Below are 72,089 nucleotides of genomic sequence, written 5' to 3' on the forward strand. Positions count from 1 at the left end.
CCATATATATTACACAAAATGGTCAGATAAACCACGTACTGGACACAGTGTGGATACTGACAACACTGTCTTGAAGTGAGCCACAACAACAATAAACATGACCAGTTCATCACCAATTTACAAAGGTTCACAGCACAATCCCTCGAATTAATGAGGCGGGGGGGGAGGGGGATCATCTACTTATTTCCAGAGTAAAGGCAAATGTATCTCATTAGTATAATGAGAAACTTACCCCTTCCGCCAGAGGACGTGCGGGTAAGAAGATAGTTACACTGAGATTTAAAAAAAAAAAAAAAATCTTCTTGGGTTGGCGACGTTGCAGCGTCCATTACTACCTTAACAGCATCACCGTCATTTAATTTATCATTTCTTGTTAACATCAAATGAGTGTATTCAGTTTAGGAGAGAACCTTCAGGCTGGAGGGCTAAAATAAATAAGTCAATATATCAACATTAATTAGTAAATGTGTATTCACCCACCTGGACACCACCAGAGACGGTCAGCAGCTTCCCGCCACTTTGTGGTGTGAGAGGCTTAACAGGCCACACTGAGCATCACCACAAGAACCATGTGTCTGAAAATATCTGAACGTGTAAACAGCGACAGCAACAGGGGTAAGGACAGGGAGAAGAAGACAGGGGCAGGGCAAAACACAAATGGAGACAGGGAGAAACACAGACGGGGGACAGGGAACAAGAACACACAGAGACAGGAAGAAACAGACGCATAGAAAGGAACGCGGACAGCGACAGCAGTAAACACGTAACATGCAAAGACAGGGACAGGGACAGACAAAGGAAGGGCCAGGTGCATGAACAGGGAACAAGAACACAGAGAAAAACACGTGCACTGACAGGGACAGGGACAGAGACAGGGACAGGGACAGAGACAGGGACGAGACAGGGACAGGGACGAGACAGGGACAGGGACGAGACAGGGACAGGGACAAGGGTAGGAACAGGGAAAGGGAAAATACAGGACTGGAAAGAACAAGACCCATGAAGCTGGGAGAAAAAGATGCACAGACAGGGATACGGACAGGGACAGAAGCAAACATATGGACAACCAAAGTCAGGGATAGAAAAAGGCAGAGAGAAACAGGCAGTGACAGACAGACAGACAGTCAGGGGCAGGCACAGACAGAACGACGGACAGGGAAAGGGACAACGGCCGAAATAACAGAAAAAAAATACAAACAAAACAGACAGCCAGACAGAGAAAAACAAATGGAGATACGGCCAGGGACAGAAAGACAAATACACGTGATAGTGAGGGACAGAAACAGACAGACAAGGACAAAGACAGACCCTGGCCCAGGCCCCGTCTCCTCTGACCTGGACTCTCTTCAGTGGCAAATGAAAGGAGGCATAAAGTGCAAATCGGGACCGTCTTATAAAATGGAGCTTTAATGGAACTCCAAGTGATGGAGTGGGAATTATTGGCAGGTGTGTGTGTGTGTGTGTGTGTGTGTGTGTGTGTGTGTGTGTGTGTGTGTGTGTGTGTGTGTGTGTGTGTGTGTGTGTGTGTGTGTGTGTGTGTGTGTGTGTGTGTGTGTGTGTGTGTGTGTGTGTGTGTGTGTGTGTGTGTGTGTGTGTGTGTGTGTGTGTGTGTGTGTGTGTGTGTGTGTGAGAGAGAGAGAGAGAGAGAGAGAGAGAGAGAGAGAGAGAGAGAGAGAGAGAGAGAGAAGAAAAGGAGGAGAAGGAAGGGAGGAAAATACTGGAGATAAATATGGAGGGAGTGAAGTGGTGAAGGAAGGGTAGAAATGGTAAAGGAAAAGCAAAAGATGGTAAAAACAAGTGGGATGAAAAGGGACGGAGGAGGGGAGAATGAAAGGGGGAAGAAAGAAACGAGGGCAGAAGGAAGGAAGAAGAAATGATATAAGGATACAGTAAGGAGATGCAATGTTAGTTTAACAAGAGGAAAAGGTGAGGAGGAAGAGGAGGAGGATACACGGAAGAACGAAGGGGAGAAGGAGGGAGGAAGGGATCAGGGATTTATCGTATAGATAGAGATGGAGAGGAAAGACGGAAGTGAAAGAGAATTTATTTTTAATCGAAGAAACGAAAGGAGGATAACTGGAAGGGAAGGGGACAAAGAAATACATAGCACAGAGATGAGAAATGAGGTGGCAGAGAGAGAGAGAGAGAGAGAGAGAGAGAGAGAGAGAGAGAGAGAGAGAGAGAGAGATTTAAATACTCGAAAATTAAGAATATCGCACATGAAATATTTTTTCCCTCTGAGTAATAATTATGACACAGCATGTAAGAAAGACTCCGTAAAGGGGGAATGAAGAGGTTTGAGGAGAGAGAAAAGACTGGTACGACGGAAACATGTGAAAGGTGAGAAGAATGACTGGAAGGGAGGGAAACCTAGATGAAAGGAGAGAAGACACGTGAGAGGGAGAGAAAAGGCAGGGTGCAGTGGGAGGAGAGAGAAAATTGGGAGAAGGGTATGAAGAAGAAACAGGTGAACAGTGTGAGAGAGAAAGATGATGATTTGGCAGAGATGGAAGTAAAGGTGGGGAGGGGTTGAAGGAAGAAAAGAGGGACCACAAGGAAAAGGTATATAATGATATGATAATTTAGAAAGGAGAGGAAAATAATGATGATGATGATGTGAGAGAGAGAGAGAGAGAGAGAGAGAGAGAGAGAGAGAGAGAGAGAATCAAAGGTGCTCACAGAGCATAAAGACTTGACCCGTGACCTTGACCTTACACCGCTCTGCTCCACAATCGAATCACATCTTACCGTACCAGCACACGATGTATGTGCAAATTTTGACCCAAATCTCATCAGCCGCCGTTAAGTAATTTTATTAACCTACATAAATACTAATAGTTATACACAAATGTAGAAATCAACTATCACAAAAGCTGCAACTTTATCGTTACTGTAAAGAAATACAAGACGGAACACAGAAGGGAACAGTCTACACGATAAGCAACACACACAGACCTTCAAAGCAAAGCAATTTACACTGCCACCACCAGCCAGGTCGAGACAGTGCCACCAAAAGGACACTGTAGACAACAACACCTTCCTTCCCGTGACCGGATCTATCCAACTCTATTTTACGATCCAGTTACCAGTGTCTCCCTCCAACGGGGCACTGAGCAAGGCAATCACAAGCCTTAGGAATTATTTACACTGACAAGCGCTTACAGACACGTAAAAGGAAGACTGCTGTAGTTGGCGAGTGGGATATTTTTACCTGAGTCGCAAAACGCCCACATATACCACTATACACTTTGCGGGGGGGGGGGGAGAATGTGGGAGAAAGGAAGAACAGGAAAGGAGAGGGATGAGAGGGAAGGAAGGTTGGGAGGGAAGGAGAAATGGAGGAAGTGAAGGATGAAAATGGATGGGAAGACGGGACGTAATCGACCCTACTACACGCAAGGACCATCCACCTACCCACCTACACCACTACACACTATGAGAGGGAGGGACGGATGCATGGAAACAGAGGAGTGGATGGAGGAATATGGAAGAGAAAATAGATCAGAGGATAAAAGGAGAGAGGGCGAAGAAAGAAAAGAATCGTCTATTCTATGTCACAGTCACTCAACTCCACACTTCCTTTATTCTCACTCACTTTTTGGGCCTGTCCCTATTGTTAGCAGTCTCTCTTCCATGTTCCTTTCTGCACCCCTCTCTCTCTCTCTCTCTCTCTCTCTCTCTCTCTCTCTCTCTCCTTCCCCTCCCACTCGCTCATTTATTATAATTACCTTCAATTCAAGCCATCTCCCATCCCCTCCGTCTCTATATGTTAATCCCCTCCCGCTCCCTCCCCCCGTCATTTCTCCCCACATCGATGACGCCTTGTATGGTTATCTATCACCAAAAGATTTTATTTATCTTTGTAAGAAATCTATTAGCTGAAAAAAATCTGAAATAAAATCGCCTGCAAACATCAAGAATATAAAAAAAGGTAAAAAGTTACTCATATAAGACTTCGGGTAAATAGAAAAGTATAACAACAGGGCAACAACGTCCTTCTTTTCATAGTGTAGGGCAAACTTTTATCTACTGGAAGTTTGGTGGCTGTCACAAGGCACACCTGGATACTGACAAGAAAAAGTGGAGATGTTTTCCTTAATATCCTTGGAAAGTTGCTGGTGAGAAAAGACCGTCGAGCTACAAGGTAGGGAAGTGGTAAGTGTGGGCGGCCAATACCATCTCACTTGATGTACTCCCTACTTTCAGGTGATTCTACACTAAAAGACAAGGGAAATGCTTTGTTGTAGCCCAAGAAACCATTTACTTCACTGGGTGATAATCACATCATCAAATGGACGCCGTGTGGTGTAGTGGATTAAGGCGCTCCCAGGGGATGTGGCTCATATGGGTTTACATCTGAGGGATGGCTGGGGTTTATTACTCACACAATGCCACTCAGAGATGAACGAATGGTCACTCTCACTATAAATGCCGACACTATGTAGCCTATCCCAGGGTTCCTACGTTCCTGATGGTGCAATATAGGACTGGACGATCTATACTTAGTGTTTTCTTCATACTAATTTTTACACACTGCTGCTACCACCGGAAGATTATACTTAGTCTAGAACAGCACAATGTTCGTTGCTGTCAATATCCTGACCCAGTTACATGCACACACACACACACACACACACACACACACACACACACACACACACACACACACACACACACGGCCATTATGGTAGAGATCAGCGCTCATGAATCGAGGATACAGTTTTAAGGATTACTGTGTGATGAGTCTCTCCCTCTGTGTGTGTGTGTGTGTGTGTGTGTGTGTGTGTGTGTGTGTGTGTGTGTGTGTGTGTGTGTGTGTGTGTGTGTGTGTGGATCTATATAGTATCAATATATTCATATTATGGTCTTGTCTGCCAGTTTGGCTTGTATAGTTTCTCAGTGTCTCTACTTATCTATTATATATTCCATTCTCTCTCTCTCTCTCTCTCTCTCTCTCTGGCCACTCCACCGCCAGCTGCTGTATACTCGTACAAAACTTTTACGTTCTTCCCATACTTTTGTCTACCAGACAACTTTATCTACCTCTATCCCTGTTTATCCATCTATATCTATCGATCTATCTAACCATCCACAGCTATTTATCTAAAATGCGTAACTGTTTCTCAACCAATCTAGTTTTCTGTCCATCCACGTCGTTTGATCTCAGATATGTAAGCATGTCTGCATGTATGTGTCTGGTTGTCGGTATGCATACCTGTGTGTATATATATATATGTATGATTACATAAGTAGGCAGCTAATGTATGGATACATATACTGTCAAAAGTCTAATCCTCGTTAGGATCCTCGTTAAACTCGACTTTTTTACGCTATGTTTTGCTAGTAAATCCAAAATATATTACTGAAATTTTGGGAAGAAGTCGCCCTGGAAAGAATGTTGTCAGCAGCCCCAAGGTACTGTAGCAAACGCATGAACAAACCTGTGATGTTTTGAACACATCACTGACATAAGAGGGTGACGGTAACTGGGTTCAAAATGACAATAATAAACAAGGATTCTAATATACACCACAAATCACCTCAAGACATTAGTGGTGTTGCGTTGGCTAAAAACACACAAACACACATAACACTGCAACACAAACACGTATGTAACACCGTAACGGCGCTCAAGACAGTAATGCTAGAGAAAGATTGATTTTTTCCAGTTCATTAACTTAACTATGTCAGGCCAATTAGGTGAGATAATTATGGGATTCACGTGGGTGCAATGCAAAGCAAATGAAGGTGTGTGTGTGTGTGTGTGTGTGTGTGTGTGCTTTGGAAGTGACTCGTACACTTCATACATTCTATGATGATGTTGATGGTGTGTGTGTGTGTGTGTGTGTGTGTGTGTGTGTGTGTGTGTGTGTGTGTGTGTGTGTGTGTGTGTGTGTGTGTGTGTGTGTGTGTGTGTGTGTGTGTGTGTGTGTGTGCTATGGAAGTGACTCGTACTATTTATACATTCTAATACTGAAAATGATGGTAGTGGTGGTAGTACTCTTGTAGTATTTTGTAATGCTAAACACGAACAAAGTTGCCTTCGAAACATCCCGAGTAAATCCTTAGTGTTCGAAGTGAGTTTCAAAGAAAATTCCTCTCTTTACGTGTTTTGAATAGTTTCAACCTTTCTAATATCCAGCATCACATGTGACCGTTTTTCCTTCACTCTTACCCCTCTCACAATAGCTATCATCCCCTTGTCTTCCCCAACACACACACACACACACACACACACACACACACACACACACAAAGACGTCATCAAGCTAAAGGAGCTTAAAATGTTTAACGAATCTGTAGGTATGGCGAAAACTCCTTACAGAAATAGGCTAAGAGATTTACATTACTTAAGATCTGTATCTCTGATGTGACAGGAAAATTACTGACTGATGAAAACTAAACTGACGTACAATAACCTAAAGTAACTACCTGACTAAACTACCTAAGATAGCTACCTAACCTATTCCAATCTGATCTAACGTAAACAACTCAAATGACACTTAGAACTAACCACCTTATCTAATCCAAACTAACATCCACAACCTAACCAACCCAAACTAACACCCCAAAACCTGAACTGAACTGAACTGACCTAACCTAACCTAACTTAACCTAACCTAACCTGACCTGACCTGACCTGACCTGACCCAAAGTAATCCAACTTATACTGCATCAGTGATGCAGGCAGGAACAAACCCTTATCCCCAATTAAGGCAACTTGGCCACTGAATCCCTAACTTGTCAGGAAGCCAGGCTGGGGACGGAGGTGAGGGAAGGGGAGAGATGCTGGGGGAGGGGGGAGGGAGGAAGGGGGAAGGGGAGACTCTGGGGAGGGGGGAGGGAGGAAGGGGGAAGGGGAGACTCTGGGGAGAGGAGGGGGAAGCAGGAGGCCAGGATGGGTGAGAAACAAAAGAAGAAAGGTAGAGCAAGAAGGGAAACGGAAAGCAATAAGAGGGAGGGGCAGAAGAACGATGCTGCAATGTTGGAGGAATGCAGGAAGGGGAGAATGGGAAGAGGGAGGGACCAGAGGAGGGGAAAGAGGAACAAGCAGGGAGAGAAAAAGAAGAGAGGTATGGAAAGTCAACAGAGAGAACCGAGAGAAAGTAGAGGGGGGGGGGAGGCTGGAGGTTAGTGGGAGGGGAAGGGGATACAGGAAGGGAGACGATGGGAGGACAAAGGATAGGGAAGGGGACAGAAACGATAGGGAAGGGGAGAGAACAGGGGTGGGGAAGGGGAGACAACAGGGGTTGGGAAGGGTAGACAACAGGGGTGGGGAAGGGGAGAGTGGGGAAGGGGAGACAACAGGGGTGGGGAAGGGGAGACAACAGGGGTGGGGAAGGGGAGTCAACAGGGGTGGGGAAGGGGAGTCAACAGGGGTGGGGAAGGGGAGTCAACAGGGGTGGGGAAGGGGAGACAACAGGGGTGGGGAAGGGGAGTCAACAGGGGTGGGGAAGGGGATAGGAGAGAAAGGATGGGAGAATAAGCACGAGGGGAAGGATTGGAATGGGCAGACAACAAGGGGAAGAGCTGAGAAGAGGGCCGGGGGGAGGGGGAAGAGAGAAGACAGAGGGGGTAACAGGGCATAAAGGAGGGATGGGGGGAGGGGGAATGGGGAGAGAATAACGACAAATGGGGAAGAACTGAGGAGAGGGTGAAAGCAGAAGGATGGGCGGGAGGTAAAATAACAAGGGTAGAGGAAAATATTAATGGAGAGAGAGAGAGAGAGAGAGAGAGAGAGAGAGAGAGAGAGAGAGAGAGAGAGAGAGAGAGAGATTCTTCTGTAGTTACGTGATTCGAAATGATTCTTCAATAGTTACGTGTTTCGAAATGGGTCCTATACCACTCATAATAAAAATAAGTTCTCATCAATTCACATGAAGCTACTGTACCGTATTGTTACTCCTGTACACACACACACACACACACACACACACACACACACACACTTTCTCATAAACCCTCAGCAACACATATAACCCACTTTGGCAACCAGCACAAAACCAGAGTACCGGTATAGTCAACAACTGTGCAGGGGTAAAGTAGGCACGGAGTCTGCTTAGCACACCTAACCACCTGGAAGCAGATTTTACAGGACAGGTAATATAACCATCCCAAAATAAACCCCGAGAGAATGAAACCCCAATTATGTTTAAAGATAACACAGGACTGAGCTGGATAGTGTTAAAAATTAGAGGTGGGTAATTGTGGTGTGTGATGATCCAGGTGTGTGATGATGATAAAGTGTGGTGGGTAATTGTGGTGTGTTATGAAGCAGGTGTGTGATGATGATATAATGTGGTGGGTACCTGTGGTGTGTCATGAATCAGGTGGTGTGTACATCCTTTATACACTAAAGATTTAACCCATTCAACCCGCTGAAAAATCTGTCATTGTAATCAGGCCACCATGACATCATTTTAAGCCACCTGGCAAAGATGTCTAGTAATGTAGGGGTTAATCAAGGCTGTATCCAACCCATCCAGTAACTTAGGATACATGTCTAGTAATGTAGGGGTTAATCAAGGCTTTATCCAACCCATCCAGTAACTTAGGATACATGTCTAGTAATGTAGGGGTTAATCAAGGCTGTATCCAACCCATCCAGTAACTTAGGATACATGTCTAGTAATGTAGGGGTTAATCAAGGCTGTATCCAACCCATCCAGTAACTTAGGATACATGTCTAGTAATGTAGGGGTTAATCAAGGCTGTATCCAACCCATCCAGTAACTTAGGATACATGTCTAGTAATGTAGGGGTTAATCAAGGCTGTATCCAACCCATCCAGTAACTTAGGATACATGTCTAGTAATGTAGGGGTTAATCAAGGCTGTATCCAACCCATCCAGTAACTTAGGATACATGTCTAGTAATGTAGGGGTTAATCAAGGCTGTATCCAACCCATCCAGTAACTTAGGATACATGTCTAGTAATGTAGGGGTTAATCAAGGCTGTATCCAACCCATCCAGTAACTTAGGATACATGTCTAGTAATGTAGGGGTTAATCAAGGCTGTATCCAACCCATCCACTTCCAAAGTTTCTCCTCAGGTAAATATAATCCCTGGAGGCAGCAAATATTAAATATAATCAACGTCACCGCACTGAAGGGGTTAAAATCGTTTATGAGACGGCTTAATTCAATAAGTCTTTAACATTATTCCTAAGCTTAATAAAAACGGTATGGAGATAGTAATAATAAAATAGGAAAGACGTCGAGGGACTGAAAAGGTTAATTAGCTTACCTGTCAGTACGCGGTTCATCTTCCAGTGTTCTGTGCTTGGCGTGTTGTTTTTCGGTGTACCAGCAGGACTTATTGTGTAGTAAACCCTTGTACTGATTCACAGCCGAGGTGTGGTGATGGGTCTGTGGGAAGAGGGGTGTTACTGAGTAGGGACAACACAAAGCGAAGTGGTGAGAAAAATCTTGTGATATTTTGAGGGAGGGAAGGTGGGGAAGAAAACATCTTGAGGAAGTGACCTTTGGTTATAAAATCAAGTGTGGTGGGTTAACAGGCCTGGCATGGGTTTTATATGAGGCTGGTGGTGGTGCGTGTGGCCAGACTAGAATCTGGTGCAGCAGACTTTAAACCATTTGACCTACTGCATCTTAATACCCTCTTGTATATATATTATTTACAAGGCTTTAATATCGACAGTATTTGCATAAACAAATTCAAGAGGATATTGAGCTGCAATATGCAATAATTATCGTCACCAAGGAAGATGTGTTAGAGACCTTCAGAGCCACTCAGGATACGAGCCTGTGGGTGGGAGGTGGTTTGGTGGTACGGCCCTGCTTTGTGCAAGGTTGTGGGTAGTTCTGTAGGCTAGCCCGAGCCAGCCCCTCACAGGATGCGGCATGAGACAAGACATAACTATATAAGACTATGTCCTTTTAATGTACGCTATACCCCTTCACGGGGTGCTGTATTAGACAGCAAACATAAATAAACCAACCCTCTTCCTGGCCATCATACTCGTACGTCCGTCACCGCTACGCCGCTCACCTCCTCCCCCGCCTCACATGAATGGACTCACCCACTCCGCCGTTGCCATTTAAATTTGTTGACAACAATGTCAGCGTCAGTTAAATGTCCCAGGAAACCTACACTATTCACACGTAATATCCTCTTATATGTGACTAATGCACACTGTATCAATATTAAAACGATAGCCAGAGTATACAAGAAAATATTAAGGTGTAAAATGCAAAACATATCGCTAAGGAAGATGTGAAGCCAAACCTCCTATGCCACTTAGAATACGGCTGCAAATCTTGCAAGCCGACGCTAATACGTACAAATGTTGGCTTAAATTTATTCTATATCTATACTAAAACGATATACTGAGAATATAATACAATATCAAGGTGCAATATGCAAAACAGATCGCTAAGGAAGAGCTACTAAGAAAATCTTCCTATGCCAACGAGAATACTTTGAAACTTTAATACTGACTAATGTTGACTTACCTTCATTATTAGACTATTTCCTTCGATTCAGCTATTCGTATATCGTGTCACCATCACTGTTAGGGAATATTCCAGCCTCCAGCGCTTTTATAAACAATATTTAACGCGATCCGACGCTTCAACACTCACCCACTGAGACAAGTTACTCGTGACTGACACGACATCTTTGGTGCCCACAATATTTCAATGCCAACATTTCGTACACCACCACACCTTTAATGGATTTCGTCTACAGTACTGTACTGTAGATATGTTTTTTTTTTCTTCTTCTTCTGTGATATAAGTTATTAAGAATACTTTTTTCGGTATGCTGTGATTAGCTACGGCATTTTCATACAGATACTGTTAAACTTAGCAACATCCTTTTTGTTGAAAGCAGATAATAAAAGCTCTTGTATATTACTTAATCCCCCACGACATTTATTTTATTTATAGAGTCTTACGGTTGCAATACTGAGGAATGTTGCGATGCAAATAAACTAATATTTTTCTCGAAATAAGGACCGAAAAGTATAACAAAAGTTTACTCTCTAAGAATCTATTATCTGGTATTACACTACTATATTTCAGTTTATTATTATTATTATTATTATTATCCTATGGCGTCTGTCATAACATATCCGAGGCTGTGACTTTGACATGGATGGCAAGGCAAGGAAAACGCAGAATCTTGCCAGGTTCCTTGTTCCTTCAGCCAACTCAAATCTAACTTTACGATCACCTGCCTGACGTAACTAAGATTTGTTTTAGCGGGAAGTCTAAAGGAGTGTAATATTTATCAATACAAGGCTTTGGTGGCAGCTGCCACTATTAGGCCTAACAGGCAATATCGCAAAATGTGTAATCTAACCTATTACTCCTAACTTTACTGGAATTAAATTGCACAAACGTATGGAAGAACAATACAAAAACACTGATTCTCACACATTAACAGCTTGTTTCCTTTGAGGTTCCAAACTATAACGTTATATGCCAAACTGTATCATCCACGCTTGTATTGCAATGTCAACATTCCAGGCTGATATAATGAATGGGTCAGTGCAACAAAACTAACCCACCAAACCTATGATTCAAAATAATCTTGGCCTACCATAAGAACTGAATTGTGTCTATGCAATGGTTTGGTGTTTGCTGTCCTAATACACTTTACTAGGCATTCCTACACATTAGCTCATCTCACCTGCCCTATTATACCTTACCTGCATTATATTGGACAATTTACCTACAAAGAGTATTGTCTTTGTACACACTATACCCGAAATTAACCCATCATGCTGGAAAACCAATGTTATTGTTTTGTCATAAAAGTTTTAATCCTAAAAGATCTGCTAACAGAACTATCTAACCTATGAATCAAAATTATCCTTGGCTTGCAAATAAAACTAAATGTTAGGTATGCAATAGTTTCCTGCAAGATGTCACAATGTACAATACTTGTGGTAAATACAGCAAGTATGATTATTTATATGAAAATAAACAAAAGTCAGCTGGTGGTAACATGCACTGTTTCATTAGTCAACATTACCAATTTCTTAGGTTACTTCCATTACATACTCTCTCTCTCTCTCTCTCTCTCTCTCTCTCTCTCTCTCTCTCTGGCACACAATTGGTCTAAGGCAGCACAAAGCAAACCACCAATAAATGTCTGGTGGCAGATCACACTGAATACACCATCGTAACTCTTCCCTGATGGTGATTTAGGCCACACCTTTTTCCGCCTCTCCCCTCCTCTTCCACCATTACCACTACCATTCACAACGCTACTGCCGCCGAGGGTTGTAACGGCATCATGGGCTGAAAAAATGAGAGGAAAATAAACGACGGAACGCAGAAAAAAATAGAGATGAGGAGTGAAGGATAAGGGGAAAGGGAGGATAATAATAAAAGAGAAAGTAAAGGGATAAAAGAAAGTACATACGAGGAAAAAAAAAAAAAAGCGGTAAGGCAGGACGAGTGAATAAAAGTGAGAAAAGTGAAGAAAACAGAAATAAATAAATAGATGGGAGTGACGAGAATGAAGGAGGAAAGGGAAGAGAAGGAGGAAAGGGGAGAAGAACGGAATAAGGGCGTGGGATAAGGGGAAAGAGAAAAAAGATGGAAGGGCTTGGGATGGAGAAGGGAAGAATAGAAGAGCAGAGAGAAGCGAAAACAAAGAAGAAAAGAGGGAATGAAAGAGAAGGGACAGAAATGAAGGAGAGGAAAGGGACACAAGAAGGAAGTAGAAAAAGTGGATGGATAAAAAAGTACAGCCTAGACAAAAGTCTCTCTCTCTCTCTCTCTCTCTCTCTCTCTCTCTCTCTCTCTCTCTCTCTCTCATGCATTTACAGCTGTTCTACATCTTTCAGTCGTCAGCAGATTTAAGGTCCAAACAGCTCGTGTAATCCAGAAAAGGAATTTATCACCATTAAGAATGACATCCATCAGTATCATCATCATCGCTATCATCTTCATTATCATCATCACCACTACTATCATCATCATCATCAGCAGCAGCAGCAGCGCCAAAAACCTCCCCCTCCCCCTCCTCCTCCTCCTCATCATCATCATCATCGTCATCATCATGTTAATCCTAAATCTCACCTAAGAGAAAATATCTACAGTTACTAAATAAAAACACTGTCATGGCCGCAGAATGGTCTCCCAGGACAAAAATGATCTGAACTACAGCATCCTGGCCTCGGGCCCTCCCGTGTTTACATGCTGGCAAAAAACACTTTTAAAATACCGGTATACGGTTTTCCTATTATTTGTTTTTTATGCAAGGAAGAAGGAACCAAAGGCTAGGGGCCTGCAAATTGCTCCCTTCAAGAAAAAACAAGATAACATGTAAAAAAGCTGACCGTCAGCTTACCTTCTTAATTTATGTAGCTTTAATTGCTCACTTTATTGCTCATGAGCCTCAGAGCCCTCTTAATTGACTCTGTGTGTGTGTGTGTGTGTGTGTGTGTGTGTGTGTTTCCAGCAATATCTGGAAACTGACCGGTATCCTTACCTTGACAGTCCTTAATTGACAAGATAGGAGAAATGGTGGTGGTGGTTGCAGGGGTAGTGGCAGATGTGGTATGTGTGTTAGTTTTGGTGGTGATGGTTGTATGTGTGTTAGTTCTGGTGGTGGTGGTGGTGGTGGTTGCAGGGGTAGTGGCAGATGTGGTATGTGTGTTAGTTTTGGTGGTGGTGGTGGTGATGGTGGTGGTTGCAGGGGCTGTAGCAGATGTAGTATGTGTGTTAGTTTTGGTGGTGGTCGTGCTGGTGGTTGTGGTGGTCGTGGTGGTGGTTGTGGTGGTCGTGGTTAGCAGGAAAGTGGCAGGTGTGGTATGTGTTAGTTTTGGTGGTGGTGGTGGTGGTGGTGGTGGTGGTGGTGGTGGTGGTGGCTGTTAGCAGGGACAGTGGTAGGTGTGGTATGCGTGTGTTAGTTTTGGTGGTTGTGGTAGTAGTGGTTAGCAGCAGGGACAGTGGTAGGTGTGGTATGCGTGTGTGAGTTTTGGTGGTGGTGGTGGTGGCTGCCAGGGACGGTGCTAGATGTAGTTGTGGGTGTGAGTTATGGTGGTGGTTGTTGGCAGGGACAGTGGTAGGTGTAGTTGTAGGTGTGAGTTATGGTGGTGGTTGTTGGCAGGGACGGTGATAGGTGTAGTTGTGGGTGTCAGTTTTGGTGGTGGTTGTTGGCAGGGACAGTGGTAGGTGTTGCTGTGGTGGTAAGAGTGTTGCTGGTGGTGGTGATGGTGGTCAAGGTAATGGTAATGTGTTAATGGTGATGGTGATGGTAGAGGTAGTAGTGGTAGGGATAGTAGTGTTGGTGGGTAGTGCTGTAGTAGTGATAGGGATAGTAGTGTTGGTAGGTAGTGCTGTAGGAATGGTTGTGGTGGTAAAACAAATGTGATGTTGGTGTACTCTTTTCACACTAAAATGGCCTTAAATATCCACCTCTTATCTTGATTTAGAATACGGTAATAATCACTAAGAAATGCCACGGACAGGACGTAGACCCGTAGCATTGTGTGTTCCAGCCACTGAGCTACGTGACACACCATATGCTGGAGAGGGATGAAAACTTGGACTAAATTATGTAGAATGTGCTGTGGTGTCAATGGTTGAAGTGGTGGTATATACACAGGAAGGTGGGTGTAGAGTTATAGAGATGGTGGGAATGGTGGTAGTCATGACTGTGATGGTGTCTATAACAGTGTGGTAAGTGAGATGGTACTGAGTGTGGAGGTAGTTGCAAGTGATAGTTATGGTGGTATTGAGTTTAAAGGTAGCTGTCGTGGCCGTAGCGGTGATGATGTGGTACTGGTGATGGTGTGGTAGTGGCTGTGAGATTGACAGTGATGGCGACAGCAGTGTGGTGTGTAAGAAATGGGATGTGCGGGGAGAAAGGGAGCTAATGCCCCTAATCGATGCTCTGGCAGATGTCTATAGTGGGGTGGAGTGAGACTGTGGTTAGATGGGGTGAAGTGAGGTTGGATTAGGTAAAAAGGGTACTGAAGAGAGATGGAAAAGAGAGAAGCGGAGGATGAGAGAAGTGGAAGAATGAAAACGTGGGTCAGATGGAGTTGGACTGAACATAAATGGGGCAGAACAAAAAAGAACAAAGTAGTGTGGAGTGGCGATGGTGTGGTGTGGGATAAAAAGGAGTCTGGAGAGGGGTGGAACGGGGTGAAAGTGGCTGGAGTGAAGTTGGAAGGGGTTTGTGAATGAATGGCATGAAAGTGGGTTTGGCGAATTGAAAAAAAAAAAAAAAAAAAAAAAAGGCACAAAAGAATGAGGTGGAGTAGAACTAGGTTTGGAAAGAAGTCGGTCAGACAGAGATGGGTTGGGGTGGGGCAGAGTCTGGGTAGTGAAAGAGGAGTCTGGAGGATGGTTTAGTAGTGAACAACAAGTGCTCGTGGGCCCTTCGGGCCCTCTCGCACTTGCTCCTGTGGAGGGCTCTTGCGCTGCGCGCTCGCTTTCTCGTGGCTCGAGTAGATTCGATTGCTAAAAGTCCCGGTACCGAATGAACTGTTTTCCGAACCAAACTTTGATCGCTCTTAACTCTAATAAAAAATCATCAATCGAGATGAGACCAAGTTTTTCGACATCAGCGAATTTTCTGCGATTTTCATGCCGTTTTTGGTGCACCGGGACGCATCCGTACCGAAGAAAGGCGCCCTCACCTCGCTTCGGCAATGGAACCCAAGTTGTCCGCACGCAAGTTCGAGATATTAACCACTCGGCCACAGCAACCGACCGGGCGCCAGCAGCAGCGTTTTTTGGTCAAAATTTGATCGCTCATTAAATACAGTAAAAGTTTTTCAATCGTGATGGGACCAAGTTTTTTCACATTAGCGAATTTTTTTAGATTTTTTTGCCAATTTGGTGCGATTTGAATGTGTAGTTTCGGCTGCCCAAAATACACACACACACAGGCACACGGCTACCGCTATAGTATATTAGATGTTGAGTCATCACAAGGTAGTACTACACCGTGTGAGCGGACGGTGTGCCCCCTCCCTCAACATACAACAGTGATAAAAACGCAAAATTAAACATAAAGGAACAGACATAAATAAATAGAGGATATATGAAAAAAGGAAATCTGAACAAGAAAAATTATAGGACGTGGGGAATGATAAAAAGAAGTAAAGAGAGAAGCCGAGAAATGGAGAGAATATTAGAGAGAATGACAATGTAACAAAAAAAAATATATATATATATTTATAGGGAACTGAAAGAGAGATGAAATAAAATGGTTGGAGAGAGAGAGAGAGAGAGAGAGAGAGAGAGAGAGAGAGAGAGAGAGGCATATAAATAATGAAAAGAACATAACAACGAATGGCAGTTATTACATCTCGGTCTAATAAATTGTCAATCAAACATTCAAATCATCTTGATACATCCCTATCTAACCCGTCATTATGAGCTATTTAATTACCTACTCACCTTCATTCCACATACTTCTGATCCTTCTCTACCTCTTTGTATTTAACTACCTACATACACTTCATTTCCTTCTTAACTCTCTCCTCTTCCACTTTTCTCTCAACCTTCCTATCCACCTTCACACACACATCTATTCCTTCTCTGCCTCTCTCTTCATTCACTTCCCTCTCAACCTGTCTCAGTCTCCTTCTTAACATCCTTCACCCCATCATTTCCTCCCCGTTATGGAGTGCAAGCCTCATCTCACAGCACAACACTACACACTCAAGGATTTCCCTTTCTCCCCGTCTCCCTTCTCTAACTTCCTCCTTCACTCCCTCCCTTTCCTCCCCGCTTCCCTCCTCCAACACCTCCATCCCTACCTAAATCAATTTCGAGGTTTATCTCTCCTCTGCTTATCTCCCTCCACCCTCTCCTCTGCTTCATTCCCTCTCCTCTGCACGTTTTCCTCTCTTCTGCATGCTTTCCCATCCTCTACTTTCTTTAACCTAACATTCCTTTGGTATTTTCTCTCTCTCTCTCTCTCTCTCTCTCTCTCTCTCTCTCAAAACATCCTCAAACACTCCCCTTCTCATAGCTTCAATGATGTCTTGGCAAACACAAGAAGTTTCATGCTTAAACTGTGGGAGTCTTTGCGCTCTCTCTCTCTCTCTCTCTCTCTCTCTCTCTCTCAAGCACAAACACCACTGGGACCTTTGATCATACTTGAGTTCTTACCAGCGTTTCCTGATCTACAGTATATTGCTCTTCTCCCAGCCTATCTAGCTCTTCACCTATCTATCTATTCCTTTATCTATGTCTGCCTGTTTACCTACACTATCTCTACCTATCGGCCTATCTATCGCGCGGAATGTGTCATCTTGTAGCATACGTGAAACCTCATGTACTGGAATACAGTACGTTAATCTACTCCTATGAGCAAGCAGAAAAATACAGACCCTAAATGAATGATAGAATTAAATAAATACTGCATCAGGACTGCCTAATATGACACTACGCGCTAATTAACTGTTGCCATATTTACCACTGAAATTTCTCCAAGGCATTTGACTTCTTGTTCGTGATTCTCAGTACTTTCCTATTTGATCAAGACAATTACGTAAATATTACTTTAAGAGGTAACTATGCACTTAGTAACTGTTTTTACATTTTCCAGTGAAATTTCTTGGAGGTATTGTACTTCCTGATGCAGGCGATTCTCACTGTTTTCCTGTACAGCACAAAACTCATTAAGTATTGGTTTGGGTCTCAGTTATTTAGTTAGTTCAACGATAAGATCATTTGGCAAGGGTTGTCCAGTCTCTCTCTCTCTCTCTCTCTCTCTCTCCATATATATATCCGTCCCTCCCTTCCTCCTCTCTCCCAACTATCGGTCCACATCTCACTTTCCTTAATTACTCAAGTTGCCAGTGTTTTACGCCTAAATACCGGCACGTTAAGCCTTAAAAAATTACTTTAGTGAGAGAGAGAGAGAGAGAGAGAGAATTTTCATTAAACGGTGTGGTGTCATCGTCTCTGTAAGAACGATGGGTACATACGAAATAGTGTGTGTGTGTGTGTGTGTGTGTGTGTGTGTGTGTGTGTGTGTTGCTAAGTCCCTGTTGTCAGAAGTGGTTATGTATATATATCGATATATACTGTATGCTTTCGTATATAGCTAAATGTGTTCCATTAGGGAATTGTGAAAGTTTAAATGGGGTAGAAATTTGGTATTAGGAATTAAATTATTAATTGCAAATACAAAGGTTGTTTGTGTATCCTTCTTTGAAAATTTTGGTATGTCATTTGTACAGTTATTTTAAAAGATCTGGAGACAACCAATTTGGGGTGACAGCAGCCCCACCCTGGGGTTGGTAGGCTATGGTAACAGACACATACAGAAATAGGATAATTGTAATATAGATTGTCGCCAAAGTCTCTGTCTCTCTGTCTCTCCCAAAAAGGCTGTCTGTCTGTCTCTGTCTGTCTGTGTGTGTGTGTGTCTGTCTGTCTGTCTGTCTGTCTGTCTCTGTCTGTGTGTGTGTGTGTGTGTGTGTGTGTGTGTGTGTGTGTGTGTGTGTGTGTGTGTGTGTGTGTCTGTCTGTCTGTCTGTCTGTCTGTCTGTCTGTCTCTCCCATATCCAGTGTTCCGGTATTTGCTTCCTCTCTAAAAATGGACACCAGACTTAGACAGATGGTTTAACCTGCTTATTTAGTCTTTCAAACTCTTGCTTCCTCCAGACGATTTTATTCAGCTTATGGTGACTTTTAGAACTGAAGGGGTTAGATGCAGCCTTCGTTAACTCCTTAATTAGGCACACTCCTTGGTAAACAGAATAAAATTGTGTGTGTGTGTGTGTGTGTGTGTGTGTGTGTGTTGTGGTAGGGGTTTTGGTGGCTATGCAGCAGTGAATGATGGTGTAAGTGAAGGGGTCCAGTGTGTGTGTGTGTGTGTGTGTGTGTGTGTGTGTGTGTACAGGGTATGGGTGTTGTGGTAGAGGTTTTCGTGGTTATAAGGGTAATAATGGTATGGGTGAAGGGGTCCCGTGGGGTTATGCAGTGGTGGTTGTTTGGGTTGCGTGGCAGTAAGTAATAGGGGTCGGTGAGGTAGTGTTGGGGTCATGCCATAAAAAGGAGGTCGTGGCTGCCTCAATAACTTGCTGCCTCACTTGCCTAAATTCGATGGGGTTGGGGGTATGTTGTGTTAGGAGGGCGGGTGATATTGTGATGTTTGCCAGTGCCAGTAGGAATTGGAATATTGTATTGCTTAATATCATCATCATCATCATTACCATCAAGGGGCTGGGATCACGAGTAAATTAGAGCAAAATGAGGGTTCTGGCAAAATTAATGCATAAAACACAATTATAATACCACATGTTTTAAGCGAGGAGGTAATGGCATGGAATGTGTTCCCGACGTTCTCATTCCATCCTGACCCCAGTGATTAGTTTTTTATTTTTTATTTTTTTAACAATATATACCAGTGGTATCAGTGGCCTAGTTATGTTAACGTGCTTTAACTGGGGTAGGGGCAGTGGGGATATGACTATCTCTCTCTCTCTCTCTCTCTCTCTCTCTCTCTCACACACACACACACACACACACACACACACACACACACACACACACACATACAGTATATATATTGGATTTTCATTCGGTAGTTTCACTTACTAATACTGGTTGCTAATTATTCATATCCGTATTTGCTTTGACTCCGCCGAAAATTTCAACAGGCTAAACAGCTTTTTTTACATATCTGATCGTATAATGGATTTCATTATCATTTATTCACAGGTTTATGACACTGTAAATTAAGAAAATTACCAATGACAGCCTAAAACAAGTCATGTTATATTTTATACGAAACTTGGCTCGTAAAGTCTACATAACTTAAAGGCTATTTATATCAGGAAGCTTCTTTGTACTCATACTTGTAAACAAATCAATATATATCACATACTTATATAACTGATGATACTGTTTTATGATGTATATTGTCTATGTTTATTTACCGTTAGGTATTACCAGTTATTACCTCCACATAATACTGAAGACTATGGCAACGCTGTGTCCGAGGCTCGTATTCTACTTGCCACAGAAGGCTTCGTTGCTCCTCTTCATCGGCAGTTTATTGCACCTTACATCGCTCTAATATCGACACATTTTCCATCACACACACACACACACACACACGAGGATAACAAGGTGTACTGTGCAAACTAAGAAGGGCAGGCGTTACCAAATGTACGAAACCACTTACAATACGGTCTAAAGACTGGCATTTTGTGATGAAAGCTTAACACACTGGTATTATAACATTTACACAAGTTCTACCTTCTTTCATTTACTTCACCATTTCATGTATCATTCGTGTTCACAAAGTCTCTGGTTCCTGCTAACATGATTAAAAACCAAGTCTTTCCCTGCATAACGTCAATCACATTTGATTATACGATTCCCCCTCCCCCACCCCCCAAAAAAAGCGCATGTCCCTGAAGGAAAAATGTTTGTCAGCTACATTTCCCACCAACTGGCCACACCCACAAAAATCTTGCTGCGCTGCCCCCAGGGAGCCGAGCCCCCCAGATTAACCCCTTCAATCCGAAGACGTATCACTATTTTTGCTAACTTCAACGATCATAATTAGTTTGGTGGAAACATTTAAGAGTTACAGGTGTTAGATACAGCCTTCATTTACATTTTCCCTACACCAAGTCTGGCCAAAGCTTAAAAATAAAATCGTTTGGAGAGATCAACACTAATCACAATACCCAAGTTATTGGATGGAAAGGGTTAAGAATCACTGATGTCCACCATCTTGGAAGGAAGCACTGCATGGACACCCAAAACCAATAGCATTATTTTTATTACTTTATACTTTATTTATGCCGTAAGTTATGTATTTACTTCTCAATTAGTTCATTACTCTCTACCCTACAATCGTCTTTGGCCCATCAGGAAGGTAAGGGGCCAGGTGTGGGCTATTCAGTGCCGTGATATAAGGTGAGGGTAACCAGGCTGGCTTTGCAGAGTGGCATTAGGACAGCAATAAGTCACAGTCATATCTGCAATGTAAACCCTTCCAAGTCACATCCAGCTGTAGCGCCCTAACCCACTACACCACCTGTATTTATTTAACGCCAATATCTACTTATTAAATGTCAGTAGTATTTTTGGTGGCTTCAGTGATAATCTCCCCTCTCCATTCCTGTCCCCTTTCCTGCACCTAACACACAGTATGCAGACGGGTGTGCGTGTATGTATTACCGTACTTGAGATGCAATGAAGTTATAAGTTATCACAGAGGCAAACAACACTTTCGGACTCAGTAATACTGTATATCCTCTTTGGCTGAGAGAGAGAGAGAGAGAGAGAGAGAGAGAGAGAGAGAGAGAGAGAGAGAGAGAGGCCAAAAGTAATGAGGTCTTGACTGTTTAATACTGTACAGAACATGCGGTACATATCGTTTTACTATCCACAATCTCAAAAATATTCTCCTCCCTTACAAATAGATAGATAAGATAGATAATGTGTGTGTGTGTGTGTGTGTGTGTGTGTGTGTGTGTGTGTGTGTGTGTGTGTTATCACTATGCTTTTACTCTTTTTTTTTTTTTCCTGTCTCTGCCTCTCCCTCTTCTCCTTGTTCCTCGTCTTCCCATTCCTCTTCTATCACAACCACTTCCTCTTCTTTCTTTTTCCTCCTCCTCGTTGCTCTTCCTCCTTAAATTCCCTCCTCTTAAAACTTCCTCCAAACTTGTATTTTTTTTTTTTTTTTTTTTCAACTTGTGAGTCTTAACCGACCATCAGGACACTTTGGTCATTTACCCTCCATCAAACTCCTACCACCTCACAGTTATAACCCCTTCCTTTCCCTTCCCACATTCCGCCCCCCAACACACACACACCCTCTTCTACCACCATAAAGCCACACAGCCACCTCCCAGTACGACACCTGCCATCATCATACTATCCCCACACCTATAACCACACCTACCACCACAAATCCACCACCACATCTACTACCATTAAACCTAACAAAACCATACAACCACACCTGTTACCATCACAACTATCATCACACAACCATACAGCATCCACCACCACCACCACACAACCATCACAGTCGTCCATATCACTACCATACAACTACCACTATCATATACCTACCACCACTACAACCACCACCATAGCATCAACCAGTACCGCGCTGAGCAAAAAAAAAAAAAAAAAAAAAAAATACCTGTCTATGCCGGCCGATACTGGATTTTTTTTGTCTGGTGAAAAGGGCTTAATACATCAATGTAAGATCCCTGGTACTAATAAAAGTAATCAACAAAGCCAGAAAGTTTGTTGAATTGAGTCAGGTTGGTGTCACTCTACCTCTAAAATCTTTGAGGTTACTGAGCTGTGCACTTGTGAGCTTGTGAACCGATTTTGGATTTTTTTTTTCTGGCTAATTGGGCTTAATGCATCGATATAAGATCCCTGGGACTAATAAAAGTTATCACCAAAGCCAGAAAGTAGGTTGAATCGAGTCAGGTTGGTGCCACTCGACCTCTGAAATCTTTAAGGTTACAGAAATCTTCAACGTTACAGACAGAGATGAGCGGCTGTGAGCCTGTGAAGACTCACTCGCCTCCAGCGCTCCTAAATCTGTGTTGTATGCGTAGCGGAGAAATGTCTGAAGTTAGCAAGATATGATATTACCTTCCATTTTACTTGGGTTGCTGGTAATGACTTCTCAATGGTGTAGGACGTAGATGTACGTCACCGGCATTTTTGAAGGGGACGTAGTTCTTGTGAGGAGTAGACTGTAGCACCAGTCGAGCAGGGCAGTACTCCTGAGGTGGATGGAAAGCTGATGACAGGGAGTGCTGGAGCTCCCGTTTCATCAGCCCTCAGGACTAGTTCCTGACCATTCCCCTTTACTGAACTTTTTCAGTGTCTCAGTTACACAGAGAGTAGGCCAGCATGCTCTCCAGTACAAATTTCTCTGTCTTCACCAAACTACATGCACAGTACACACTACACTTCCTATTCAAAATTCACCAAAAATGGCGTCGATTAATCAAGCCTCGGAGTCCCCAGGGGGGGGGACCATAAATGCCCCCGCCATCTGCCCCTCTCCCGGTGACGACTCGAGGTGCCTGGAACCACTGTCTGACTCTCTTCTTCTTCACTTCTGCAACATTCGCGGCCTTTCATCTAACTTTCGCTCTGTTGAGCACCACCTCTCCTCCTCTAAACCTCACCTTCTTTTTCTAACGGAGACTCAGCTGTCTGAGGCAACTGACAGCAAACCCTTTTCTGTATCCTCCTACTTTCTCTATACTCATTTCAAAGCCAAAGGTGGCTGTTGTGTATACATATGCAACGACTTATCTTGCTCTCGTGTTCCTGAACTTGATTCTTCTGAATTCTCCACACTCTGGCTTCGGCTTTCCTGTCATTCTCTGACTAAATATATCTGTGCTGTTTACTTATCCCCTAATTCTACTGATTCCGGTGCTGTTCCTCCATCACTTCCCCCCTCTGACTTCCTCATGGCTGACATTAAAATTTCTTCAGCTGATGTATTTTCTGCCATCACTGGCCTCAGTACTAATAAGGCATATGGGCCTGATGGGGTCCCTCCTGTTGTTCTCAAGAACTGTGCTTCTGTGCTTACACCCTGCCTAGGCAAACTCTTTCGCCTTTGTCTGTCAACTTGTACCTTTCCTTCTTGGTGGAAGTTTGCCCTCATTCAGCCAGTCCCAAAGAAGGGTGACCACTCCCAACCCTCCAATTGCTTTAACGTCCTGTATTTCAAAAGTTTTCGAGTCAATTCTTAATAGAAAAATTTTACGGCATCTTTCCTATCACAACCTTCTTTCCGATCGTCAGTATGGGTTCCGTCAGGGACGCTCCACTGGCGATCTTCTCACCTACCTTTCAGACTCCTGGTCATCCTCCTTTCGGGACTTTGGCGAAAGCTTTGCCATTGCACTTGACATCTCAAAGGCTTTCGATCGAGTCTGGCATAAATCTTTAATTTCCAAACTGCCCTCCTACGGTTTCTATCCTTCTATCTGTGCCTTCATCGCTAGCTTCCTTTCTGGTCATTCTATAGCCGCTGTTGTAGACGGCCATCGTTCTTCTCCTAGATCTATCAATAATGGTGTTCCTCAGGGCTCTGTCCTATCACCAACTCTCTTCCTTTTATTCATCAATGATCTTCTAAGCTGTACATTTAACCCTATCCACTCATACGCTGATGACTCCACCCTTCACCTTTCCATTCGGTTCCCGCAACGCCCGTCTCAACAGTTACTTCAAGACACAAGGGATGAGGCTATGGCACACCTAATGTTGGCTCATATCTCTGACCGGGGTAAAAATAATATGGTTGTCTTTAATGCATCTAAGACTCAGTTCTTACACCTATCAACCCGACAAAATCTTCCACAGGTATACCCACTAATGTTTAATAATATTCAGCTTAATTCTGCATCATCCTTGAACATGCTTGGGGTTTCATTTACTCGGGACTTATCTTGGAAAGATCATATTACATCTCTTGTAAAATCTGCTTCCAAGACATTGGGTGTGCTAAGCCGACTCCGCTCTTTCTTTACCCCTGCACAATTGTTGACTCTATACAGGGGTTTTATCCGCCCCTGTGTGGAGTACAACTCTCATGTGTGGGGAGGCTCCCCACATACAGCTCTTCTCAATAGGGTTGAGTCAAAGGCTTTTCGTCTCATTAACTCTCCTCCTCTTACTGACTCCCTTCAACCTCTGTCTCTTCACCGCACTGTCACATCTTTATCTCTTTTCTATCGCTACTTTAATGGTCAATGCTCCTCTGAACTGTCTGCTTGCATTCCTCCACCTCTACGACGGGCGCGTAGCACTCGTCTGGCAGTAAACTCTCATCCCTTTTCTGTCCAACTCTCTAATGCAAGAGTTAACCGTTACTCCCAGTCTTTCATTTATGCAACAGGTCAGCTCTGGAACTGTCTCCCTCTATCTGTATTTCCTGCTGCCTATGATCTCCAGTCTTTCAAACGCAGTGTGTCCAGGCATCTCAAAATGATCGGATCTTGAATTTGGCTCTCTATTGTATTTTGTTTTTCTCTTGGAGGGAACTGTTACTGCGGGCTCATGGCCTTTGGTTCCTTCTTCCTCGCATAAAAAAAAAAAAAATGTTGCTAGTGTGGTATGGGTTAATTAATTACACATCCACCACCACACCAAACTTCCAGGATACTCTACAACCACACACCTAGCAACCACCACCACACCAAACTTTCAGGATACTCTACAACCACACATCTAGCAATAAAACTACTACCAACACAAAACTTACCATAACCACACAACTACCATGGCATCCACCACCACCACACCACAATACCCTACACAGCCGCCACCACCATTATGCATCACAGCCACAACCACCACTATGCACCACACAGCCACCACAATATTCACCACCATCACTACTACATAACTACTGCAACCACAACCACTACTACTCAACCACCACCACAACCACGTCTACCACAACATTCACCACCGTCACTGCTACACAACCAACGTAACCACAAACACCCTCACCACCACCACCAAGCCATAATAAACCACACAACCACCACCACCACACCACGATAAACCACACAGCCACCACCAACACATCCACTACAATATACATCATCGCTACTACTACACAACTACCACAATCACAAACACCCCAACCACCACCACTACACCACAATATTCACCATCAACATCTACCACAATATTCAACACTACCGTCACTACACATCCATCACCACCCCCACCATTACCATCACCACTATGCAACGACCGTAACCACAACCAACACAATCACCACGCCTATCACCACCACCACTACACAACTGCCACCATACATCAGCCACATCTCACCACCACACCTACTAACATTCATCTACCACAATACGTACTACCACCACACCGACAACACAACCACCATCACTCAGCCAGCACCACCACAACTACCACAAAGCCATCACCACACCACAAACATCACAACCACCACAGCCCCATCCAGCCCAGGTCGTAACCCCCAGGTCAAGAGTGGATGATGTCAATAAATCTGGGCTTTATGAGGGGCGTTAAAAGGGGTCAGAGTCCCGTCAAATGAACTGGATAACGACCTCAGGGATTACTGATCTTCCTCAAACCCATCTTGCTACTTTCTCAGCTGTGACAGAAAATACAATAAATACCTTACAAATAACAGGTTAAATCTATTTCAGTTAGTGTACGAGTATGTGTATGTGATAGCATTATACATCAAAGAAGCAGACACAGAAGAGATGGACAGAAACGCAACTGATTAGCAAAGACAAAGTCTGAATGGAGTCAGTAAGAGCATGGGAGTTTATGGGACGAAAAGCCTTAGATTCCATCCTGTTTAGAAGTACTGTTCTGTATGCGGTGAGGTCCCCTTCCTCCCCCCCCCCCACACCCCACCACCACCACAATCCCCACACATGATGTCGTAAAGGTAGAATTTGCAAGGGAAGTTAGGTGATACTTTGAAGACAGTTTACGAGAAGCAGAGATTTCAAGGCTAATAAGAGATGATGAAGGGATCTTCAGACAAGCTACAAGAAGAATGTCATAAACAACTGGAGAGCAGTTTGGAAATAATGAAATGTGTACCGAAGTCTTGCTGAATGGGACTGAAATACAACGAAACTCCATCCCTCTCTATTGCTACTTGGTAGATAACAATACCTCGTTAAATTCCGACACTGTGTCGAGAATAAATCATGTAAACATACGAAAATTGTCGAGCCTCAGGGAAAGGAATGTCTTGTTCATGGCCAGAGCCAAACACAAAAGAGCCTCATTCATTAGGTTTGCAAACTGTTAAATGCCACTGTATTCCTTAGTAGCCATCTCAATACATATACCACACAGAACCTTGGAAAACCACTTAGGCGAGTCGTTATCACTGGCTGCTGTGTTTGTACAGGTGCATGACCAAAGGTGACCCATTCATCATACGCTTGCCACAACATAATGGGATGGGAGGGGACGTCATCAACAGGGTGGGTTTTACCATTGGATGTTGTGTGTGCACAGTTGCCTGACCAAAGGTGACCAGGTTACCATGATACAGTTTCTGCAATATGATGGGAAGGGAGGGGGTGCTGAAGGGGTGGGGAATCTAGAACCCGTAAAATCAATAGGCTGGAACATTCAGCAAAGCCTATGATGTGTGTGCAATTGCATGTGTTACAACGCGCTGGGTGACGGAAGGGGTGCAGGAAGCGGGCCCGTAGAACCCTGAATATCCCAAGGCCTGGCCTTTATAACAGGCCTATTAAGTGTATATGACTGTACTACAAAAACTGTTTACCGAGATCCGGCGTCCATAAACTGTGTTGCGTGGGGGTGGGGGGTGAGGGGAGAGAAATAGACCTACAACCTTGAAGACTGATGGGCTTCACCTTCACTGTAAGCCACCTGTGTAAATAAGGTCGAACAAAAGATGACCCAGTGACAGATAGGGCAGTGACAAGCTGTGATGCATTGTACAGGTATAAGTGACAGATAGGGCAGTGATGCATTGTACAGGTATAAGTGACAGATAGGGCAGTGACAAGCAGTGATGCATTGTACAGGTATAAGTGACAGATAGGGCAGTGACAAGCTGTGATGCACTGTACAGGTATAAGTGACAGATAGGGCAGTGACAAGCAGTGATGCATTGTACAGGTATAAGTGACAGATAGGGCAGTGACAAGCTGGGATGCATTGTACAGGTATAAGTGACATAGGTCAGTGACAAGCTGGGATGCATTGTACAGGTATAAGTGACAGATAGGGTAGTGACAAGCTGTGATGCACTGGACAGGTATAAGGCAGCTACAGTCTTTAAAATAAAGAGGCTCTGCGTTTATCACAGGCCTTTTTGTGTGTATAAAGTTGCACAAGCAAAGCTGCAAAGGTGGTCTGGGTATTGAGGGACCGTACAGTGTAAGTTGTGATGGGTGGCGGCGTTTGTAGCACTGAAGCAGCACGCCACTAAAACCGTAATACTCCTACGTATATCGAGGTCACAAATATTGCAACCAATTACCTATTCCATACCTAAATTACAGAGAATAAGTAGACTGCAAAAACGGGAAAAAAATAAACTATATAAGGAACCCATGAAAGGTGTGGGTGGGAAGGAGTTGGCAAGCTGAGGAAACAGGTTGACTGCGTGGATGCTTTCACATACAATGGAGAGCAATCTGTCTATCCATCTCTGCGTCCTGATGGAGGCAGGGAAGGAATGAGGGAGACAGGAAGAGGAATGGAGGGATGGAAAAACGAGGAAGAAAAATGACAAAGTGAGGAAAAAAAAAAAAAGAGAAAAACAGACAGACGCTGCAAGGTAAGAACAACATATACGAGAAAAAGAATGGAGGGAAGATGGAGAGAGGAAGGAGAGAGAAGGGAGAAAAAAATATGGAAAAGCTGATGAATTAACGAGGAGAACAAGGTTGACGCGGGTAGGAGGAAGGAAGTAAGGAAAGAGGCTGAAGAAAGGAGAATGGAAGGGAAAAAAAAATAGTGAAATGGCGGGAGTTGAATATTAAACAAATGAGAGAGAGAGAGAGAGAGAGAGAGAGAGAGAGAGAGAGAGAGAGAGAGAGAGAGAGAGAGAGAGAGAGAATCGGTATGGAAATGGGTATAACAGAAGGTAAAGCGTAGTTCAGTAGTAACATTTTTAGGGAAACCTGGGATATGATTCTGAATTATTTTCATATTCTTTCGTTGCTTCTTATTACTCACTCACTCTCTCTCTCTCTCTCCCTCTCTCACACACACACACACACACACACACACACACACACACACACACACACACACACACACACGTATGCTCCAACCCCCACTTCAAGACCTGTGTGAAGCAAATACGAGTAAATGTTGTAAGTGAGGAAAGTCAAGGTACGGCCTTCTCCTTCCATCAAATCACCCACTTCATACCCAGCCAGCCTCTCATTACCATCTCATTCTGGGTCATTTCTTGGGTTATTAATCTTACACGGTCGGGTCTTCAGGGAGAGGGAGAATAATGTTTAATCTTTTGTTGTACATGGATCTCACTAATCTGAGTAAAACCATCTCCTCACATGTCATTCTCTCTCTCTCTCTCTCTCTCTCTCTCTCTCTCTCTCTCACTCACACACACACACACACACACACACACACACACACACACACACACACACTACTATAATAAAATTCAGGAAAACAGAAGGTCCAGAGAAAGAAATGATGAGAAAACAGAGCGAAGCAAAGAAAAGCAGAGCGACAGAAAAGGATACCAAGAAAGAGAAAAAAAGATACAAATCAAAGGAGAGACAGACGAAGTATTGGACAACAGAACAAAAGACTACAATGGGAAAAGGAACATCATAGTGCAAGAGAGGGACAGACAGAGGATTAGTTACATAAAGAAATGCAAAAACACAAAGATGAAGATAAAACGGAACAAGGTACAGAAGAACAGAACATCGGAAAAAACACGCAAAGAACAAAAAGCCATTTTGCAAAAAAGCAAAAAATAAGTCACAAAAAAAGGAAGAAAAAAAAACAAAGAAAAAACAAAGGAATCAAAACAGAAAACATGAAAAAGAAAGATAAAATAAAGCAGGTCACAGCAAGAGAGGGCACGTTGAGTGGGTCCGAGGCTACTGCAATTGCCAAATCCAGACAGCAAAAGCGAAGTTACGGACAATATATCAGTTGTCGGATTGAGAGAGAGAGAGAGAGAGAGAGAGAGAGAGAGAGAGAGAGAGAGAGAAACTACCACTGGCTCACGAAGTATTTCGAATAATTTCCAAATTATTTCTCACCACCAGAAAGACTTGGCATTAATCCCTAAAAATGCCCCTTTGTCACATTTCTGGCCTGCTGTTTCACCCAAGTACAAATATTTACCACAATTTTTTTATATACGATCTTCAAAAAGTTATTTTTGCCACCAATTACATCCTTCGTCCTCCCAAATTATCATTAAAAATGTTTCACCTTCACAATTCCCTCTCTCTCTCTCTCTCTCTCTCTCTCTCTCTCTCCAGTATCACTGACCCACTGCCCTGGCCTATGTGTTCTCTGATCGCTGCCAATAAACATTAATGGATCCAATTTTTCCATTTCATTCACAAATGCACAATTTTTCATACCATGATTGTGTGTGTGTGTGTGTGTGTGTGTGTGTGTGTGTGTGTGTGTGTGTGTGTGTGTGTGTGTGTGTGTGTGTGATATGACAACTATACACAGCTCTCTCAACATCTCTCTGTCTGTCTATCTGTCCATTTATCTGTATTTTTCAACATATGTTACCTTTGTGCCTATATATCTATTCATCTATCCTTCTACCATCTACCTGTGTAGCCTTATCGCAATGTGTCTGTCCGTCTGTGTCTGTCTATCTGCTTATATCTATCTCAATCAATCTATCCGTATCTACATATCTACATGTGTGTCAGTCAGTCTGTCTATTCACGTGGTGTTTGTCTATCCACCCATCTATCTATGAATCTATCGACCTATCTCTTGCCTGACGCTATGTTGTTTGAGTACAGCGGTATGTGGTTATCATGCAGTGCTCCAGCCTTTCAGTGTTATTAGTTCACACACAAAATATGGCAGATAACATTGATTAATTGTGTCTGTCGTATGTTCTATATATTCGGTACATTCATTATTCTTTATTGTGTTTTTATCCCTCTCTATTCACTCTACACCATCACCTTACCTTTCACACCATAAGTATACAACACATGCCATAATCCCTCTCTATTCACTCTACACCATCACCTTACCTTTCACACCATAAGTATACAACACATGCCATAATCCCTCTCTATTCACTCTACACCATCACCTTACCTTTCACACCATAAGTATACAACACATGCCATAATCCCTCTCTATTCACTCTACACCATCACCTTACCTTTCACACCATAAGTATACAACACATGCCATAATCCCTCTCTATTCACTCTACACCATCACCTTACCTTTCACACCATAAGTATACAACACATGCCATAATCCCTCTCTATTCACTCTACACCATCACCTTACCTTTCACACCATAAGTATACAACACATGCCATAATCCCTCTCTATTCACTCTACACCATCACCTTACCTTTCACACCATAAGTATACAACACATGCCATAATCCCTCTCTATTCACTCTACACCATCACCTTACCTTTCACACCATAAGTATACAACACATGCCATAATCCCTCTCTATTCACTCTCTCCTATACTTTCTCCAGATCCATAAATGCCATCAGTCCTTGCAGTCCTTGCCACATGCTTTCTCCACTCTCTGCTTTACTGTTAATATTTAATCTACATATCCCCTGCTACTTTGCAAACCATCCTGTTCATCACTTAGTCTTATCACATGTTCACACATCTGTCTTGCCTATTCCATCAGTATTCTTTTATAGACCTCACCAACAAAACCCAGCTGACTTATTCCATAATATTTCTTGCACTCACTACCGTCACCTTTAGTTGTGCACACGGACACAAGGACAGCATTCATCCAAGATAATTCCAAGTCCTTCGCCATGCCTAAATTAACCACAGACAAGAAATAAGAATGACTCTTACAATTAGAAGTAGGACCTGCCTTATTACCTGAACCTTGTAATTTGGTGTAAGTTTACTACATATTTCAATTACAAGTAGGAATATGTTGGTACTTACATACCCCCACCAGGTACTGCATAATTACTTACCTGAAACAATGGAAAACATTAGATTTCATCATTTAATTACCCGGTATACATGATATACAGGTGTAGGGTATAATTATGTAAAATACACTAGTACAACTATACTCTCTCTCTCTCTCTCTCTCTCTCTCTCTCACACACACACACACACACAAATTAATTATTCCACGGCCGCACCTTGCATTTCATCAGCTTATGAAGAAGGGAACTCGATTTTTTTTTTTTTTTTTCTGAGTGGAAATCCTCCTCCTCCCGTCCCTCTTTTCCTTAATGATAATTTTCTCAAACTATTCTGTGTTATGGAGAGTCATGTTGTTAATTACAATATAATTTCCTATCCCGTTGGCGATTTACTTTAAGAAGCAACTTTTACGTCTACACCGGACTCCAGCATTTTTATCTTTTTAAAGTTACTTTAGGACACCATTCCTTGCAAATGTAAAGTCAGTGTAATACAGCAGTCAACTTTTTTCCTCTTTTACTTTCGTTCTGTCTATATCACGTCTTTAATACACGCTCTTTTTATAAAACGCCATTTTCTTTTCACCAGGATTTTTTAAATATTTATAATGGGCTGTAAAGATGGGTAAGGCTGCCCACCATCCTCTCACTTGACGCTGGTGTGTCAATCCATATGGCTTCTTCTATCACAGAAAACCAATTATTGTACTACGTTGGGTGGTAACCATAACCCAGTGAGATGCCTGGTGGTCCAGAGAATTAGGGGCCACGCCTGGATGTGTCCCATAAGGGTTTACATCCGAGGGTTGTGCCTGGTGTTCAATGCTGACATAATTATTAACCACTGGTGACTCAATACAGGATTAAGGATAAAACTGGTAAATATAACTGTCATCACAAAACTACTAATTTTTTCCCACATCTTACCTAACATTTACCATATATACATTATATATGTTACTTCCCTAATTTAATTTTTGCTTAATTAAACCCCATTTCACGTTTCAATTCCTTCGTTGCCTTATCCTTTCTTCTACTAAATGTACTCGCTTGTTTATTTCCTTATCCTTTGCAGCATTTCTCTAGCCTTGATGATTCTATATTTTTTACCTTTATCTTTCCTCCCACCTGCTTTACATCTATACTCATATTAACTTTCGTTCAACATATTTAAACTATTTTCCTCCCTCACCATCGTACACTCTCACCAAAAATTTCTCGAACTCCTTGGCACGATGGATGTGGGAATAAGCAGAATGGAGCTTGTCATTTCGGAACGTCTAATATGCCGGACTGCGACGCAACTGTATGTCATTACATTCGTGTACTGAGGCCAACAGTTACTGCTGAAACATAACACTATGTTACAAAACAGCAGACAGAGCTGTTCTCAGATTCTTCGTCCATTTAAGCATAGTGCTTACAGCGTTCGAGAACTTGTTGGTGAGAGCGTACATTATTACCAGTTTTAATTTAACTCCCCTCCCCCTTTCTCTCTCTTCCCCACTAGTCCGCCTTGGGCAGAGAGAGAGAGAGAGAGAGAGAGAGAGAGAGAGAGAGAGAGAAATGCACTTCTTACACTATACAGCACAAGACTTACACACACACACACACACACACACACACACACACACACACACACACACACACACACACACAAATGCAAAACATTATGTCCCAAGCTACAGTAGACGCAATACTGTATTTCCTGCGTTGCATTCCAATAAAACCACAGCTGTCACACTACTGAGCCACAGCTGTCAGTTTGGACAGATGTACCAAAATGTGTTGTTTGTCTATCTATCTACTGCCTGACGCCGCATCCAGTGCGGGTCGAGCCCTCGACAAACGGATCGGCCAGCCTGTCTGTCACGTACTCTACGTCATTTTATCTACTGATCTATCTGTCCACCTGTCTGTCTGTCTATCTATTACGAAGCAGCATTTTAAACAGAGGTTTTCCACGTACACTGACAGGCTGTTTTATATTTCACTTACAAAAGCAATAATTATTCAAAGTCTGTCGCACATTTCAGTGGGTACAAATTGGTGGTTATATCACTCACAAAGCGATATTTTTACAACGGAATAAAAATGTCAGTCACACAAAGCGTCATCTCAATTGCATAAGGTTTAATAACTGTGCCAGGGAATATTTCTTGAACCCTTTCAGACCGGTGACGTCTATTTGTAGAATACAGTTGATACCAAATTATTTCATTCAGTCTAGGAGAGCCATCTTGTACAGGAGAGGTGGTGAAGGCTATATCCAACCCCTCTAGTGTGAAACACCTGCCCTATGCACGATGAAACAGACACAGGACAGCAAGAGTAAAGGGTAAAGGCTATATCCAACCCCTCTAGTGTGAAACACCTGCCCTATGCACGATGAAACAGACACAGGACAGCAAGAGTAAAGGGTAAAGGCTATATCCAACCCCTCTAGTGTGAAACACCTGCCCTATGCACGATGAAACAGACACAGGACAGCAAGAGTAAAGCTAACACTGTCATTGGGGTATAGGGATTAACTGTTAATATATGGGTGAGTGGTAGGACACAAACAAGTACAAGGCCACCTTATAACACTACGCTAGGTGATATCTGTGTGTTTACTAGTGGCGGATAAACTGGGCTGCGTTTTAATCCTTTACTGAGCAATGCCCCATTTAAATAAGTGATATTTGGCTTCCACTAGATGATAATGTTATTCAGCCGAGAGAAATCCCTGCACTGGAAAGGGTTATACACTATTTGCTTTATCCTTTACCTAAACGAGATATGTCACTTATGTATTGATATTATGGTCACCAAACACTTTTATTCAGATGAGGCAAACCTTCCTGTATAAAGAGTTAACCCCACAGGTGCCAGACGTTTGTACTAGGTGTGTGTGTGTGTGTGTGTGTGTGTGTGTGTGTGTGTGTGTGTGTGTGTGTGTGTGTGTGTGTGTGTGTGTGTGTGTGTGTGTTTACACTTTCTTTACGACACTACTTCATTTTTCATTCTAATCTAATATTATTATTATTATTATTATTATTATTATTATCATCATCATCATTTCATAATTTCATTATTTGGTCCACATTTTCATTATTTATCTTATTTCCACATTCTTCCCTCTTCACTACACCACTTCATTTTTCACCTTCGCTATCCTGTTATCATTTTCACTTTTGCTTTACTTTTCCGTATCTACGTCACTACCATCATCATTATTTTTTTTTTCACTCCCACCCCAATATCGTAAATAATTATCAAGGATCTTCCCCACTGCCTTCAATCCATGACGTATTATACTGATATATTCCTGCTGCCTCCAGACTTTATTTTTCTGTTTTTGTGAGACCTCTTGCAGTGAAGGGGTAAATGAAGGTTGTGTTTAACTTTTCCAGTTCAGTTAGTCTCCCCAAGTGTAGCCACACAGGAGGGCTAATTTGACTAGTAACCAAGGAGATTCATTCCTACTTCATAATTAAGATTCATCGAGTTTCAAGCCATCACAACTTAGTACTGTAATATATGTGGTGTCATAAAAGCCACATGGTATTCGTGTAAGGTTAATATTCAGGTAAAGGCTCAGTTTTTGCCACACGTCCCGTTGGCAAAATGCTTCACAGAGTCACTGGCGTCGTGATGAGCCTGGGATGAAACTTTAATAATTAGGCATGTGGACATACTGCAGGTAAATAGCACTGGGCTGGGGGAAATTGACAATACATTATAAAAGAGAATGAAGTAACGAATTCTTTGTTTCCAGCCTCAACAGCCTGGGGACGACTTATCAGTGCTGAATAAAATCGTATGGCTATTACACAAAATAAAATGTAAAGCGAGACGTCCTCAGGATTAACATTTTCTTGTATGTTATTGATGGTGTGTCTTTTTACCACTGAATCTGCTTGAAAACATTTTTATATACATCAGATCCAGATGACTGGAGGCCTAAAACAGGGCAAAGCACCCTTATCCACTCACAGTCTTTTAGCTGTCTCACAGCAGTAGATATAACTGTCAAGCTTGTCTAGTACAAACGTCCCAGGGTCTGTCTCATAGAATTAGATATCATATCAGTCTTGTCTAATACAAACAGTCCAGAAAGGACCATTAGGTCTGTTCTTGTTTGCTGTCCTCTGTACTCCTTTGTATGTGCAGTGGTTAACACCAACACAATCCTGAACCATCCACAACCAAGCCCCGCTGATCACCACGGTACTGGAGTATCAGGTGTCCTGTGTCTAACCACAAAAACAATAACCGTTCACTTTCTTCATAATCATCTCTATTTAAACTTACGGCCATTGCTAACAACAAGAGCATGAAAGTGTTGTGAAACTCTGATGTGGAAGTTTTGGAAAATCCCGCAAGACCAAAAGAATACAGACCAAAACGAAAACAGTGATAACAGAATGGTTAAACAAACGCCTGGGGAACAAGACGGATGATCCAGGCATCTTTTATACACCATTATGTAGCCAAATAACAGATATGATTGATACCAACTTCATTCATTTCGATCAGGGGATTGATGACTGTGTGTTACTGGCGTCAGGAGGGATGAGAGATGGGATAATTTGTGGGGTGAAGGTTTTTATTATACCTTCATGCACCCACATCACATAGATGATTGATATATAATTTATTCACCCTGATGGGGGGATTGATGAATGTATGTTACCAGCGTCAGCGGAGGTGACGGATAAGATGATTTGTGAGGGTGAAAGCTTTCCTCACTAACGTACTGTCTGTCTGTGCACTTAGCCCTTTCCCTACCACGTTGGAATTAGGTATTATGCTGTTATGTCTGTCTGTGCACTTAGCCCTTTCCCTACCACGTTGGAATTAAGTATTATGCTGTTATGTCTGTCTGTGCACTTAGCCCATTCCCTACCACGTTGGAATTAAGTATTATGCTGTTATGTCTGTCTGTGCACTTAGCCCATTCCCTACCACGTTGGAATTAAGTATTATGGTTTTCTGCATACCCATGAACAATTTTATCCACGACAAATATTCCCTACTCACATGAAGGAAAACCCCAATCAATATAATACTTTCACTGCAATGACTAAACTCTGGTACTGTTGATCCCACACGATTTTATTCAGCTGTGCGGGGCAGGAGGAGAGAGGAAGGAGTGATGGGAAAAGGACGAAGGAAAAACGAGCGGGAAGAAGAGAGGAAATAACGAGGAGGCAGGGAACAGTGAAACGATGAGTTGGAAAATATGGAGGGAGAAAGGAAAGGGAGGAGAAGGCATGGTGTTAGAAGGTAAAGAAAGGTGGGCAGATGGATGAAAAAGGAGAAAAGGTGGGAAGGGAAACTGAGTAGGAAGAAAGGAAGGGAAAATGACAATGTACAAGTGATAAGGTGTGGGACAGAGAGAGAGAGAGAGAGAGAGAGAGAGAGAGGGAGAGAGGGGGAGAGAGAGAGAGAGAGAGAAATTGAATGTGGATTGCAAGGTAAATAAAAGTTAGAGAGAAATAATGCAATAATGTATAATTACTTATTACTTAAATCACATATAACCTAACCCATTCAAGGTCAGGAGAGCTCCAGCACGGTATCCCAGCCAACAAGATAACATTATATTCAGCTGTGGGTGAGCCATACGAGCCTGACTTGATACACCACTTTACTACCAAATCATCCCAACGTTCAAAATATTCGTATCGAGGTGGCAAAAATGAAACAGAGAATATAGCCTTGTAGTACAACGACTAAGGCTTAAAAACACCATTAAAAAAAAGAGGGACCAAAAAAAAGAAAAAGGAAACACCAATGTTGATTCTTAAAAGCCACAGAGGGAAAATACACAATTCAAACATGCAGGATGGAAAGCACACACACACACACACACACACACACACACACACACACACACACACACACACACACACACACACACACATACACACACACACACACACACACACACAGAACCTAATTATCTAGCTCAATTAAAAAAAATCCTACTCTAATTTTTCCTATGCAATATGTAAATTGGCAGCAAACAGCGCCTGGTGATAAGGAAAAAATAAGTGGCAATCATTTACATATAGCTATTTCCTGAACACACAAAAAAGGAGAGAGAGAGAGAGAGAGAGAGAGAGAGAGAAAGAGAGAGAGAAAGAGAGAGAGAGATAGAATGTGGGATGATGATGATGATTGAATTTGGTGTACACTCCCATAGGTGTGACATAATTGAGCTATATGTAAGAATAAGTCACTACACACACACACACACACACACACACACACACACACACACACACATACATTTATACAAGTGGATGTGTGGCTGTGAGTTCTTCCACAGCATATTATTAACATCACTTCTCATTTTGTCTTTTATTATTTCTTTTTTCAGCAACTACTGTCACAAAAACCTTCATTCTTCTCATAATATCCTCTCTCTCATTCTTGCATTTTTTCACTACGCATTATCGAAAATCCTTCATCTTAATTTCTTCATAATCATTTACCTCCTCCTTCCTGCCTCTCTCTCTCTCTCTCTCTCTCTCTCTCTTCTCTTTCTTTAGCCTTTTTATGGACCTGTTACATCACAACATTCCTCCCTGACAACCAACCATTCCCATCACATTCCCAGCCTTTTACGGCCCTTATGTCATACTCTTTCTACCCTTTTTATTTCCTTCACAAAAATCCGTATATTAACCTTTTTCATAATTTTTCCTTCATTCATCCTTTCAAATACATAACCACTTCACCATGATGACGTTTTATTAACCTTAATACTATTTTACTCAGCCCACAAAAGACTAGAAATGAAGGGGTTAACGAAGTCTGTGCAACCCATTCAGTGTTTAAAGTCTCTCCTTAACAAAATACAATCGTCTGCAAGTAGCAAGAATAATTTATAAAAAGACATACTGGTACTGAAGGGATAACATTCATCATATACCTATCCACACCTTCCCCAAATATCTCCTTTTATACCTTTTTGTTCCATAATTTTGTTTTCTTCCAGATTCCAAAGTCATTCTTGTTTAATTGTCATTTCATGTCCTAGTACATTATTATTATTATTATTATTATTATTATTATTACTATTATTATTATTATTATTATTTACGGTACCTTACTTCTTCATTTACCTCATCCATTTCTTCCAGGTCGTCGAAATGCTTCCCCCCCCCACTCTTATTCGTCACCCATCTTACATTCCAGCATTGCTTCTCTTTACTTCCAACTTCCCTCCACCTCCCACCCACCTTTAACATTCTTCTCCCTCGTCCCCCCTCCCCCCCTCTCTCTCTTATCCGTCCCCCATCCTGCAATCCAGCATTCCTTCTCTTCCCTTACTTCCAACTTCCATCTCCCTCCGTCTTTGTCATTCTTCCCTCCCCCTCCCCCCCCTCTCTCTCACTCTCTCTGCACCACCAGGTGTGTCGGTACACTGGATGTTCAGGTATTCCCACCAACACTTCACTAACTCCATAACCTCATACACACAAGGCAACACAGCAGTGGGGAGGAAGGAGGAAGGGGGGGAGGGAGAAGGAAGGAAGGGGAAAGAGGAAGGAAGGGGGAAGAGGGAGGAAGGGGGAGGAAGCAGGAAGGGGGAAGAGGGAGGAAGGGGGAAGAGAGAGGAAGGGGGAGGGAGAAGGAAGGAAGGGGAAAGAGGAAGGAAGGGGGAAGAGGGAGGAAGGAGGAGGAAGCAGGAAGGGGGAAGAGGGAGGAAGGGGGAAGAGAGAGGAAGGGGGAGGAAGGAGGAAGGGGGAAGAAGCAGGAAGGGGGAGGAAGGGGGAAGAAGCAGGAAGGGGGAGGAAGGGGGAAGAAGCAGGAAGGGGGAGGAAGGGGGAAGGGGGAGGAAGTGGGAAGAGGGAGGAAGGGGGAAGAGGGAGGAAGGGGGAGGAGGATGGAAGGGGGAGGAGGATGGAAGGGGGAGGAGGATGGAAGAGGGAGGAGGAAGGACTGGCAGCAGAATAGATTGCCCTTTCACTGTACATTAGATATTTTCCACACATCACAAAGACTGTGTACACTCTCTTCAGTGTCCTTACTTTGATTCACCCACAGACGCTGACGATGCAGAGGAATAAGGATATACGGTGCGCAGGAAGAGACAGGAAGGATATAGGTACGTATATCGAGACAACAGAAAATGGACACCGATGTTAAAACAATGACTAAAAAGATTCACATACAGGTAGCTGACTAGACACACACACACACACACACACACACACACACACACACACACACACACACACACACACACACACACACACACACACACACACACACACACACACAGCAAATGAGATAATATTCATTTCAAGGTTGTTTGTTACAGAAAACTATGGCTACGATATACTTTTTGAGAGTCGTTGAAGAGAAAAAGAGAAGGGGAGGAGCAAGAAGGGATGGGATGGGGATGTGTGTTGGGGGGGAAGGAAGGACGAGAGAGACGGTAAACGAGGGTGAAGGTATGGGAGAGAGGACAGGGAACGGTAGGGGGAAGGGGGTGACGGGAAGGCAGAAGGGAGAAGGGGAAAGTAAAGGGGAAGGATGAGTGAAAAGGGAAGGAAAATGGAAAGGGGAAGGGATGGAAAGGAGGAGGAAAAGAGAAACGGGAGGGTAAGGCGGAAGGGTGATGGAAAGGGGGTGTCAGTGTGGAGTCCATGGATTGTGTCATTAATACCTGTCCAGATCTCTATTAGTCTCTCACCTGCCTTCCATCCTTCCTTCCCTCCTTCCTTCCTTCCTTCTCTACACTCACATATCTGTTCTCGCTTTTTTATTACTTTACACTGTATTGTCTCATCAATGGCGTAGGGACCTGGGGCTAGGCTATTCAGTCCAGATAATTAAGACCAGAGTGGCCAGTCAGTCATCCCTGAGTGGCACTATGTCAGAAATAAACCCCTACTACCCCCTGACTTTATACCCATACGGGCCATATCTGACAAGCGTCTTAACCCACTACACCACCAGGAGTCCAATGGTTAGCTATTTAGTCATCACGTTGCATGGTAAGTGCTTCATGAGTTACGGGAAACCATTTGTTACGTCACCCAGTGCCGTCATCTAAAACTAGCACTACGTCAAGTGAGTGGATGGCAGGCGTCCCAACATACCATCCCCGCTCCTCCCCTCCCTGTCTTCTTCCTCCATCTCTTTCCCCCCTCCCTCCCTCCCTCCCTCATTACTTCATTCATTTATTCTATACCCTTCCATTAGGCTATCTCTCTCTCTCTCTCTCTCTCTCTCTCTCTCTCTCTCTCTCTCTCTCTCTCTCTGTTTCAAGATCTTTCCCTCTTTTACATCTCTCTTTCGTCCCCTCCTTCCTCCCACTCTTTTTTGTTATCCCTTCTCCTTTTCTCCTCCTCCTCTCTCTGTATATCCCTTCTTTCTCTTCCTCTCCTTCAAACTCTATATCCATCCCTTCGCCTTCCTTTCCTCCTCCTTCATTCATTTCTCTTTTCTCGCCATCTTCCTCCCTACTTCTCCTCTTCCTACTTTCCTTTTTTACTGTTGTTTTTTCTGTTGACGCTTTCTTTCAACTACTAATTCCTCTCTCTCTCTCTCTCTCTCTCTCTCTCTCTCTCTCTCTCTCTCAGGCTCCACTCTCTCTCACTCCAAACAATATCACCCATCTATTTTTCCCTCTCTTCGTCTCTGTCTTTTTCATTTCCAAGAACTCAACATCAGGTCCATTATTATTCTGTCTGTCTGTCTGTCTGTCTGTCTGTCTCTCTCTCTCTCTCTCTCTCTCTCTCTCTCTCTCTCTCTCTTTCTCATATAGACATCCACAGGTTACGCTAATCACCCACAGTAAAATTTGTCCACATAATTTAATACCAAAAAAATGTACATAAAAAATATATTAGGTAATTTGGAGGTGAACTGGGAAAAAACTGTGGCGAAACAATAAAGAGCTGGCATTTTTCCCTTAGTAATTTTCTTGAGTGTTTAGTCTGTTACAATATTCAGGTCCATTAACCCCTTATATCCGATGACGTTTTTTTACTTTAATCCAGCCATTACCAGACGAGTTTAATCAAGTTCAGGAGGAAACGGTACTAGTAAAGTAGTTAATTAAGGCCTTATCTAACTCCTTTATTTCAAAACGTCTCCTCCAGCTGAATAAAGGCGTCTGGTGATGGCAAGTATACACTGATAAAGAACGTCACGGGATTGTACGGGTAAAAAAATATTGATAATACATTGAGTTGACATACAGTGTGTGTGTGTGTGTGTGTGTGTGTGTGTGTGTGTGTGTGTGTGTTTCTAAAATGGTTGCAATGGTAAGGTTCATGTATACAAATGAGGTCAACTTGATCCAACTCAAAAACTGGCCATCAAATCCGTTCATCTGTGAAGCGAAAACGACTCAACTGATGACCTCTACTTTGGCACACACAAAAAATTCTCTCTCTCTCTCTCTCTCTCTCTCTCTCTCTCTCTCTCTCCGTTTAGCGTCTCTTTAATCTCCTTCCCTCCTCCCATGTCCATCACCATGCCTCTCTCACTTCACCCAGTAGTCTTCTTCGTCCTCCACTAGATTTCACCTTAGTCTCCCTAATACTGCCTTCTATTTTTCATTTTATTCTGACCATTTTTTCTTTCTCTTTTTCTTTTTTACCGTTTCAGTTATTTGGTCTCCACTCGATTTTACTTCAGTAACCTATTTCCCTACATTTTCTCCCACACCTGGTTTTTCCTTTGCCCTTTGCCTTAAATACTTCTTTAAGACCCCACAAGGCCACAATGGTTATGAAGGCTCTGAAGGTGGTCTGAAGTGTTAGGGTTGGTTTAAAACACTGCTGAACCTAAAACAATGGAACTGCAGTGGTCTGAACACTGAACTAATCTGATCCGAATTAGTTCACGCAAAACAGCATAGCATTTTATCCGTTGCTTTGACGGTTATGACGGCCAAGAGTTATGTGCGATGACGTATATGTTGGTTTATTCTTCCTACCTCCAGACGAACCGGTTAACTCGTAGTGACAAAGCTAACAGCAGATTCCGTTAACCCATTATCTCATTTATCTCTACACGCTAGGTATGATCATCTAAAGGTAGCACGAATACACACACACACACACACACACACACACACACACACACACACACACACACACACACACACACAAATCACTAACCTTCTGGTGTTAATGCTGGCTAACAGTAATGCTGGCGGAGGGTTTGCCAGGACAGTGTTATTCTGGAAGGGTGCATGTGTGTCTTCCACAGCAGCATTTATCTGACCACCACCACCACCTCATTCTACCTCATTCTAAACGTCATTCTACACGGCATAATCGTAATAAAGAGGCTAATGCTTTCTTTTTCTTTTTCCCTTCCGCTTCCAACTCTCATATTTTCAGTTTTTTTTCCTACCTTACTCAGTATATATTTCTTCCATCAGGCTCTCTCTCTCTCTCTCTCTCTCTCTCTCTCTCTCTCTCTCTCTCTCTCTCTCTCTCTCTCTCTCTCAGACCAGTAACATTTTATGAAGATAAAATAAAAATACTAAAGTCTGGTTTGAAATGTATGTAGGCCGTGAAAAGGCAGGATGGAGTAAGAGGAATGATGGGCGAGGGGGTGGCAATCAAGGAAGGAGACTGAAAGACGAAGCAGGAAGAAGATAAATGTGGGTAAGAAAGGAGAAACTGACAATACTGCTGAAAAAGAAGAAAAATGGTGAGGAAAAAGCTGAAAGGAAGAGTAGGAAGGAACGAGGATAAACGAGACTAGGATGACACTGAAAAGGGGAAGGAGGAAATAAATACAACTGATGAGATAAAAATGTAGAAGAGTGAGCTGGTCAAGTGGCAAAATGGTGAGAGAAAAACGAGGTGAATAGGAGCAGGAAGTAAACACAGTAAATATCAATACCACAACAACCTTAGAAACTAAAAACAAAAAAAGATAAAGGACATGGAGGAAATATTGGTGAAAGGAAGCGACAGAGGAAGGAAGGAGGGTGCTTGAAAAACGGTGAGGAGATTGAATGAAGGAGCAGGAAGAAGACGGGATAAATGTGAGCAAGAAAGGAAAAACACGAGAAAAGAAAAGGCTAATACGAAGAGAATTAGGGACAACTAAACACCATGGAAAAATGACAACGAGAAGGAAGGTGAATGCAAATAATGTAAGGGAGATTGAAAGAAGGAAGAAGAAAGGTAAGATAAATATGAGTAAGAGCAAACTAATCGAGAGGGGAAAACTGAAAAAGCGAGAGAGAGAGAGAGAGAGAGAGAGAGAGAGAGAGAGAGAGAGAGAATAAATATAAGTAACGGAGCAAAATGATGAAGACAAGAATGAAGGATGGTGAGTGAAAAGAGGAGGAGAAGACGGAAGAGAGTAAGAAAGAGATTAATAACAAAGGACGACTAAGTATGGTAATTACGAGTATTGGAGGAAAAATGTGGAAGAATTGACGCTGATATGAAGAAAAATGGTGGAAGACGAAATGTGGAAGGAAAAGCTGGGAAGAGGATAAATTGAATAAATGGGAGAATAAAACAATGGGTTATAGAAATGGCAGAATGAACTGACAAATGATTCATAAAATACTAAAAAATAAAAAATGGTAAGAGAATGAATGGACGAGCATAAAGATGAACAGATAAATATGAACGAGAGAAAAAACTGACAGACAGAGTTTATGACAGAAAAGGAAGGAAGGAGAAGAGAAAATGTTAGAAGAAAAAAAATTATATTGAAAGAACTGGAGGAAAGAAACATTAAGCGGAGAGAATATTATGGACGAGGAAGAAAAGAAGCTGGGTAGGAAGGGGTATAAGGAAGAAGGAAGAATTGGAACAAAGAAAAAAATGATAAAGGAAATCAAGGAAGCAAGGAGGAATTTAAAAAATGTAACAAAAGAAAGAAAAAACACAAGAAAAGCAGCAATAAATTACAGAAACAAGGACTCAAAGCAGGAAGAAAAGAAGAAAACAAACTACTGAAAAAGTGCTAACCATCCATCTAACACTGTGTGACCCTCTCCTTCCAGTGGGTTTCTTCCTCAATGAAATTAAATCAAAAGACAACAATGGAGCGGAACTCCCTAGTCTCCTCAGTGACCACCCTGTCACCACACCCTGCCAACACCCTCTTACACCCTACTACACCCTATCACAGTGGTTGTTACCTTAAGGTCGCGTCATATCGAGTGGGTGGGCAAGGATCTGCTGTGACTGTCCAATCTGTCCTTTGTAGTCCGTCAATGATGCACCGAGGATCCGCGATGCCCAGTGTACTGGGATTGACATTAGGCTTTATTGCAGACAAGGAGATTAAGACAATTCAACCTTCTCTTATCAGTTCGTAATATAAGCTGTTATCTGCCTTACTGACTCACGATGCCCAGTGTACTGGGATTCACATTAGGCTTTATTGCAGAGAAGGAGATTAAGATGACGAAACCTTCTCTTATCAGTTCGTAATATAAGCTGTTATCTGCCTTACTGACTCACGATGCCCAGTGTACTGGGATTCACATTAGGCTTTATTGCAGAGAAGGAGATTAAGATGACTGAACCTTCTCTTCTCAGTTCGTAATCCATATAAACTGTTTTAGGTTTTACTGCAGAGAAGGAGATTAAGATGACTGAACCTTCTCTTCTCAGTTCGTAATCCATATAAACTGTTTTAGGCTTTACTGCAGAGAAGATCAAGATGACTGAACCTTCTCTTATCAGTTCGTAATCCATATAAACTGTTACCTGCCTTACTGACCCTTGAGTGGTCGATAGGTATATATGTATTTTAATTAACCAAATAATTTCCTTTGTATCAGTGGTTGTTTCCTCTCACTGAATGGATTCGTCTTGTGATTCTAGGATATCTAACTGTGACTGAAATAAATCAGTAGACTTATCAGTGACCACTTCTATGCCAACCACCACCTGCATGACAAACTAAGTCTTAAAGAAACCGTACGGCTGTGTGTGTGTGTGTGTGTGTGTGTGTGTGTGTGTGTGTGTGTGTGTGTGTGTGTGTGAGAGAGAGAGAGAGAGAGAGAGAGAGAGAGAGAGAGAGAGAGAGAGAGAGATAAAGGAATATATATGATGCAGAATAATCAAGAGTCGATAAGATTTGTTAAGCCCTTCAAAGGATATGATTCAGAAGAAATGGAGGGAGAAGGAAGAGTGAAAAGAAGAGGAGAGGAAGGATGAGGAAAGAAGGGATGAGTAATATGTAGAGAAGAGACCAGAAAAGAAAGGAATGAAAGAAAGGGAAGAGAAATATAGGTAAGAGAATAGAATGGAAGAACCAAAAAGAGGAGAGTGGAGTGGTAATGGAGAAAAAAGCTGAGAGGAGAGGAGAGGGGACGAGACGAAACGAAAGGAGAGGAGAGGAGAGGAGAGGAGGAGAGAGGAGAAGAGACGAGACAAGAGGAGAGGGGAGGAGACAAAAGGAGAGGAGATGAGAGGAGAGGAGATGAGAGGAGAGGAGACGAGACGAAAGGAAAGAGAAGAGGAGAGGTGAGGAGAGAAAAGGAGAGGTGAGGAGAGAAGAGGAGAGGGGACGAGACGAAAGGAGAGGAGAGGAGACGAGAGGGGACGAGACGAAACTAAAGGAGATGAGAGGAGACGAGAGGGGACGAGACGAAACTAAAGGAGAGGAGAGGGGACGAGACGAAACTAAAGGAAAGGAGAGGAGACGAGAGGGGACGAGACGAAACGAAAGGAGTGGAGAGAAGAGGAGAGGCGGGGAGAGGAGAGGAGAGGATAATGGAGAGTCAATAAGGTTTGTTAGTGTTTCGTGGGATATTATTCAGAAGGAAAAGTGGAAGAGAGGGAGAGAGAAAACGGGAGGAGAGGAAAGCCGAAGACAAAATAGTGATGGACAGTAAGATGGATGGAGGAAATGGGAAAAGAAGAAAAGAGGAAGGGAAGATAAGAATGATGAAAGAAAAGAAGAACTGAGAAAAGAGAAGCGAAAAGACTTATATGGATTAAACTGGAACGATAAAAAAATGAAATAAAAGGACACAACTAATGGGCGGCAGTCGAGGTTCAGGTACGGTGAGGCACGGGTGAGGCAGGATGGTATACGGATGAGGCAGGATGGTATACGGATGAGGCAGGACGGGTTTGAGATGAGGCAGCATGAGGTAGGGTTGGGCAGAGTGATGTAGGGTTAGGCAGGGTGACGCTGGATGGGATAGGGATGAGGCAGGGTGAGGTAGGGATGAGGCAGGGTGAGGTAGGGATGAGGCAGGGTGAGGTAGGGATGAGGCAGGGTGAGGTAGGGATGAGGCAGGGTGAGGCAGCGATAAGCCAGGGTGAGGAAGGATGAGGCAGGATGGGGTCGGTAGGATCCCTGAGTTAACACATCTGATCTCTGTCGAGACAGACAGACAGACAGACAGACAGACAGACAGACAGAGACAGACGGGTTCGCAGACGTGAGAAATTCCCCTCCAAGGACCTCGATTTTATTTACTCGCATTTTTCGAACTCCCCACCCCTCTCTCTCTCTCTCTCTCTCTCTCATTCCCCCAAGTGGAAGGGTTCGGTCATAAAGTGCGTGGAGAACTGCCAACCAAGGACTCCACCCTGCATTACCTTGTGCACACACACACACACACACACACACACACACACACACACACACACACACACATCCTGGCACTCCCACACAACCCTCAGAGTGCATTAGTCTGGGACTTATAAACACACGCATTACACACACAACTCCAGGCCTGAGAGAGAGAGAGAGAGAGAGAGAGAGGGGGGGGGAGGGACTCCCTTCACACATTACTTAGGGAACTTCATTCAGCCACTCTATCCTTAAAGGTAATGACGTAAGAAAGGAACACAAGTTTCCTTGGATACTCGTCTTATCCTCTTAGGTCTACTTACACTCACCAGCTTTTTACCATAGAAAGAATCGAACCTGAAAGAAAGTAGAGCAAAGGAGAGGAAATTATTAGCATTAGGACATATAGGGCTGGAAAGAAGAGAGAAGTATAAGTATAGTACACCGGCAAAGAAAAAATATACCGTTAAGATCTGAATCAACTCCTTCTTTTAAAGAAGCAGAATTTCAGAACAAAGTTACGCACACATGTACACCCGATAAAAAAAGTATCGGTGCACACTTGGCCCGAAACGATTTGACGCCACGGACGATTCACTCTAGGAATGCTGGATGATTTTTATCTCTTGTTGTCAAACACATGTACATAGTTATGTCGTGGATAGGTTTCATATGACAATTTATGGTTGATATTGTTATCGCCCGCCTTTAGAAGGCGGAGCGATAATATCTTTCCTTCGTGTGTGTGTGTGTGTGTGTGTGTGTGTGTGTGTGTGTGTGTGTGTTCCCATTATATCTCATGAATGGACTGAGCTATGAACATGAAACCTTCAGGGTATCAAGATAAGGCCAAAATCATGGACAAGTTCGAAAATAGGCACTCGGGATCAAGATCAAGGTCACCAAAATGGCTGCCAAAGGTCAACTAGTTTTTATCGCCCGCCTTTAGCACCATTATATCTCATGAACGGCTTGAGCTATCAACATGAAACCTTCAGGGGATCAAGTTATAGCCTAAATCTTGGACTTGGACAACAGCATATTCTGGCGGGCGATTAGCATTCGGCTCCCGAATGCATTTCATTCATTACTGAATGCATATTCAGATGATAATCAATTAATTTTCCCGGTACTACAGAAGCTATATTGATCATTTCAGAAATCATCGTATCCCTCCTGCGCAATACTTTTTTTTTACCGTGTGTACAGTAAGCAACAATAATCGTGTCGTGAAATTTGGTGAAAACATAAGCTAACGGGCTAAGCGTCTGGTACATTCCGCCGTCTGTCATACGGACGGTTCATAATGTTTCACGAGTTACATTTAATCTTCGGACAAAACCGCGACACGACTACTGTTGCTCACTGTACACACGCAAGAAAAAGGAAATTAAAAGCAAAATACATAAATATGCATCGCACAAACCATCATCCACAAACATACACATACATACACTTGCATACATATATACATAATTTCAAACAAACATACACAAGCAAATATACCGTCCACGTGTGTGTGTGTGTGTGTGTGTGTGTGTGTGTGTGTGTGTGTGTGTGTATCTAGTGTCTTTCTTGGCGCCAGTTGGAGGGGTCATTTGAATACAGGCGAGTGGAAACTGGGGATGATGGAGCATCATGAGAATAGTTAGGGATGGGAAGGAAAGGGAAGGGAAGGAATTGGAAGGGAAGGGAAGGAATTGGAAGGGAAGGGAAGGAATTGGAAGGGAAGGGAAGGAATTGGAAGGGAAGGGAAGGAATTGGAAGGGAAGGGAAGGAATTGGAAGGGAAGGGAAGGGAAGGAATTGGAAGGGAAGGGAAGGGAAAGGAAGGGAAGGGAAGTAATGGGAAGGGAAGGGAAGGGACGGGAAGGGAAGAGAAGGGGAAAAAGAGAAGGGAAGGGAAATGAAGGGAAGGGAAGGGAAGAAAAAAGCAAGGGAAGGGAAGGAAAAGGCAAGAGAAGGGAAGGAAAAGGCAAGAGAAGGGAAGGAAAAGGCAAGGGAAGGGAAGGGAAAGGCGCACATAACATCCATCCCCCTCTCCGAGGGAAAAATGAAAAAAAAAAAAAAGGAAAAAAAGGCTCTCAGAGAACGCACACTATCCACACCCTTTCCTGCTCTGAGTTTTAACCGTGACCTTTGACCTTGTTTGCCCTGAATTTACCATTTATATATTTATCTGACGGTCTTCAACCATTATTCCAAAGTTAGTGCACTTCCATCTTTTTTTTTTTTTTTTTTTTTTTTTTTAATATTTGTTTCTCAGACAGACAGACAGCGGCTGAGGCAAACAAAAGCGAACCAAAAATATAACCCCGGTGGAGAATCACACACACACACACACACACACACACACACACACACACACACAGGACGAGAGAGAGAGAGAGAGAGAGAGAGAGAGAGAGAGAAACTATGGTGAGAACAGCAAAAAATAAACACGATCCATAGGGAAAGAACAAAGGAGAGGCAAAAACAACAGAGAATGAAGAGTATCAGGAGAGAAAGATGGAGTCTCTCTCTCTCTCTCTCTCCGTCCCCTAGGACTGGAGGAAGATGACAGTTTGGAGAAGTGGCGAGAGAGTAAGAGACAGGCACGACGGAAGGAAGGCAGAAAGAAGGAAGGAAAGAAGGAAGATGGAAGAAGGATGGAAACAGCGACAAAAGGCATGAAGGAAGGAAGGGAATGTGTGTGATGTGGTGGGGTTTGGGTGTGGTGTAAACCCCCTGGAAGGTTGGGGTTGGGGTGTGGTGTAAACCCCCTGGAAGGTTGGGGTTGGGGTGTGGTGTAAACCCCCTGGAAGGTTGGCGTTGGGTAGGAGTAAAGGCACAGGATCAAGCGTTTGTGAAGTATTTTGTGAACAGAGATATTTAATGATTATACAAAAAGGAGAAACGGGCCGCATCACACCTTTGGCTGCTACAAACAAACAAAGAAGGAATAAGGAAAAGTCTACCCAAGAAACAAACACACAGGCCTTCCAGAAAAAGACAATTTACACTGCCACCACCAGCCAGGTCGAGACAGTGCCACCAAAAGGACACTGTAGACAACAACACCTTCCTTCCCGTGACCGGATCTATCCAACTCTATTTTACGATCCAGTTACCAGTGTCTCCCTCCAACGGGGCACTGAGCAAGGCAATCACAAGACTACAGGATTATTTACGCCAACGACATGTGCTGATGGACACGTAAATGTAAGCTTGTTGTGGCTGGTGAGTGTGATACTTTTACCTGTGTCGCACAATGATTGGTGGTTGTTGTTGTTGTTGTTGTTGTTGTCCCAGGCTCATATGAAATGTAAATCGTGTGAACTGCAGGCGTAAGTTGTCTCCCTCCTGCAGTCCACCATCTATCTCCGGGGGATAGGGAAGATGAGGGATGTTTGAACAACCAGGGAGAGGGATGAAGAAAGGAAAAGTAGAGCCTTGTGTTACGATATCATGTTCCGAAACTCTTGAAATTAAGCTATGTTATTACTTTTAAGATTAAATAATTTTCTATATATTTTGAGGCCAGATCACCGAGAAAGGAAAAGGATCTGAGAACCCCCCCCCCCTCTCTCTCTCTCTTCCCTAGTTACAACACAATCCTGAGAAACTGAAAAAGTTGTGTGAATTAGGCAGGAGAATAAAATCGACCCGATCACACTGCTGTAAAGTAATTGCATCAGCAGTACCAGAAGAGAGAGAGAGAGAGAGAGAGAGAGAGAGAGAGAGAGAGAGAGAATCCTATGCAAATAAAAAAGTAAACCTCACCTGTGCATCATTTGGAATGCAATTAAGTTCTAGATGTAACAAAGCAAATCCTGGATTGACATTACCGTACATTATAATATTTCCCTACCTAATATTTTGTCCTTCCTTCCTTCCTTCCTCCTCTCCTCTCCGTTATTAAGTCCCTCATTTCTTCCACTCATCATTCTTTCTTCTTCTCTCCATATTTGTTCTTTCTAACCATCATTTTCCTTGCATCTTTTTATTTTCAGCTACAGTATGTTGCCGGATGGTGTGAAGGGGGAGCAGCCTTCCTCTTCCCTATGTTTTTCTGACACACTTTGGTTATACACTAAGTAATATTGTTTTTCACACACACACACACACACACACACACACACACACACACACTCAGGCATTTCAACATTTCCACATACACATGCACTGCGGACACTTCCTGTCCATTCGTACTCCACCAGCATGGGTATGGGTTATTTATGGGTATCACTCCTCTTCTGAGAGAGTCTGTAATGCATCTTATTATGATCTTTTACGAAAATTAAATATTTTGTTCATCGATACACACACACATATATGGAAAAAAAAAAAAAACTTGCTACAACACTTACCTTCACAGGCGTGTTACCAGTGAGTGCACTTTCCGGGGCCTCAGCCTGCACTCAGCATTGTCATTCACATCTGCAAGGCAACAAGATATATATCAATAAAATTATTAAACAGTATACGTCAACAAATACCATTCACCACTAATTTTTTTTTTGTGTGTGACCTACATTTTACTAAATAATAAACGAATGTTTACTTAATTACGTTCTTATACTGACGACCACAAACAATGAAAACAAACGTTCAACTTCCCTGTTCCCTTCTTGCTCCTTCACACACTCACGCTTCATCTCCTCTCTTCCTTTTCCCTTCCATTCCCTTTCTCCCACCCAACCACACCATCACAATAAATTTGCCGCTGTATGCACAAAGTCTGGGGAACATATTAACAGCAAATAGCTCTCTGCCTCCACCGTATTCCATCTCTCAACATTTTTACTGTTTTTCATGGCTATTTCTTTTACTTTCATACAGTAATTGCCGCTTTGATTTCCAACTATTATTTCCGTTTTTCCCTCTTTCATCTCTAGCATCAGTTCTCATCATAATTTCTACTTTCATAATTTCATCGCTAATATGTCATTAATTCATAATTTTTAATATTCTATTTTCTTCTCAACATTCACATGATTCTTTTGTTGCATTACCTATTCTCTTCAATAATTTCTGTCAATGTGACAATGCTTTCCCTTTCTGTCACTCTCCTTTTCATCATTCATTTCTCCTACTTCCAAAACTTCATCACCAGTCCATAACAATATCTTTTTGCCCTTTTCTCACTTTCTTACAACAGTAATTCATTTTCAACATTATTAATCGCAGTTTTACCTTTTTCTTCACTACTTCGCCCTCATGTTTATTAACAATTCCTCTTTACATTCTTGTCTCCACACTGTCACTAGTTTTCATATAAGTATCTCGTACTCTTATTTTCACCGTTATCCTGTTGTCATTTTCACCATCTATTTTTTTTTTTAACGTTCACTTCATTTTCATTTCTCTACATCGCTGCCATTTACATTATTTCGTTCTCTCAAACATGTATCGTAACTCTGTTTATCAAGAATCTTTAATTCCTTCAATCCAGTGACAATGATAATGATATATTCTTGCTGCCTTCAATTAATTTTATTCAGCTTTGTGAGACCTCCTACAGTGAAGGGGTAAATGAAGGCTGTGTATAACTGCTCCAGTTCGAAATGTCTCTCCAAGTGTAGCCAGAAAGGGAAGTTGATTTGACTAGTAACCAAGGAGGCTCAATCCTACTTTTTAACTAAAAACATATGCAACAACTAGTATTCTAATACTTTTTACTGTGTCAAAAGTCCACCTGGTCTCCGTGTCAGGTAAATATTCAGGTAAAGTGTCACACTTTTGGCCACAATGTCCCGTTGGCAAAATGCTTCACAGAGTCACTGGCGAAAAAAGTCTTAATATATTACGTGGCCGACGCCGTGATGAGCCTGAGATGAAACTTTAATAGCGAGGCACGTGGAAATAGTGCTGGGAAATAGCACTGGGCTGGGGGATGTTGACACTCCATTATAAAGGAGAATGGACAAATGAATTCTTTGTTTCCAGCCTCAACAGACTGGGGGCGTCTCATTTGAGTTGAATAAAATTCGTGTGGCTTTTATACAAAATGAGATATACTGTAAATATAAGGCATCTACAGGCCGAAAGGGTTAACATCTTCTTGGAAGTTTTTAGGACATGTGTTTTTACCATCAAATCTGCATTAATAACATTTTTATACACACTCTCTCCCTATGACTGGTGCCCCAGAACAGGAATCAATCAATCAATCAATCATTTCCTGTGGCACCCTCGGGGATGCATAGGGCCTCGATGAACTCACACCACCACATCCTATCTTGTGCTAACTCCTCAAGATCTCCCCAACACTCATCTCCAGCTTCCCGTCTCATTGTCCTCACCCACGTCTCTTTTGGCCTTCCTCTACCTCTCCTACCAAGTGCCACCCACCCTGGTGTACCTCGTACTATTCCCTGTCTCCTATACACATGTCCTAGCCACTTCCATCGTGAGAATCTAACATATTCATCGATCGGCTGCACTCCCGTTATTTCTCTAATTCTACTATTTGGTATCCTTTCCCACCACTTAACTCCTAATATTCTTCTAAGTGCTTTATTTTCAAACACCAAGAATTTATTTTCCATAGTCACTGTGCTGTACCAAGACTCGTGTCCATAAATTAAGATACTCCTAACCATTACCTTATAAAGTTTGATTTTTGTATGCACAGAAAAATTGTTATAATTCCAAATATTTTTAAGCATTCCCATTGCCTGATTAGCCTTCTTTAACCTTTCCTCGAATTCAAAGTTCAAAGAACCATCCTTGGCTAAATAAGTACCTAAATATTTAAACCTATCAACTTGCTTTACAACCATACCTCCAATTACACATTCCTGCGCATTTTCCATATTCATATTGATTATTTCAGTTTTTCCACAATTAATAACCAAACCCACCTTACGACCTTCACTCACCAAACAGTCCAACACTCTCTGCATCTCTTCTGGCCCATCACAAATCAAAACTATATCATCTGCATAATCTAAATCCAAAAGTTTCCTGTTCTCTCCCCAAAGTATACCTGCACCGGTTTCTGTTCCAACGCGTTTCATAATGTAATCAATGACCAATATAAATAGTAAAGGCGATAGAACACCACCTTGAATTACTCCGGACTTGACTTCAAACGAATCACTCAGACAACCATCAACCATCACTTTACAAAATGTGTCCTCATGCATGTTCATAATGACCCTCACAAACTCCTCTGGTATTCCATAATGTCTCATGATCTTCCCCATAGTCTCTCTCGAAACACTATCAAAAGCCTTTTCAAAATCAACAAAACAAAGACTTAACGGTACTCTCATTTCATTAACTTGCTGCATCAAATGCCTAACTATAAAGATATGATCATTGCAACCACGTCCCTTTCTAAAACCAGCCTGTTCATCCCTCAGAATACCCTCAACCACCGGCTCCAACCTATTTAACAACACTCTACTGAAAACTTTCAAAGCTATCGGTGACAAAGAGATTCCCCTCCAATTACCACATTCACTCAGGTCTCCCTTCTTCGGAACTTTAACAATTACACCATTCTTCCAAACTGATGGTAGTAACCCCGTCACCCATATCTTATTGAATAGCTTGGTCAAGATCATTATTAATCTATCCCCCTCCACTTTAAACATTTCCGGAAATAAACCATCCTCCCCTGGTGCCTTATTATTCTTTAACTGTTTTACTGCTTTCTCCACTTCTGCAAGCCTCAACTCTCCTGTTTCTATATTTAAATCTTCCTGAGCAGACGGTATATCCTCTTCTGGTGGTATTGGTCTATTAAGAAGTCTCAAAATGCTCTTTCCATCTATTTTTAATATCTCCATCTTTGGTCAATAAATTTCCTTCCCTGTCTCTAACTGGTATTTCCTTGCGTTTACCTGCATTACCACTCAGTTCTCTAATCGATTCATATGCTATTCTTTGACTCTGTCCATCATTTTTGTTTATTAAGATTTCAGTCTCTGCAACCTTTTCATCCACACATCTTCTTTTATCTCTCCTAGCTAACCTTCTTACTTCTGAATTCAAACTCCAGTACGCAGCTCTTGCTAATTCAATCTTGTTCATCAACGCATTGCATCTCACTCCTCAATTTAGCCTCACCTCTCTTTTTTATCATATCCCACGTTTCCTCTGACATCCATTTCTTTCTCCTGAATCTATGTCTCCTTCCAATCGTACATTCAGCAGTCTCATGCAGAACTTTGTTCACATCCTCCCACATCTCATCTACACTTCTCTCCCCCTCTTCCAACGTTTCCAACACCAAAAACCTATTTCTGCATTCTAATCTGAATTCCTCCTTTTCTTCTCCTTCCCTTCTAAGCTTAACAATATCGTATCTACCAACACCAGATTTTTCCTTCTTCTGATTTTTAAGTTTAAACCTTAGTTTTGCAATGCTGAGTTGATGGTCACTACCAATATCCGCTCCCCGTTTAACATGAACATCTAGCAGAGAACTTCTATGCCTCCTACTGATAGCAATGTGATCAATCTGATTTTTATATTTTCCACACGGCGACACCCAAGTTGTCTTGTGTATATTGCAATGCTGAAAGAGTGTGCCCCCGATGACTAAGTCATTTGCTAGAAAGAAGCTTCCAAACCTCACTCCGTTTTCACTCATCCTACTACCAACTCCCATCTTACCCATACATCCCTCAAATCCCTCATTTGAACAGCCCATTACTGCATTAAAGTCTCCAACGCAGATCAAAACATCATGTCTAGGTACCCTTCCTACTCCTTCTTGCAACTTTTCATAAAATGTGTCTTTCCTTTCATCGAGTGCATCATTAGTAGGTGCATAACACACAAACAGGCTGATGTTGCCATGATTTGATTTAAACCGTGCGTATAATAATCGCTCATCTATAGGATCCCACTCACATAAAGCCTTATTTGCCTTACAACCCAGCAACAATCCTACTCCCTGATAATGCATTCCGTCCTGTCGGCCAGATATCAATAAACGTATACCATCCTCCAAATCCAACTTATCGACTCCAGTTAATCTAGTTTCTGTCAGAGCACAAACATCAAGTCCGTAATTTTGAAAAACCTTCACTAACTCATCGATTTTACCGTCATGATTTAGCGTTCTCACATTCCAGTTACCAATTTTAATTGTATTTTTTGCATTAACAAATGAATTAGATTGTAATTGAGGCAACCGTGAGATTCTTAGCACCCCCTGCCCATTTAAGGGCTGCACGGGACTGGGGGCCATTATTGTTCTTTCAGAGTCCATCAAGGTTTCTTTGGCTAACTTCCTGAACACCTCGCCAATGTGTTGCAGTCGCAGTAGGCAGCTAACTTGCCTGATTGCCCACACCCGAAAGACCCAGCTATGCTGTAGCCAGTCACGTGCCGGCATGCTTCCCAGCCATTTCACTCTCAAGGAGTTCCTCTGCCTGAGAAAGCAGCCACCCCCCTGCTCCCGAGGGCTTTTGATCTGTGTAGGTAGAGGGCGATCACTCCCTCACTAGCCATATACAGTGTATATACAGTGTATAGGCTACACTCAGAACAGGAAAACGCAGACTTATTCACTAACTTAAGAGTCCTTCAGCTGCCCTAATGTAATAATCAACGCCAGAACAGTCCTGAACCATCCACAACCATACCTCGCTGATTACTAAGGTGCGTTACTAGATCGTGTTACTATGTCTACCCACAAAAACATAAAAATTCAAGTTCTCCATAACCTTCCCTATTTAGACAACTTGCCAGCACTAATATACAAGAGAACATGAATGTGCTACATTAAAAAAAAAAAAAAAAAAATTAACTGCTGAGGGGGAGTTGGTACAAAACTTCCAAAGACCAGGTAAATACAGCCCCAAAACAAACATAAAACACAGTGATGATAGAAGGCTTGAACAAACGGCTGGGGAACAAGACAGATGAAACACGCAATATTTATTATTTATACATATCCTTATGCACACAAATCGCTAAGATGACGACTAATGCCAGTTTCATTCGCTTCATCAGTGGACTAAATGAATGTGTGTTATCACCATCAGAAGAGGTGGCAGGTGGGATGAGTTGTGGTGTTGTGGGGTAAGGGTTTCTATTACACCATACAGCCACATCACAGAGATGATGATGGATGTCAACTTTATTCACCTCGATCACAGGACTGATGAATGTGTGTTATTAGCGTCAGAAGAGGTGACAGGTGGGATGATCTGTGGGGTTGAAAGTTTTCCTCACTAACATACTGCCTGTCTTTTTCCCTGGCCCTTTACTTGCCACGTTGGAATTAGGTAATATATTCTGGATACCCACTAACAACTTAATCCAGGTGAGATATTCCTTTCCCATCTGAAGGAATAACTCAGTAACATATTGCCTATCTGCTTCCCTATCGCTGTAGCTGCCCCGTTCAAATTAAGCATTATATTCTGGGTACTTACTAACAATGTTATCCAGGTGAGAAATTCCCTACCCATCTAAAGGAATGACCCCAATCACTACAACCGTTTCACTGCACTGACTAAACTATGGTATTGTGTTCTCGCTGATCCCACACGGTGTGTGTCTGTGTGTGTGTGTGTGTGTGTGTGTGTGTGTGTGTGTGTGGGTGTGCGTGTGTGTGGGTGTGCGTGTGTGCGTGTGTGTGTGTGTGTGCGTGTGTGTGTGTGTAAGAAAGGGGTAAGATGGTGGAAGGGAAGGCAGGGTTACTCGTCTATTGATGGAAGGATTCACTTGGGATTCAGGCCAGGGAAGCAAATCAGGTAGAGTGTAAAACTGTGTGGCGGTGGTGGGGAGGGGGAAGGAAGGTGGGGAAAAAGTGATGACAGGATGAACAGAAAGAGGGGGCATGGAGGGAGGAGGGGGAAAAGAAAGGAGAGGGGGAAAAGAAAGGAGAGGGACAGACAAAGGGAGGGAAAGTGTGAGATGGGGAGATTGGTAAAGAGGTGATAAAATAGGTGCAATGAAGGGCAGGAAAGGAAAAACAGGTGAGTGAGAAGGGAGAGTAGAGAGGTGTGGAAAGAACAGTACACTGCAGAAGGAGGGAAAGAAAGAGTAGACAGGAGGGGAAAGGTGGAGTGGTAGATGGGATATGAGGATGAGTGGACACACGGGAGGACGAGAGAGAGAGAGAGAGAGAGAGAGAGAGAGAGAGAGAGAGAGAGAGAGAGAGAGAGAGAGAGAGAGAGAGAGAGAGAGAGAGAGAGAGAGAGAGAGAGAGAGAGAAACATTAAATACAACTAAAAAAAAAAAAAACTAAATAAAAAAAGACAAATGGAATAGAGAAAATGTGATAAAGGGAGAGAAGGGGAGCTAAGGATTAGTGAAAAGAATAGATACCGGTAAGATGAAAAACTATATATGAAACAAGCAAGACAATATGGAAAAAAATAAGGAAGAAATTGAAAACGATGAAAGAAACAACTAGAGAGGCACTCAGTGTAGCGCATCTCTCCGCAAGGGCAATGTAATCTCCAAAACACTCTTCATAATGGGTTATGTTTTCTCCTCAATGATTAGGGTTTCAAAGAAAGTGTTTTCCAGATCCAGAATCTGTAATACGATCCGGATTGGTCCCAAAATTTAATCGACTGTTCCCTGAGGCATTGGTTATCTACCCAACAAATTTGGTCCATATCTCTCTTTTAGTTTTTGAGTAACCCTGATAACAAGCAAACAAACTAACAAACACACAGGTGAAAACATATTACCCTATTAGGAGAGAAATATGATAAACAAGAGAATGCGAATAACTGACTACAAAAAAGACAAATAAAAAAAGGTGGATTAAGAAATAATGAAATAGTAAACAGTATGAGTGATAAAGAACGAGAATTTGAGAGCAAATTATGTAACAGGGGAGGACAAGAGGTTATACGAGTAAATACTTTGAGCTGGGTTCGGACTATGGCACTGACAATCCTCTCTCTCTCTCTCTCTAAGTGAATATACTCTCAGTCTCCACCTGATAAAATTCATCATCACACCCACACCAAAAAAATAAATAAATAAATAAATAAATAAACCCGATCCTACCCACCTAACTACATGCCTGGCCTGGCGGAAGACTTGCAAAAATCTGGCAAGGTCACAGTCTTTGGAAAACTGGAATGTGCTGAAAGACTGCTTAAGTTCTGAGGGTAGTGTGAGGTTATGCAGTGTAATTTTGAAGTCTTGTGTATCGCGAAGCAGCATTTTTCTTGCAGTGTTACAAATACATAACTCAGAAACTTTCCATCAAATAAGGCACAGTGGGTTGGAATCTTACTTCATTGCTTCGACACATTAAACATGCAAAGGATGTGCAAAACTTAAAAGAATTTTTGCTAATTATCAGTAATTATAAACATTACGGTTGTAATCAACTCTAAAGCTGTTCTCCAACATTATCTTGAAACTGTCTACTGCCATACTTTACCTCAAAAAGGAATTAGAACAGACTTTACATTTCAGAGACCTTGCTAAAATAACTCACAATAATCAGGTTTCATTAAATTCAAACCCCACACTTACTAAGGATGTCATAAGCTACAGAAATCCAAACTATTCATTAGAAACGAAAACCTGGTTCAATAACACTTCATTCCCTCAAGCAATGAATGTAAAAAAAAAGAAAAAAGAAAAAAAAAAAGAAAACAGAGCCATATCTAATAAACCATACTATAGGGCTTTTGTATCTACTGTAGCTTCATCAGTCTGAATCCCCAGACATGTAAAAGGATTGTTGACGGTAACATTATAACACGGATACCTGGCGTCAGGTTGTCTCAACACTGCCAAAAAAAATGTCTCGACTGCCCCCCCCCCAAAAAAAAAAAAAGTTAATTGTACAATACAAATTAATAAAAATACTTAGTTGTATCTCGCGTCAATACTTCATTAGTCCAGACGTGTACACAACGCAAAAACCTAGACAGATGTTGCTTAGCTTAATAACAAATGGTTGGACTCTCGTTGCAAATTTTCAAAAACTATAAGAGCCTAAAATATATAACCAATACTGGGGAATCAATAACAATCCAGTGCAATTTTACCTTGCTTTCTTTTAGTCCGATACCAGAGATACATAGAATGGTTAAAACTGCACATAACTGGCAGTTTATAATCAGCAACAGACCGAATTAACTATGTAAGAAATTAAACAGATAACTATAACTTAAATATTCAAATTAATAACTGTTCAGTGCGATACAACCTCAACTTGGTGCTTCATAATCGTAGCTATACAATCAATGTTAAAAAATATGAGATTTTGCCAAAAAAAAAATGAGTAAAAACCAAGCAGGTTGGAGGGATCTCGGTTGAAAACTACTAAAACTGTCATAACCACGAGAGAGATTACCATACACAGCAAATAAGCAAGTGCGTTTGTTTCTTACATCATCAGCTGGAAGCTCAACATATGTAAAAGGATTGTTGCAGGTAGGTGCAAAACACTGGTACTTTATATTCAGCAGCAGCAGGGAAGACTGCAAGAAAGCTTCACTTCAGCTCTTCACAGCTCCATTCCTGTTGGGTCCTGATATCCTACACGCATACACAACATACATAAGGGCTGGTGGGTACATAAGGCGTCACATACACAACATACATAAGGGCTGGTGGGTACATAAGGCGTCACATACACAACATACATAAGGGCTGGTGGGTACATAAGGCGTCACATACACAACATACATAAGGGCTGGTGGGTACATAAGGCGTCACATACACAACATACATAAGGGCTGGTGGGTACATAAGGCGTCACATACACAACATACATAAGGGCTGGTGGGTACATAAGGCGTCACATACATACACAGCAACGTGGGCAGACCCAGGCAGGCACGGGACTCTGAATGACTTGGGGAGCTGAGTAGTAAGGATAACAAGTGAACTTCTTGTTACCGAGTGCTGAGTAAGAAAAAAATGGATATTGTGGAGAGTTAAGTAGTTAGCAGGAAAAGGAAATAAACTGCATGGAGAGCTGAGTAAAAATGAAAACAAGGGTCTGAAATGCTTTGGGTTTAGTTAGGTAGTGATATGAATGGAGGAAGTGAAAAAGACGAAGCCAGTAATTTAGGAAGAGCGAAGTCACATTCAGGCACGGGGAATGGTACTGCTTCCTGAGCTGAATAATAAGGAGAAGGATCTGTACTGCTTTGGTTGAGTCGGTTTGTGGAAAGGAAAGAGATGAATATTCCGGGAAGAGATAAGCAAAAACAAGAGAATACAGGGATTTTCTTGCCGGGTTGGGCAGTGGGAAAAATAAGGCAATGGACTATCTGTGGAAAAATCGGGAAGGTAAACAGTGTGAATTATCTAACAGGAGCTGACTCGTATGGAAACACAGGTGTAGGTGATCAGCAAACAATACAAAGGACTGAGCTACTTGCATAGTGTTGATAATTTTCCTGAGAGACAGTGGCACCGTAAGACAAAGACGTAAAATGACTGAAAAGAAAAAGTATTGCACGCAAAAAATAAAGAGGTGAGCAGTGATGCACAAGAAATATTGAATTCGTGCCAGGCTCTGGGGAGGAAAAGCTAGTTTGGTTTTACACACACACACACAGTGTGTGTGTGTGTGTGTGTGTGTGTGTGTGTGTGTGTGTGTGTGTGTGTGTGTGTGTCTCATAGTATCTTTCCCCTCACACACTCTGTGTGTGTGTGTGTGTGTGTGTGTGTGTGTGTGTGTGTGTGTGTGTGTGTGTGTGTGTGTGTGTGTGTGTGTGTGTGTGTGTGTGTGTGTGTGTGTGTGTGTGTGTGTGTGTGTGTGTGTGTGTGTGTGTGTGTGTGTGTGTGTGTGTGTCTCATAGTATCTTTCCCCTCACACACTCTGTGTGTGTGTGTGTGTGTGTGTGTGTGTGTGTGTGTGTGTGTGTGTGTGTGTGTGTGTGTGTGTGTGTGTGTGTGTGTCTCATAGTATCTTTCCCCTCACACACTCTGTGTGTGTGTGTGTGTGTGTGTGTGTGTGTCTCTCATAGTACCTTTCCCCTCTCCTTATCTCTCTCCTAATCCACACCTTTTCTTCTGGAAAGCTTTAGACTCTCTCTCTCTCTCTCTCTCTCTCTCTCTCTCTCTATTTCCTCCTTTTCAAGACCCTTCCTCCAGAGCGCCAATTCACTCTTTCTCGTAACACAGAGAAAATAAAGAACTTAGTGACGCTTTTAAGTGACTCTTTCTTGCTATAGGACTGGTTACGGTAAACTTAGGAAAAAATGATGTATATATGAATATCAGTCGAAACTCAAGGGAAGCTCTGTGAAAGGAAAAGAAAGGAAATGAACTTAGAGAATTACGTGAAATGGAGAGAGACTGACACACAGGAAGTAAAAGAAGAGATGGAATCTCAGAGAGACAAGGAAAATGGAGAGAAATTTAGACACAGTGGAAGAGAAATAAAAAAATGTACTCTGTTATGGATGTGACACCTCTATTTTGTTTATGCAAAGGTCATACGACTCAAGTCGGGTAAGAGTGAATTTACCGTTGCTAATTCCCTGAGTCACTGGCCGTCACTAGTGTTAATACTGTCATCAAAAACCTTATCATGGTCCACAAAACTCTTTTTTTTTTTTTTTTATTAAAGCGAACGAAATACAATTTTATTCATATATTGGTAAATCACAGTACCCTCAGAGTTAATACTGTTACCACCAACCCTGTGACCATTTAATTCAGCGGAGTGTGTGTATAGGAGACCCACAGTGTTTGTGGAAAAATGAGAGAAAAAATATGAAGAATAAATGCCGAGACAAAACTAAATGGACAGCCTGATAATTATTACGAAACCGCTTAAAGGGCTGAAACGGAAGAGAACCCCCCCCCCAAACACGTCCAGCATACATTTACTAAAATTAGCCTATTACCTACCGCCAAACGGTATCATACAGCTGCTACTAACTCTGAGAACTCAACTGGGATCTGTATAGTATGTTACTGCCAATGTTTCTCCGTCACCACACGTATAACCAAACAATCTCACACACAACCACACCAAAATTCTCTCTCTCTCTCTCTCTCTCTCTGCCGTACACCCCCATCCAAACACCCCAACACATCCAATCCAAACACTAATTAAACCCACATGCTAACTGGACAAACAAACACAGGCACAGACAAACAGAAATCCCAGCCCGTTGCTGTTCCAGCGCCACCAACTTTTGTGGGAGACTGTTAGCGTCAACGGCTGTAACTCGCCATAAATGCCATGGCGACACTTTTAGCACGGTAATTGTTGCCAACACCTACACCCACAGCCCTTGATCTTTGCTTCATATTTGGCTCAAATATAATTCCGTTTCACTAATTCGGCTCCTCTTTTTATGAGCTATTTTTTTTTCTATAATTTTTCTCATGTTTTCTTATGCTTTCTACTTCTGACAACCTGCATAATTCTTCGGACTTAATTTTAGCTGTATTTTTTATTTAAGGTCCTGTTTTTATCATGTCTTTTTGTTCTGCTGTTACTCTGTGGCTCGCCATAAATGTCTGGATGCCACTTTTAGCACGGTACTTGTTGCCAATTGGTACAGCACACCCCCACCCATGTCCGGTCCTCCTACCAGTCTCCACGATAGTTTGAACTGTGGTCCTATTTCTGAGTCTGGTGCTAATTCTCTATCAAGACAACGCCATTTACATGATTGAGATTTGCGTATAAACTATTCTAACTACAGACACTCTATCTCGAATTGAACCTGGCCGGTATGAGGAGGGGTCATTCTAGTTATAACTCATCCATCCAAGAAAAATACATCTTACAGTGGACTACATTTGAACTGATACACAATACTAAAACTTTTAGTATTCCTTTATGTATTGGACTCTGGTTACACATCAGGCAGTCCGTATCTGTCCTTCCAGTATTTCTCCGTCCAACACCGACCCTGTTCACCGACACAAGCTCCACAGTTTACTCCTGCTGCCGACACACGACACAGATTATTCAGTATAGGAGCGGCCTCTAGTCGTTACACTAACTCCTGTACCTCAGAGGTGGACTCATTCTTTACTCTAAATAGGCTAGACCTTCACTACAAAACACTGAGATTTAATATGGGGATTAACACTTTGACGCTTCCCGTCACTTACCCCCACCTGAACATGATCGGTGTTAGGGTGATACATGGTTCAACCACGAGACAATAAACAAATATTATTACACATAGTATTTTTCCTAACTTATTAAGCCTACATACTCCTCACTGTAACTACTTACGTATCACCTCAGCAGTATTTCTTATTATCGTATTTTTACTACTTCTTACCCTACAGTTCTACCCCTGAATTATACCTCCATGCTCGGGTATTTCCTTAATCCACCAATGACACTTTACTGACTCCTGACTCTTAGCTTATTTCCTTGTTTACTACCCGCCTCTCTCTCTCTCTCTCTCTCTCTCTCTCACTCTCTCTCAACCACTGATTATGACCTCTGACCTTTGACCAGTGACTCCAGAATATCCCAAGAAGCGGTCGATATTTACAAGGAAACTGGTCAAATGGGAAGGAAAAGAAAGGAAATTGAAAACGATGGGGTTGTGTGTGTGTGTGTGTGTGTGTGTGTGTGTGTGTGTGTGTGTGTGTGTGTGTGTGTGTGTGTGTGTGTGTGTGTGTGTGTGTGTGTGTGTGTGTGTGTGTGTGTGTGTGTGAGACAGAGAGAGATGCAGAAAAGCAAATGTCAAACCAGAAAGTAAAGAAAATATGAAAACAAACACAAAAATGAGAAAACACTAAAAATCTTCGACACACAAGACGCCCGGACAAGGGCAAATGGCAACGTTACTTCACTCTTTTTGACCAATACATCCTTATTTACTGTGTGTGTGTGTGTGTGTGTGTGTGTGTGTGTGTGTGTGTGTGTGTGTGTGTGTGTGTGTGTGTGTGTGTGTGTGTGTGTGTGTGTGTGTGTGTACCCATCAACTAACCCGTCGATCTGCAATTTCTCTCTCTCTCTCTCTCTCTCTCTCTCTCTCTCTCTCCAAGATCTCCTTTTCTCTTCGAACCATCTCATCCATCCATTTTCCCTCTCTTCACCTCAGTCTCTCGCTTCCAAGAATTTAACCTCATGTCCATTATTCTCTCTCTCTCTCTCTCTCTCTCTCTCTCTCTCTCTCTCTCTCTCTCTCTCTCTCATGTTTACTGTTGGGCAAGCTTTCCTTCTTTTACCTCTCTCTCGTCCCTTCCTTCCTCCGATTCTTCTTCGATGTCATTTCCTCCTCCTCCTCTTCCCTATTAATGCTCTCTATCTTTATATCACTTCCTTCTCTTTCTCCTTTCCCGTTCCCCTTTACACTATGTATCTTTTCCGCATCTCTGTCTCAGCCCCATCTTCCTCCCAATCTCCTTCCTTCCCTTTCCTCATTGTTCTACTCTACTGCTTTTCTCTCCATTTTTCCTTCCTTCCTTACTCGTCCTCCTCCTCTCTTCCTGTTCCCTTTATACACTCTTTCTCTTCTGCATCTCTCAATCCACCTTTCCTCGCTCTCTTTCAATTTTCTCTTCAACAAATGCTTTTTTTCCCCTCCCCTCTTGCTTCTTCTTCCTCATTTGCTCTCTTTCTCTTCTACATCTATCCTTCAACCTCTGTTTCCTCCCTCTTCTTTCATTCATCCCTCTCATTTTTCTATGCCTATCTCCCCTCCTCCTCTTCCTCCATTCTCCTTTTCTCTCTCTCCTTCCTCCCTCTTTCCTTCATTATCCTCTCCTCCCTGCTGCAATCCAGCCCTCCTTTTTCATGTACTTCTTAAATTCTTCCTCCTTCTCTCTCTCGCTCTCTCTCATATAGACATCCACAGGTAACTCTTATCACCCACAGTAAAATTTATTGTCCCATAAATAATACACAAAAAAATGTACACCAAAAATATAATAAGTGATTCTGAGATGACCTCGAGGAAAAAACTGATACGGAGAAAGAACATCCAAAATCTCTCTCTCTCTCTCTCTCTCTCTCTCTCTCTCTCTCTCTCTCTCTCTCTCTCTCTCTCTCTCTCTCTCTCTCATACTGTTGTTGGTCAGTGTTTAGTGTATTGCCAGAGTGTGTCCCATTAACCCCTTAAATCCACTGACGTATTTTTCACTGTAATCCAGCCATTACCTGACGCCATTATTCAACCCTAGGAGGCACCTGTAGTAGTGAAAAGGTTAATTAACGCTGTATCTAACACCTGTTCAAAATGTCTCCCGAAACTGAATACAAAGTGTGGATTGAAAAAAAAAAATGCTACTACTAATACTGTACAGCCTCCAGTGTTAAGGCAAATAGTACATGTCAACTGTACTATGTCAGTAAATATCCAGGTCAGGTGATGTGGCCGAGGACGTGTGGCAAACTTCACACCACTATACTCCTGTTAACAAACACCCACCGCACTGAACCACTTACAAACACTATACATTAACACCTTCACCTGTGCACGTATTTATCTTATATTAACGCCAAAGGATCTTATTTTGCCTACAACACACCCGTCAAGCTGAATAGGTAACATAAATAAAAACTTTGTACTCACCCACCTTGCAGTCACATGGGCCTCTGAGCTGCTTCCTTCCCTCACCAAATTACTTTGTAGCGTGACAGGCTTAACAGGTTCTTCTGAGGATCACCACAAGAAGCGTGCATCTGAAAATACAAGAAAATATTTATAGTGACATAAACAGCGACAGGGACAGGGAGAGAGAAATGAGCGGGCAGTGAGAGTGACATTAACAAGAACACATATAACCAGGGACAGGGACAGACAGGGACAAGGAGGAACAACAATACAGACAAAAGCAGGTGTGGGAACAGAAACAGACAGGGACAGCAAAAAGGAGAAGGACAGGTAGGTATATGGACAGGAATATACACAGGAACAGACAGAGAGAAGGGCTGGGGCAGACAGACGGAGAGGAACAAACACAGACAGGACACAAGGACACACACAGACAGGGACAGGAATTTACAAATGAACATGCACAGACAGCGACAAGGACAGGGAATCAGGGACGGGAATATACAAAGCAAAAAGCGTGGAGAGCGAAAGGGACACAGAGGAAGAGAGACAGAGAGGACAGGGACAGACGCAGAGAGAGGACAAAATGAGATACAGACAGAAACATTAATTTACAAATGAAGAAGCACAGAAAATGGCAGGGACAGAGAAACATAGGCAGAGGAGAGGGAATCAGGGATGAAAATTTACAAATAAACAAGCAGCGACAGCGAAAGCCACATGGAAGCAAAAAGGCGTAAGGGCAGGGACACAAATATAAGTAAAAGCAAAAACTGAACTAGATTAACAACAGACTTGGCTGGGAACAGGGAAAAACAGGGAGAGGAACAGACAGATACAGACAGGGACAAGGGAAGACAAAACCAGGGACAGGGACAGCAGGTACCCCTTCTCTCACCTGGCCTCTTTTTATCGGTAAATAAAAAGGTGGGATAAAGTACAAATCGTGACCGTCTTACAAAGTGGAGTTTTACTGGAACCCTCTGTGTGTGTGTGTGTGTGTGTGTGTGTGTGTGTGTGTGTGTGTGTGTGTGTGTGTGTGTGTGTGTGTGTGTGTGTGTGTGTGTGTGTGTGTGTGTGTGTGTGTGTGTGTGTGTGTGTGTGTGTGAGAGAGAGAGAGAGAGAGAGAGAGAGAGAGAGAGAGAGAGAGAGAGAGAGAGAGAGAGAGAGAGAGAGAGTCCAAGAAACAGACGGGTGGGGGGGGGTAAATAGATGGGAAATAAATGATACAGAAAAATCGAGTCGATAAGATTTGTTAAGTTCTTCAAGGGACATGATTCAGAAGAAATGGGGAGGGACGGAGAAAATATGAGGAGTGGAAGGATGAGGAAAAATGGGAAGAGTAATATGTAGAGGAGGAGATTAGAAATGAAAGGAAGGAAGGAAGGAAAAGAAGGGGAAGGGAAGAGAAGAAGAGGTAAGAGAATAGAATAAAAGAGCCCAAAAGAGAAGAAAGGAGTGGTAATGGAGAGAGAAGAGGAGAGGAGAGGATAATGGAACGTCAATAAGGTTTGTTACTGTTTCGGGGGATATGATTCAGAAGGAATGGTAGGTGAGAGGGAGAGAGAAAATGGGAGGAGGCGAAAGTAGAACAGAGGACAGGAGAGAATGGTGATGGACAATGAGATGGAAAGAGGTAATGCGAAAAGACGAGAAAGGAGGAGAGGGAAGAAGAATGATGAAGAGAAGAAAGGAGAAAAGAGAAACTAAAGTCACAAAAGGATTAAACTGGAAAGATATATTGGAAAGATAAGTAAATGGTTTCCCGGTGTACAGGAAACCATTTGGCTTGTCACAGTGTAGAGTCACCCACAGGCAGAAGGAAGAGGAAAGAATGAAGGAAAGAAAAACAGAAGAGGGAGTGTAAAGTCACCCGTAGGCAGAAGGAAGAAGAAAGACTGAAGGAAAGAAGGACAGAAGAGGATGGAAGGAAAGAAGGATGAAGGAGAGGAACGGGCAGACACCCGAGAGCAACACTACATCGAGTGAGTGGATGGTGAGCGCCCGCGTTGATATAGTCAGCACAGAAGCAGAGAGAGCGAGAGAGAGAGAGAGAGAGAGAGAGAGAGAGAGAGAATGATCAGTAGGTGTTTATACTTTATATTGTATAATACTACCTTCACCATGATGACAAGGTTAACCTGACTAGAGCAGTGTTCACTGTATTTGCCGATCCCTCCACAAGGCACCACTAAACTGAAGAAAAATATTTATAAAATTTTTTAATGGTAGGTGGGGGCGCTCACCATCCACTCACTCAATGTAGTGCTGCTCTCGGGTGTCTACCCTTTCCTCTCCTCCATCCTTCTTTCCTTCCATCCTCTTGTCCTTCTTTCCTTCATTCTTTCCTCGTTCTTCTGCCTAAGGGTGGCTTTACACTCCCTCTTCTGTCTTTCTTTCCTTCATTCTTTCCTCTTTCTTCTGCCTGTGGGTGATTCTACACTGTGACATGCCAAATGGTTTCCTGTACACCAGGAAACCATTTACTACGCTACGTGGTAACCATATAAACAAATTTTGGCGCCTGAAGGTTAAGTGGGTAATTACGGCGCTCCAATAGGATTGGGCCGGTGAAGGTTTTTATCCAAGGGGTGGTTGAGGTTTATTGCTCACGTAATGCCACTCTGGGATGAATGAGGCTGGTCATTCTCGTCTTAAATGTCAGGACCAACTTGCCTATCCCCGGGCTCCTACGCTCTTCATGGGGTAACGTAGGATTGGATGATGAATGACTGATGAATGAATGATAAATCAATTATCCTTTTACTAAGAAAGAGGTGTCCATCACCCTTTATTGTTTGGCAGGTAACGAGTACGTAGGGTAACACCTTGGGGGGGGGGGTAACTGTGGTAACCTTCCACTAACCCTTTGGCTTCCACTTATCTACTCCACAATTTATTTCCAATGACGTCAACAGCATCCCAGGCCACCAAAAATGTTCAAAACTAACACAGTATTTTAGCAGATTCAAAAACTTTCATATTTTATTTCCTCCGACGACAGACGATTTTATTCAGCTCTGAGAAACTCACGCCAACCTAAAGGATAAAAACGAATCCCTATCAAAACCGCGGATATAACAAGATATTATTAGTGTTGTATCTTCGTTTTTTTTTTTTTTTTTTTTTTTTTTACCTAATACAGATAAATCTTGCCTGAATGGAGTAATAAACACAAAGAATCAACATGTGGCAGAAGTTTAAGAGACATACCACCGCTGTATAATGTACTTACCGTATTGCTGACAGGGTGGTATCAATGGTGTCTGAATTATCACACCATAGCTTTGTAGTTAACAATCACCACTATAACAACAACAACCCCATTCATAATCACAAACTATAAGCTTCACCATCTTCGTCATAACGTCCATCACAACAACCACAACCATAACCATTCCCACCAGAACAAGTCACTACCACCAACACAACCACCGTCAAACCTACCACCATCCCTACCACTAACATCACAACCACAACCATTACAGCCACCATCTTCACTACCACCATAACTACTACACCTACCAAAACCAAAATCCCCACGACAACCACCAAAATTTCCCTGATTCTCCAACACAACCTTTTCACACCAACGCAGCAACAGAAGTAATCAACAATATACTGTACAGTACAAAACAGGCGTTTAACAACTTCAGGATATTCTTAAGGTTATTTTTGTGTAATAAATACTATTATCAACGTGGGTCCAGTTCTCAGCCGATACGTGACAACACCTGTTGGTGATCTTATGGCTGAATTAGGCTGTGAGGCAGACAGATCACCAGTAACTACCTCCATAACGGCTGAGAACTGAACCCATACTGAGACAGCATTTATTACTCAAACGTAGGTCACGATTATCCTGCTGAAGTTTCTCACACACTTCCTGACACACGCTGTACATGAAAGTACTCAGGCCCACTTGCTCATGCTCAAGGGACGTGCTAGCTTATTAATTTACTTACCCAGCGTCACCACGTTAAAAATGTTTTTCACGCACGGCATTAAAAAGGATTTTGGCGAGTTACACACTTTTTATTTAACGTTGCGGGGAGGGACTGGAAGAAAAGACACTTGCTGGTGAAATGGTGTGAAGGCAACAATACCTGAGTCTGGTGACGTCTTTTTACTACGCTTATTCATGAAGCTACCGAATGATTTTACTCAAGAATGCCCTTACAGCTGCAGCAGTACTGTATATTTTTCATACAGTGATGAAACAACGTAAAGCTACTAGTATCCAATAAATAAATGAAATAAATGAATAAATACATAAATAACAACCACTACTCCCACAAAAATAACAACAGAGAGCGGAAATCAAAGTGCGTTCCTATCCAACTGCCTGGGTATATCGGGTGTAAAAGACTGGGGTCAGAGGCCGAGGCCAATACATTACCTAAGGACTACAGTTGCCGAGGTGACCAGCATCATACATAAAGGACTGACAGTACGGATTATTAACTCCTGCAGTACACAGCAGAAAGTATATAAGTAAGAAGGTCACTAGGGTTCAAGAGGTTATTTGTGGAGAACACCTGTTGCAGCGACAGGCAAAGACTCAAGAATTAATTACCTTCACCGACTAAAGCAAATATACTCTTGTCCCCTATACCACCTTGCATAGGTCCAATTACATATTTACCTAAACACACACACACACACACACACACACACACACACACACACACACACACACACACACACAGTCCCTCCCTCTCTCTCTCTCTCCCTCTCCCAGGCATTAATTAATTTACGTGCCCCAATACTTTCCTCTTCAATTAATTTTCGGCCGATTCTGCTTCACCAATCTGCCAGACTTCGATTCGCCAAGCACAGATACAGCCTTAGCATTACCCGTAACCTACAAAAATGCCGCACTATGAATTACAGACGGTAATATCTTTGTGTGTGTGTGTGTGTGTGTGTGTGTGTGTGTGTGTGTGTGTGTGTGTGTGTGTGTGTGTGTGTGTGTGTGCGCGCGCGCGCGTGTGCGTGCGTGCGTGCGTAACTACCGGTACCAAGTAACTCCACGTAGCTCTGGGACCCAATGGTAAGGAAGTACATTGTGGTGCACTATGGAGGGTCTCGCCAATACCTTGATTTTCCTCACTGGATAAAGCTCTGTATATCAATGTAACTACAGTATGAACTACACGCAAGTCTGTGCAACTTTAAAGCACCTCTACCAATGTCCATGTAACTCCATGTAACTCCTGAACCAAAATCCCCAACCATTAAGCAAGATCCGTACTGTCTGAGGTCTGTACATATTTATTTTTTACGAAACTCTATGCACTTTTATGTCCTTCCGTCCAATGCATCTACTATCCCATTCACAAAGTACCTCACAGACTCCATTCCAAACTACTTAGTAAGGACCGTAATGTCCGTGTGGTCAGAATAACACTATGTATCTGTGTTAAGTCTATGTAGGTCCAGCACCAATGCCTGCGTGCAAGGCCAGTCCATTTTAGTGCAATCTATCCTGCCTCACCAATAT

This window comes from Coenobita brevimanus, chromosome 115 (assembly GCF_032717465.1).
Source record: "Coenobita brevimanus isolate Jiangsu-jjx chromosome 115, ASM3271746v2, whole genome shotgun sequence".
Lineage (NCBI taxonomy): Eukaryota > Metazoa > Arthropoda > Malacostraca > Decapoda > Coenobitidae > Coenobita > Coenobita brevimanus.